The 72,089-nt window shown below is 41.2% G+C and overlaps 1 protein-coding gene across 1 annotated transcript; it reads left to right on the top strand.

Annotated features, from left to right (window-relative positions):
- The first annotated feature begins 32,514 nt into the window (after positions 1-32,514).
- Positions 32,515-64,305, top strand: hs3st3l (heparan sulfate (glucosamine) 3-O-sulfotransferase 3-like). Its single transcript, XM_034558838.1, is given in 4 exon segments — positions 32,515-32,978; positions 62,592-62,821; positions 63,918-64,130; positions 64,133-64,305. Coding segments are annotated over 4 exon segments (1,080 nt in total).
- Positions 64,306-72,089: the final 7,784 nt, after the last annotated feature.

Below are 72,089 nucleotides of genomic sequence, written 5' to 3'. Positions count from 1 at the left end.
GTTTTAATTCTCCATACAATGAAGCAAAGCTCCATTAGTTGAAAGGTGAAAAACCTTAAACAGAAAAAACACATTTCAATGAAACTTCACAAAGCAAAAGCACCCATCTCAAACTGTGATAACGCACCAGTGCACCCACACTATACATTTCACCACATACAGCCATCCCAGCTGTGCCTCCACCCAGTGCCGTACCGGAAACACATGAGGCCCCCCTGCAGAATAACCCTGAGAGGCCCCCCCACTCCCCCCATATGTAAGGGATAATGTATTGGTCCGGCGGTCATTATCCAAAGATAAACGAACAGGACCCAAGCTTTTCTTTTGAGGGAAATTTATTCAAGCAGAAAAAACAGCTCAAACAGAGAACAAATGTATTCCAACAGAAACAAAACATATGCTAGGGCCTATCAAACAGCTCAAACAGAACATATGTTACAACAACATAACAAATATGCCTACATATAGTCGATACACCGGTAGGCTACTTTCTACAGGTTTGAATTTGAATACACATGTGCGCGTCTTTTAGCAAATATGTATGCAAAGTCTTTAACCACGCTCTTTACATCTAAACTGCGCGCACGTTTATTCTCTATGCTAAGGATGGCCACACTTGACAGCCTCTCTTGTGACATGGAGCTTCTGAGATATGTTTTGATCAGTTTTAGCTTGGAAAATGACCTTTCTTACTTAACGGTTACTTTTATTATTTTGTACAGAGCCGTTGTCTTCTCAAAAGGGTTGCAGTGTTGGACAAAGTGAAATGAAGTTAAACAACGATGTGGTTGTGGAGATAATTAAGGAAACGTGTCCGATAATGGGCGCAGGGGGTATAGTGAGAGGTTTAATAAGGTTAATGTATTTTCAAGCACAACACATAGACAGAGCAGTACAGCTGTCAAAGTATAACGTTAGCTACGTGGTAATGTTAGCTATAGCAAACTGTACAATACCTGTCTCTTCTGGCAGATGAGTGCATCCTTCACCAGCTGGTCGAAAAAGACTTGTAATTTTGGGAAGTTTGGCATTTAATTCAGAAATGTCCTGTTTTGAATGCCGCTTTTGGGCACCACTTTTAAATGGGAGTTTCATTTTTCCTCAAGAGAAATTTCCTCGTAGTTCTCCCAGAATACACCGCGGCCCAACAATAACACCAGTCCGCGTAGCAGGAGACTCTAGTGGTTGCCTGTTACGATTGCCTTTACAACTATTATTTAAAACTTATAAAGCCAGTTTAAAATACTGTTTTTTATTGTGTAGCTTTATATGAGAGAGACAACTTTGAGGGATATCTTAATGTTATTACGTAATGTAATATTATTTATTTATTACATTATTCGGCCCAGATTCGGCAGCCGATAAACCGGTTGCCATGTCTAAGACAGAATCTGCCCATGTCCGTAACAGCTACACCTGGGCCAGACATGGCAACAGTGAAATGTGCCAAAGGTGGCTCACATTTGGCCGCATCGAGCCGGAACACAGCCGAGTCAGCCGACACTTATACGGCCAAGTGCGCTGGCTAGTGTTGGATTAAAAAAAAAATTGCCACGCGAGGCCCCCCCGCAGTGCGGGGGCTGCGGGGGTGATCTCTACGGGCCTGCCTCCACCAACATGCGACCAGCAAATAACATAAAAGACACCGCATAATCAACCATAAACAAACCAGATACCCTCACACCAAGACATGTCAAACAATTAATTCCCTGTCGTCACACGTGAGCGGGCTGCGGAGCCCCGTGACGCATTTAGCGCTCGCGCTAACCAGTGGTGACGTAGTCCGTCAGTATGAGTAGAGCCGCTCTTAACGGCTGCTTCTCCGGACTTGTAGACGTCTCTTTTGCATTCCTATCTGCCGCTCTCCCTGATCTGACTTTTTAAAAGCGCCCCCCTGTTACTTCCGGTCTTTTTAGCTCCGCCCCGTTTCCCATGTTGGATAGTTTGGACTAAGTGTCTTAACAATTACTTTGTTTATTAGTTAATTTGCGATTGTTCCTCCATGTCCCTAATTGCTTTATTAATTTACAATTATTGTTATTTATCTTTTTTCTGATTTTTTATATATCCATCCATCCATCCATTATCACCCGCTTATCCGGGGTCGGGTCGCGGTGGCAGCAGGTTCAGCAGGCCGACCCAGGCTTCCCTCTCACCCGCAGCACTTTCCAGCTCATTCTGGGGGATCCCGAGGCGTTCCAAGGCCAGCCGGGAGATATAATCCCTCCAGCGTGTCCTCGGTCTTCCCCGGGGCCTCCTATATTTTTCTATAAAATTAAAATCAATGTTGGACTTGACAAACACATTACATGAATATGACAATGTATGAATGGACCTCCACAATCCATGAAACAGAAGGAGGTAGAGAGGAGGGGGTCGGGGCGCATCAACAGGGGCAAGGCAGGAGGCCGGCTCAACAGGCAGGAGGCATCAGACACAGACGGGTCCAATGGACCCTATGAGACGTCAAGTCACAAAGACTCCGGGAACGATGCAGAGTTAGTAAGGTGCAATGGAGAGATGTCAATTCATCCATAAATAAAGAGAGAAGAGGAGATAGGTGCTCAGTGTATCCTAAAACATCCCCCAGCAGCCTATAAGCCTATAGCAGCATATCAAGGGGCTCGACCAGAGCAAACCTGATTCAGCCCTAACTATAAGCACTATTAAAGAGGAAAGTCTTAAGTTTGTTCTTAAATAAGGTGACTGTGTCTGCCTCCCAGACTGAAAGTGGAAGCTGGTTCCATAAAAGAGGAGCTTGATAACTGAAGGCTCTGGCTCCCATCCTACTTTTTAGGACTCTAGGAACCACGAGTAGCCCCGCATTTAGTGAGCGCAGCTCTCTAGTGGGGCAATATGGTACTACAAGCTCCTTAAGATATGATGGTGCATCACCAATCAAGTCTTTGTAGGTTGAGGCAATTAGTTTGTGGTGATTTAATTGAATTATAATCCTTCAGACTTTCATGAAATCAAACCCTGTTTTCATTCTATTTGTGCTCTTAGACATTTACATTCTGTAAGGACGTCTCTATATAGTTTTATTTGTGAAAGGTGGAGTCTGAAATTCCCACGTTACATTTATTGAAGCAAAACAGGCCATAAGGATTTGAATCATGTAAGTAACTAAATAACTAATTGTAAAATGTATCTACTTCACCAATATGAATCTGTAAAATCAATATCCATTATTTTCCATATCATCAGAAGGCCAGGATTTGACTGAACGTATAGATCCAGTATTCTATGTTTAACATGTGTTTAACACACCTAAAAAGTGATGAATGTCTTTCTCTGTATGTCCTCTAGGTGGCAGCCACATACAGTATAGTCATTGATACTGTCTGACCCGTGATACTGAAGAGACCTCTCACAATAAATTGTTAACGGTTGTCACCATTTTTTCTGTTTTGAAATATTAATCAACTCTCCTAATTTGTCAACAATGAAACAACTGATAAAAAGACACGTGCTTGTTTACTTGCTCATGCATTTCAATGGAAGAAAAAAATGAAAGCAAAATAAATAATTTCTTTACAACAAATGCTGAATATGAAAGACTTTCTTCAGGCAGCTATGATATTCACACAGATGCAATACTGCCATTTAGGGACAAAAGGACATCACATTTCTGCGATGTAAATGGGGGAGTAGAGACAAAGGGGCCGATCCCTTTGTACATTGTGCGTGCGTGCGTGAGTGGGAGGTACAATTGGCGTCAAATCCAGCTGGTATGCGTGAGTCTGTCCTCCATGTCACTCTCCTCTGGGGAATTCAATGTCCTTTGTTTCCGGGACCGGTGGTCAGGAATGTCTCTGTAATGTTCACATGAATAAATGCAACTTTCAGACATGTCCACCTGTCAAACAACAGGGATTTCTTTGAAACACTCCGCTGGACTCTGCAAATTGGCATTTTGATCTGACACATTAACATGTGTCACACAGCACCGCCTGATCATGTTTGATTGCATGCACGGAGGTCAGCCCCACATATGAACTGTCTAAAGGTAAATCAAACAGAAATGTATCGAGGTGTGTATCTGAGAATGATCAAAGCCTAATAGTTTTTTCTCAATCATCTAGTTGGACTCTGTGGTGAGCAATATGTTGATAAAGCTCAAACACAGCAGAGATGATTATCCTTACGCTATATTCTGCTCAGAAATGGCCTTTCCATGAGCGAGGTGATCACCCTTATCAATTTTTAAAGCTCAGTTTATTGACACAAACCTGACTTATGGAGGTTATGCAGTATGTAGTAGGTTATAACATGGTAATGATTCCCTAGGCTTTCACATACAACACCAGGGGCACTGGCACTTATGCTAACGTTATCTTATGTTGATGTTATTGCTCCAGTGAGGGTAAAGGTAATGTCTGCACAGTGGGGTTGTCTTTGTCCATATGTTGTAGCTGGGATATTTGTATTCTGCACTGTGGAGAAACTGTAAAGAGAGTGTGCTCAAAATAAACAATAATGGATGTTCTACATCAAAAATAACTTCCCTAAAAAAATGTCATCAAACTCTATTTATGTAAATGGTCTCAATAATATTGCAAATACATAGTTATTGTAAACATAGCTGGCCTGATGCACAAGTGATCAGAAATTGCTGGTTCAGCTAAGTCAAGCATGAAAAAGTATGTAAATATCTATGTATTTTATTCTCAATTTATCATTCAATTCAATATAATTCTGCTTTGTATTAACTCATTGCACCCAATAATGCTAATTACATATGTGAATAATTTCCTTTTTGCTGCGGATTGTATTCAGTATTCATTAGTGGGGCAACTGTGGCTCAGAGGTGAGCAGGGTCGTCTCTCAATCAGAGGGTCGTTAGTTCGATCCCTGGCTCCACCATGACAATGTGTCCTTGGGCAAGACACTTCATCCAAAATTGCTCCCTGTGTATGTGAGGTATGTGAGGTATGTGAGGTATGTGAGGTATGTGAGGTATGTGAGGTATGTGAGGTATGTGAGGTATGTGAGGTATGTGAGGTATGTGAGGTATGTGAGGTATGTGAGTGTTGATGTGCAGCTGGATCCTTAGCCCCTCCCATCAGTGTATGAATGAGGGAATGATGTCATGTAGTATTGAAGTGATTTGATTGGTCGAAAGACTAGAAAAGCACTATACATGTACAGGTCCATTAAAGTATAATGTTTTCTTACAAAAAAAGAAAATTGTCCTATTCATATATTCATGTTTAGGTTCATTTATTTTAGTATCTTTTATTTAGCTCACTGTTTTGCTTTTCACACTCATCCCCTTCATTATAAACCCAGTGCACACTACCTGCTCACTACACAGTCGCTAGCTGGTGCATGTGGAGGACCAGCTAAAGAGTTGGATATTTTGCTCAGACGTTGTTGGAGACAAAAACAGAGTTAACAGCAAAGTGAATATTGGACTGACATTCATCAAGTGAACACAAAAAATTATCCAAATGAATGTTGCTTTGTTTCCACCGGACATGTACATAGGCAACTGTTTGCTTACTTGTAACAATATGTCACTGTTGTATTTATGGATCTGCTGCCCATAATAATAATAATAATAATAAAGATGACTATAGAGGACAGTCTGCAATGTCATCCAACTTTTAACTGTTATATGTTCAGTATGTGTGTGCATGGTTTTCTGTGAATCTCTTGTGCAATTTGATTCCTGTGCAGGAAAGGTGGATTCCACCATAGGCAATTAAAGAATGCAGAAACATTGAATAAGTATAGCTGGAAAAATGTGATAGAATAGATATATTTGATCAAACCTTTGAAGAACACTGTGTGGCAACACTTTTCAATTTGGACCTTTGCTAACCATTGTGTAAATATTATGGGATGGGACCTGTGCTTTTGAGAAAAACTTTAAGAAAATATTATTTCAGTTAGATACTAAAGATACTATTTTCACTATACCATAACTTTTACTTTATGGAGTAATTTGACAATATCTGCTGATTCAAATGCTGAATAGATGTTCAAACATGTTTAGGATGAAAGAGACATAATAGCCCACTATCTTATTTTTAAATATTGGAATATTGAAACCTTTTTCCATAGCCTGCACTGCACACTAGAGCAGAAGAATGTGGACAGACACAACCAGTCAGTCAGAGCGCACTATACAGGATTAAACTATTCTTTCAAAGTATAATCTTAGCATCACATGTCATCTTGAGGCCATAGAAGTCTTGCTAATCCTTCAATCTTGTTTGGATTTAAGATTACACATATTTAATCTTAAAGGGAAAGTTTGCCTTAATCTCTTAAATCCCAGCGGGCACTGCTTCTCATACCCCCTCACTTTTTTTTAAAACAATTTTTGTCTTTTCACCACAGATAGAACACATACACATCCCCTTCACAGACATGCAATAGTGTCCACACAAATAAACTGCACTGCTAGTTACAGATGAGAGACTTTAAATGTTGGTTGACATAATCCTTACATTTTTTCGTTTTTGGATTAAAAAGCATTATAATGTTTCTCATGACCTTCAAATCAAGAGGGACCACAGATATAATTATATTACCAGCGGATGTTGGAGAGCGATTTAAATCAGTGGAAACTGGAGGGAATAAGCATTACAGTTGGCTAGGAGAAATCCTTTATGTGCAAGTGCAACAAAAGCCAAATTAAAGCATGAATCCTTCTTGTACTGAAAACAGATCTGGATTAATTTGTCAAGTGCAGAGCTTGTTGTTTCTTTTTGTAGTTTGATTTTGACCAGTAGAAACAGCTCTTTGTTAGAATGTCAGCCACCTTATTGATCTGACTGGGTCTAAAATGAGATGTTAATAAAGTTTGAATCTCTATTGATTGCCTGTTATCAGTCAATGTATTGGGTGCTAACTCAATGTCCAATGACAGGCTTTAGTTGATGTGTTGGCTTTATTGCCGCCCTTGTAAATAACCAAGTCTTACTTTAAATTACACACGCAAATAACTTAATGTGTTATTATCTTTCTCTCTTTCTCTCTGCCATTTTCTCTCTCTGCCTCTCTCCCTCTCTCTCTCTTTTATATATTGACACAGTCAGCCTAATTGCTAAATTCAGATATCGGTATCGGGAAATAGGAAATGGTATTTGATCATCTCTCGTTTAAAGGTGCTTTAAGAGCATTAATAGAGCAGCAAACAGCTCTACAGCCTTAGACATCTCAGGCCTTTGACACTGTTGATCACAACATTGTTATTGCAAAACTACAAAACTGTGGCTTTTGTGATGTTGTCATGGTCTGGGTTTTTGTGTCTTGTTTCCTGTTTTATTTTGAAGTCCTGTCTCTTGTGTCCTCTGTTTCCCTCCACTTCCTGTCCCTGTGATTGTCCCTGATTGTTCATTCCCTTCACCTGCCCACAGCCACTCCTCTGCCTCCTGTATGATTGCAAGCTCTGCCCTCATTGTTGCCCTGTGTATTTAGTCTGTGTGTACTCCTTGTTCTGTGCCAGATCGTTTTTGTACTTCCTGTGTGTTCCTCGGCCTTGTGTGACTTTTTGCAAGTAAATGAGAGTTTTTTCACCTCACCTCAACTCCTGTGTATTCCTCTGGCCTCGGAAACGTTACAGAACGTGACAGATGTTGCCCTAAAATGGCTGCTTGATTATTAAAGGATTAAAGAATTGGTATCTTGAGTAGAGTAACTTCATTGATTCTTATACAGTTTCATTTCTACTCATATTATGAATTGTAATACTGCTTCAGCCACCACATGTCCTAGTGGGGAGACTGTGGCTCAGTGGTGAGCAGTGTTGTCCTTCAATCAGAGAATTGAAGGTTTGATCCCCGGATCCACTAGCCCATGTCCATGTGTCGACACTTAACCCCAAAATGTCTCCCGTAGCTGTGCCTATGGTGTGAATGTTAGTTACTGCTGGTGGAACCGTAGCTCCTCCAATCAGTGTATGAATGGGTGAATGATGACAAGTAGTGTTAAAGTGCTTTGAGTGGTTTGAAAACTATAGTGTGAGAAGCGGTGCAAATTAACACAGATGACAATGAGGTAGGGGACGGTCTATTGTGCTTTGACTATTCCGCTGTTTAAACACTGAAGGAGGTGTGGTAAGTTTAGGAGGTGCTAGGTATATGTAGATAGCTGCGGAGGGACGTCTTATCAAAATTCCCAAGAAAGGGTGTTGGAAGGCCTCCGATTTAATGTGAATTTATCCTAAAACGAAGGCCGGGATTAATACTTTTCCTTAGGTGCATGTCACAGGATGGAGTGCTCTGCATGACCAGGCAATAAATAGGCACACATGTAGCTGTGTGTAAGAAGGGCCAAGGGGCCTGAGAGGCTATAAACAGATTACATGTAACCGGGAATCTTCCGGCCTCAATGGTAAAGGGGGCTCGGTGCGTTTTAATATAAGAAAGAGTCTCCTGTTGGGGGGGTGTTTTACGACTTTGCCCTCTCGATGACTGCAAACATATACGCATCTCACGCGAACAAAGACGGGTTTATGCATTTACTGTTTGCTACATTATCGATTATCCATGGGTAAAATGTATGTTTCATTTTTCATAATAAAACTATCTAGGACTAAGGTGTTTTAAAGCGCTGCAGACAGCATAACAGGAGCAGCTATGAACTTTGTGGTAGAGTACCTATCTAGTGTGTTTACTCTAAAATATAATCTGTTTAATGTATGTAACTGATATAATCTGTATTACGATGTCATTCCTTTTTACACTGCTTTATCACAAAGTCTTGTATTAATGTGTACTGAGAGGTCACTGTAAGGTGTCCTTAATTGTCTTGAGCTATATGAGCAGGTGTTGCCAACTAAAGTCCTGAATATAACTTGATATTAAACAATTCTAGAGCTTCTCTCAATAGTTAAAAAGGGGGAGATCGATCCCCCTTAGCCCGAGGCCACTGCTGCCCGTGGAGGGGCAGTAAGAAAGCCCTGCTTGTCTCCTGGACAGTCACGAGTGTCCAAGGTGGAGAGTTGCTGTGAGCAACCAGGTATATATGTCCCCAGAAAGAAGGACCGGGGTCTTCGAATTGAGCTTTCTAGACAGAATATGGACGTCAGATATTGATCTTTCAAATCTCCGCACGTTGTGGCGAAACACTTTGCTCATTAGCTCGAGTCTTACTTATTTACGGGTGTTGCAAACTATTTAGCTGTTACCCCTTTTTAATATTAAAAATGTTAAATAAATACATACTGCATTGCAGTTGAACTAAATCAGTCATTTTCAAGCCTTTTCTGAGCCATCACTTGATCAGTTCCTTGATCGAGACGTCACCTGCCGACTGAGAGGTCTTCACGACGTCGCCATCATCCAGTCCCTGAGGTGAGTTGCGCTATATTCCCACGGCTACACACACTGATATTGACACACTTATTCCCTACCAGGCACGTACACAGATAGACCCCTAGTGGTGCTCAAGCACCTGCCCTTTTGCCCTGGATGAGAAAAGTGCCCCTTCTGCTGGAGCCCAATTTTTTCTTCATTCATCAGTATTTAAGAATAAAAATTACTCTCTCTGTCATCAATTCCCCCCAAATGTGTTTTGATATCTGACGGGGCATTTAGTTGAGCTTTTGTGATAATTTTGCCCCGACATGCTCCGCCAAACGGGTGCAGCCTACTTCTTCTCTGACCTGCAGCATCAGACAAACAGGTGATGACGGTGTTTGTGCAATCCCCCGACGTTGTTTGGTGATAAATTAACCACAACATTAGTGCCGCTGAAAACATTACGTCGCAACTGGTCCAACGTTTTCCTAAAAAAATAAACAAACTGACGTTTGTCATGTTTAACCCTCCTATTACCTTTGGGGTCAATTTGACCCCAATTTCTTGTAATGTTTTCAGCAATTTGACCCCAGGCTTTTTTTCACTGTGTAAAACATAAGAAATATCAACATTTTACACACTTTGGTTTTGGTTGTTTTGGATGATATTGAGGTCACGATAACATACAATTGTATAATCTTCAAAAGGTTTTAGGGCCCTAACCTTACATAATGAAGAGAGAGACTGGCACCAAGGAGGATGCTCTGTGAAGATCCTTTAATTTATCCAGAGTTTTAAGTTTTAAGTTAGAATATTTTTTGATTGCATTTTGTTATACAATATGGCCTTGTTTAGTCTGTTTTTGCCTGTTATTCATTTATTTATTCAATTTGATAATTTGAGTTAGTTTGTTAACAAAAATCAGCAGGCATGGGGTATCCTATCACTGCTATGCTGATGACACACAGCTCTATATGAGGAAAAACCCCACTTCTTCTGCTTTCCACTCTATAGCCACACTCACCACCTGCCTGAAGGACATAGAGGCGTGGATGAAACTCAATTTTCTTCAGCTAAACAGTTCAAAAACAGAAGCCATCCTAGTTGGCACACCACATCAGCGCCGCTCTTCCACCATCACCTGTATCACCTTTTTTGGTCAAAACGTCCCTCTATCTGTCACCAACCTAGGTGTTAAAATGGACCCCAAACTCATTTTTGACACCCACATCAAACACCTCTGCAAGACAGCTTTCTATCACCTCAGGAACAACGCCCAACTCCGTCCAACACTCACCCTGACAGATGCAGAGAAGCTTGTCAACGCCTTTGTCTCATCCAGACTGGATTACTGTAATGCTCTCCTCATCTGAATTTCTAACAGGAACATCCAGAGACTGCAACATATTCAAACCAGCGCTGCCAGGATCCTGTTAAGAGTCCGCAAATACGACCACATTACCCCCGTTCTGAAATCATTACACTGGCTCCCCATCCCACTCAGAATTGAGTATAAGCTCTCCCTCCTTACTCATCAGTGCATTCACGGACATGCCCCCCAATACCTAAAAGAACTACTCACCCTCCAGACCTCCTCTTTCACCCTCCGTTCTGCAACCAAATACACCCTCCAAGTCCCCAGAACCAAGCTCCGCACTATGGGCGATCGGGCCTTTTCCTCTGCAGCTCCGAGGCTGTGGAACACCCTCCCCGACCATCTGAGGGCCCCACAGACTGCAGAGGCTTTTAAACGTGACCTGAAAACTCACCTTTTTAAGAAAGCTTACTGCTAAATATCCTTTATAGGCTCTGGTTTTAAATGTATTATTATTATTAAATAAATATATAAGTTGAAAATATCCTACTGTGTTTTTTATTCATTTATTTATTATTATTATTTTTAATTTCATAAATAATTTTGGCGATGGGACGCTAATTAAAAAACAGATTTCTCTCCGCGGAGGTCATCTGAGGCACGAACGGGGTGACGCGTGACCGCGCAGGGCAGTTGAAGACAGTGCCACCGTGCACGGGCATCCAGGGCAGCGACCCCGGTGTAACCCCCTTTTTATTCCTCCACTGCCGCTGTGCGCGCGCGTCACTCATCAGATCTCCGCTTCCCCCCCCATCTTCTCGGGACGCTCGTGCTCGCTCCTCCACGTCAGACACGGGGGACACCGAGCGGCCCAGGCAAGAGAGAGCCGTATTAGGGTAGCCGTCCGACGAGAGACCGGACATTGGTGCCGGTAAAAATTGGCCGTTATACCTCTGAGGGCCACTAGCCAACCAAGCCGGTATGAGATTTAAGGTCTCAATCTGACTTTATGGGGTCAGATTGAGACTGATCTGATCCCATAAACCGGCTTCCCGTGGACCCGTGCTCTCTATTTTACCGACCAAGTAGTGTACATACCAAGTAGTATGTAGAGAACAATACTGTAGTTATCTGACTACAGGCCAGTTCAAGATATCTCTTACCATCGAGACAGAGAACAAATCTCCTTAATTATTTAAGGAGCTATTACAGGATGGAACTATTTGCCAAATTACGTTATTACAATAAATAAAATAGCCACCTTAAAGAAAGCATTCCATCAAGAGCGTAGGTTTGGTCTCAGCATTGGTAGGGACACTGCCAGCCACCCCCACCCCCCACCATTTATTAAAAAAAAGAAACGTAGTGTGAAACTTGGCACTGATTTAAACATAATTACAGTAATAAAACCTTAGTTTAAATACAAAACAGTATTCTGCACCGAAGAAGAAATTAATAAGAAAAGTTCTGCTCAAATGCCAATATACAGTAACAGTATATTCTATATGCAAAATATATATAAACTTACCAGTTATGTAGTGAAAAAAGACAAAAGAAATTAGAATAAATCTATCATACTTTTTATTCAACAGTGCCTTGCCTCCTGCTGTGTTTTAGCCATTCCACGTCGTAGTTGGGTGTGAACTGGCGTTTTCTCCAATGCATGTTGGTTATGCTTTGACACACAAAGTACCCTTTTCAATGTAGGGCTATAATGCAGCTACAGATACTGACTATATCACTTTGCCTGAAACCGTAACTTCTTGTGCTGAAGTTGCTGCTCTGATGAATTTAAGGTCAGGCTGGTATGGTTCAGTCCTCATGTCCAAGACTTTCAATTCAATTCAGTTTATTTTGTATAGCCCAATATCACAAATATTTGCCTCAGAGGGCTTTACAATCTGTACACATACGACATCCCTGTTCCAGGACCTCACATCGAATCAGGAAAAATTCCCCAAAAATAACCTTTCACAGGGAAAAAAGGGAAGAAAACCTTCAGGAGAGCAACAGAGGAGGATCCCTCTCCCCGGATGGACAGATGAATAGATGTCATGTGTACAGAATGAACAGAGTTACATAAATACATTCAATAAATATGACAGAAGTTACATAAACACATTACATGAATATGACAATGTATGAATGGAACTCCAATCCATGAAACAGAAGGAGGTAGAGAGGAGGGGGGCGAGGCGCATCAGCAGGGCCAACGCGGGAGGCCGGCTCACCAGGCATCAGACACCGCCAGGTCCAATGGACCCTATGAGACGTGAAGTCACAAAGACTCCGGGGAGGAAGCAGAGTTAATAAGGTGCAATCGAGAGATGTAAATTCATCCATAAGGAGAGAGAGAAGAGGAGATAGGTGCTCAGTGTATCCTAAAACATCCCCCAGCAGCCTATAAGCCTATAACAGCATATCAAGGGGCTCGACCAGGGCAAACTTGATTCAGCCCTAACTATAAGCACTATTAAAGAGGAAAGTCTTAAGTCTGTTCTTAAATGAGGTGACTGTGTCTGCCTCCTGGACTGAAAGTGGAAGCTGGTTCCATAAAAGAGGAGCTTGATAACTGACGGCTCTGGCTCCCATCCTACTTTTTAGGACTCTAGGAACCACAAGTAGCCCCGCATTTAGTGAGCGCAGCTCTCTAGTGGGGCAATATGGTACTACAAGGTCCTTAAGATATGATGGTGCATCACCAATCAAGGCTTTGTAGGTGAGGAGAAGAATTTTAAATGTGATTCTTGATTTTACAGGGAGCCAGTGCAGAGCAGCTAATACACGAGTCATGTGATCTCTTTTTAGTTTTTGTGAGTACACGAGCTGCAGCATTCTGGATCAACTGGAGGGATTTAAGAGACTTATTAGAGCAGCCTGATAATAAGGAGTTGCAGTAATCTAGTCTGGAAGTAACAAACACGTGAACCAGCTTTTCTGCATCTTTTTGAGACAAGATATGTCTGATTTCTTTACAACCATGTCACGCCTCTTTTGTGTGTGTGTGTGTGTGTGTGTGTGTGACACACACACACCTTTCAGATGCTGCATCGAAGCATGCGGCGCAGGCATTCTTCGACTGCCTCCGTTTTTACCAAATTTCTAAGTTCAATTTATATGATTCATCAAAATCGAAATACAATATTTCTTTGTAAAATACTGATCATATTGATTCCAGAGTTGATGATTGATAACATTGAACATACATTAAACCAATCAGTATCATAACATTTTTGTTGATAAATCAATATACTTTATTTTTTACAAAACATCCAGTGTTTTGGTAGTGACCGAACTGTTTCGGTTGTGACAACAGTATTTTGTTTGCAAGGTTGGATCATATTTCCCAAACCATATTGCTTAATCTTAAATCATAACATACCTTAGGTTAGGAATATTACAAACATAAATGTGTTGTGGTCAATAGAATACTTTTATTTTTGAAGACATAACAATTGTTCATCCAGAACCATTTAAAATACAAACATTACTTAACAATGGAAAATTACCCAACTGGGTTCAGCAAAAGAGAACAAGAAAATATGTTGTATTGTATGTCAGACACCATCACAAATCCATTCACAAATGTAGTTTTTCACATATTGCGGTGAACACTCTTGGGCTGATCTGGACATGCCTCTGCGTGACTTTTTCTGGTGAGGGATTAAGGTGACAACCTTTTCCACTGTGTACCAGATCTTGTCCTCTTGTCGTGGCCAATAAAAGCGGTTTCGCCCAATGTTGTTCATTACTTTGACCTCAAGGGCACCTGCACACAGATAACGGGTAACATAAAAAGACATTAGGCGAGATATGATAAGTATTGCTTGTATTGGAATCTTATACGACTATGAAATAATGTTTTATTCAAAGGGAATGGGAATATGAAAACGGAAGATGGCCAAGTAGGAATGAATGGAATGGCTTGTCTACAGTCTTGTTGTAGACTTTGTGGGAGATACCTACTGCTTTTCTGAGCAAATTAACAAGTTTGTATTTTCTGAGCAACCTGTCTGAGACAGCTCTTCTGAATGCATCTTTCTCTTTCCTTCCTTAAATATTCTTGGTGTTTTACTAGGTCATCTATCACTCTTTGTCTGCATTCTCTCAGTCTCTCTGCTCCACTTTTTCTAATTCCTTTTGGCATTTTGGTGTCTTATGATTCTTTCTCCCCTCAACAATTTCAGATAGAAATAGCATTATTTACATGTTTACCATTTTAGTCCACACAACACATTTATTTAAAAATGATGGGATTGAACTACTCACCATTCCATTTAGTCACTACCGAAATGATCATGTCACTACCATAACTTTACCATATGTTTCGGTAGTGACTGTTTCGGTAGTGACAATTCTAGCTAACTTTGAGCATAACTAAAGAATGCTAGCAAGTGGATGGTTAGTATACACGTCTTTAAAGAGGTGTACACACATAAAAACATAATACTTTGCATACAAACCCAAAAAGTTGACTTAATTGAAGAAAATATGTGTTTGGTAGTGACAATTCTTAAGGTTACACAATGATTTTCAGACATTGGAACACATTTATATCAAAAGTATGGGATTGAGCTACTTACATTTCAGCCATGAGGGACTTTGATGCAGTGTCACTGCCTGGTCAAAAATGCAGGGGATGGCTAAAAACCAGGCTCAGCCAATGAACAAAAACTCTTGTGTTTCGGTAGTGTAAGATTCGTGTTCAAAGCTCCGGGTCCCGTGGCCGCAGGAAATTCAGGATTCGAGTTAAAGTTTAACAATATTTAATGGCAAAGATAATACTCATGTAGCGTTCACGATCGTGGGGCCAGAAAGGAGGATCTCTCCACAGACGGACTGCAGCTCCCAAGGAGCAACAGACCGGGGCTGTCTCGAGTCTCCAGTCCAGTAGAACCATGTCTCCCCAGAACAAATGCTCGGTCGTTAGTATGGTCATGCAAATTAATTCACACCTAAGGGTTAGTTCCATTGGTCAGTTCAAAGGATGCCGCCGTTCTGTTCGCTAAGCCAACTGATAAGCTAGCGGGGTCAAAGCTCACTCTTCCGGTCAAGGACAGGAAGTTCCCCTTCAGAATAAAACCCTATTATCCTGCCTTCAGAATAAAAGCAACACATTAGGTTTCAATCGGCATCCATTTTAACTATTGTCTAAACAATAAAACATTCATTCATTCTCATGCATCATACAGTTAATCATTACATTTGTCATTAAAACAGAATAATAAAACAGTGATCCTCTCTTATGTTTCATAATACATTCCTCCAGAATATTCCTCATAATATCCCAAATTAATTATCATATCTTTCTTTATGTATTAATTTAAAACATAAACTTCTCTTATCTACATGTGCAAATATATATAAAATCCACTACAACCTAACAGTAGTGACATAAAAACTGAGGACATGACTTTTTAGGTATAGTTTTTTAATTTTAAAATTAAACCCACAATAAATCTAAATCTTACAACTTCTATTTGAACTTAATCATAAAGATCTTTGAAATTACACCATTAAACAAAATAAAAAAATTGCTTTAAGTGTTATTTACAGAAATTTAAATTTAGATGTCAGGGTTAGGGACAGCTACTTCCCAATAGAAAGTACCCTATAAATGATGATTTTGGATATATTTAGCTTATCACTATCTAATTTATGCCTTGGGTTTAAATAAACCATAACATATTCTTAGTAAATATCTATGTCTGAATACTTAATTGTTTTGTTGAATAGTTGTTCTTGTTGTGGGACCGCACTTTGAACCAATTCGCCCATCTACAAAGCACAACAGGGTCAACATTTTAATGCTGAGACCAAACGAAATACTAATATGAGGCTTTATTAACTCTGTCGTATTTAGTAGCTTAACGTGACTACTGACAGATCTCTTTCTGCAAGTTACGATTCACGGTGTTTCTCACTCTGACACTTCGGCCAATTAAATGACAGCATCTTGTCTTGCAGGCTTGAGGGCGCATTGGAAAACGTGGAAATGTATTTTTCACTCTTCTGGGCGACGAACATAATATAGATAATAATACGAATGAGTTTGCAAATATATTGCAAATATATCACGCAATTGTGTCTTTCCCAAAACTTGGTCGTGACTAGTCCCTGGACCATATGCAAACCTACGCCCTTGCATTACATGCATTTAATGCAACAAACTGCATATACAAGCAGTACATGCTTCTTCTGGCATGCTAATGTGTTTGTCTTTTTTGTGTCTAAAGGTTTATATGTATATGTATACGTCACTCCATATAATTAATTGTCATCATTTTTAAGTAAGGGAATGTGCGGACAGGGATTCTAGAATGTATGGTGACATTTGAATGAATATAATGTATATACTTGTTTGTGATTTGTTTGTGAGTTCTATCAATTTTTTAAGTATTACTGGTTTGTCTTGAAACTTTCATGAATTATTATTTTGTTTCTATCTTTTTACCCTTTTTCTTCTTAAGTACTATTGATATCCAATGGGGAGATCTCTTCATATGCCATGTTTTACTTCTCACCCTATGCACTTGATTAGCAAAGGCAACCTTCCACTCGGGTTCCTTGGCTAGCTGCTTTTCTGTTCTGAGAAATGTAGCCTTGACTGTCCTTTTGTTGTTAGGCAGAGAGGCTGGATCTTCTAACCAACAATAATCAAACATTTTACTGGAAAAAATGGAACATGTCTTTTTATATACATGTATATGTACAAATAAACAAATGAAACAAATATCGATAAATCCAGATTACAATCTTGTAAATTCAAAGCACAAGGTGAGATAACCCTGACATAATTAGAAATGCCCTTCTCAGACTTGACAAAGCTCCTCTAGAACTGTCTTTGTATAAACTTTGTATAAAACATCCTTTTTTTGTTTTGATGAAACTTTAATCTCTTTCTGTGATCACCAAAGTATCAATGTGAAACCTTAATTTATCTGGCATAGCTCACTTTTTATATCTCAGGATTTATTGTTGACATTTTTGCATATTAACTGAAATAATGCATAATTGCCAAAGCTTCAAAAGCAAGAAATGCATTTTATTTGACACATGTATATTTCAACCAAATTGCAGAATAATACAGATGGTGACTGCAACATGATAGCTATGTTTATGCACCCTGGCCAAGTTGCTAAGATCCCGTTCTGATGAGCGATCCCTCTTTGTGCATATTATATGAGTGCTATGGGAATCCAAATGCAACAATATTGACACTGTGCAATTAGAGTGGGGTCATTAGGTCTGCTGCTATATTAGAGTATCCTGACACACACACCAACAATCCCAACCTTCCCCACCCCCACACACTCACTCCCCACTCGTCATCTAAATTGGTGAGGGGTGATAAATGGAGGAGGGGGTAGCTAATGAAACAGAAGGGGCACCAGACGAGCAGGGATTTCAAAGCTTGATGCTGGTTGCCTTGACCTCAGCTCATCTCCTCACCCCCTTGGCCACCTTAGGCCACCACATTCAGACCCAGCAAGGCGTTAGGAGAGGTAGATGCTTTTCAAAGGACTTAATTGGATTTTTCTGTAAAAAGAAGAAAAAAACGTGGGGGACCTTGCCTCTCAGCACCTTGCAATGCAGTAGCGCATGCAGTAGCTATCAACTTGTAGAGGATCATGAGGGACCCCTGGATGGCCTCGATTAACCTTACATGAGCTGTGCTAAAAAATAAAACACACTTGAGCACACACGTTCACTGAAATTCAAATAGGTTGTGTTCAGTCACACATTATAGATCTGATTTAATCCCCCACACCAGTTTTGATCATTTTAGTCTCTCATCTCCCATGAACAATTGTCAGTACCAACACACCCAAATATTGATGTACAAATTAAAAAATAACATTGGATTTGATCAGTGTAATATCTGTGTGGGTGGGAACAATATAGTTTCTTATATCGCTTCAGTTCTTGTAGGTGTACTTTTCAGCCCACTCCTGTATAGATTTGAGCCAGTTGGGTTGCTGGTATTGTTACCTGTTGCCCAGAAACATCAGTTCCATAAATATTATGTGGATGATGACAATTCAAATTTCAGTTTGTTTTAAAATAGTGTGTACCAAAATAATAAAGAGAATTGGTAGAGCCTGTCAATACCAATAAAGAGAAACATAAGACCATTGCACCAGCTCTTAACCAGTGTACATCATCAGAAAAGATGGTGACACAGGGCCACATACAGATTGCCTGCCATACAGAATTTACACACTACAGGCTATTTAATTTGATGTTAGTCGATTTTTTTGCATGAGCAAGGCCTATCAAAGTCACATCACTTCCCCACTGACAGTGTAAACTGTTTTGGTGTCCTGTTTTTTTTAGACTTTTGCTTTGTTCCCAGTCAAGGCTTATCGTTTGTGTAAACAGCATGAAGGAAGTTGAGTTCACAGTGGAAATGGGGAGAATATGGGAGAAAGAATGAAGGCATGAATTAATGCAGACCAGGACAGAGGCAGGAGTTATAATTGTCTGTTGTTGTCTTGCACAGGGACTGACAGCATGTCTCTTTATGTGCCTGCTCAAAGGTCCTGTATGTGTGTGTGTATTTTACATGGCCGCTAACAAGTCTCGGATCACTGGCTATGAAAAGAGCGGCTGGTAACCGTTGTGTCTCTGTTGGTGGAACTGTGCCCTCTTATTGGCTGGCTGCAGTTGTGCTGTCGCTACAGGCAGGAGGAGTTATTTTGGATTAGCAAATGAGGCCATGTTGGCTGTTGGGTAATCTTTGTGACCAGTTACTGGGCCCTAACTGTATAATGGAGCTGAGAATGTGGCTTCTGTTGTGTACATGTGCCTCCATCCACCAACTTGATATTCAGCAGGTTTTTTTTGTGGTATGTTTAATAATGTTTTCCATACTTTTGAGCAATTGTATACACTAAGGTAAAACAGTTTGATTAGTTGGTGATGTACTGACATAATAATGCCTTTTTGATCTAAATTGACCGACCAACTACTGTTAACGGTACGATTTTGCAAGTTTTTATGATTTTAATTGAGAGAAAATAGCTTAAATATTTCAGGCTTGCTGGAAAACCATGTAACCAGATTCAAAGATATTAATCCCTTCATTGTATGCCTCTCTAGGCTGATTATTCTACAAAAAAAAACATTAATATTGAACCAATTAGAGTACTTCACCAATTTAGTATTGCACCCCCTGAAGCAAAAACAGATATATCATCTTTATTTATTGTATTCATTGTGCTTTATGTCTAACGTTTAGCTGTGTAGTGCAGCAACTGTGACAACAGGTTCTAGAGCCCACAGTCAGAGTGCAGTTACTGAGGTTTGGCTAGGTTTAAAAAAAAGAGTTATTATGCCATATGGCATAATAACTTTTTTCTATGGTAACAGAGACATCAAATTATGTTCTTTTGACTTAATACGTAGTTACTGTGTTTTGACTTCGTACTGAAGCGTACTTGATGTTATCGTATGAGCATGTTACCATTTGATACATTTGAGATCGTTATCAGCCCTGATAGAGCCCTGACCCCCGAGGGGACTCGGGATCAATGGAGGGACTGCTAGCCAGGATCTCGCTGAGACTGAAATAACTCAACTGAAATAATGTCAAACTGCTCTTTCAGTATGGCATGGCTGTTTTTTTAGCAGCTTAGATTTGACTATAGATACAGGTATACATATATTTGATGCCTTATGTAAAAGTCAACACTTTGATTAGAATCCCGCAATGTTTACTCAACAAATATTGGGAACTGACAGCTTGAGAGTTTTGATGATACCAACCAAGAACTCTAGGACCTGTGGACCACTTCATGAGAACCCTAGCCCTAACTCCAACCACTAATCAACTAGGAAAACAAGATAGTGCTGGTAAAGGAAATAAGAGTATTCTTTCAGCTCAGCTTCAGTACAAAACTGGACAAAAAGACATTTCCAGTATTGATGGAGAGGGAGTTCTGTTTCGACCACTCAGTTATGGGAAGTAGAAAAGAATGGCCTGAAACTGTGGTTGGGGAAAGCGTTCCCAACCTCTGCCCTCCTGTCTTAATCCTGCAGGTAACACCTACTAATGCTACAGCCATGAAACTTGCTTGCCATCCCAGTTCAACAGTTCAAATCCGTGGTAATCTCCAGCCAACAATCCCAGAGTGGGCAGGTGCAAACACAGTGCTCCTGTTTGTTGGCGATGCTTGGTTTTTGCTTGGATGTTTTCAAAGTGTTTGCAATGTCTCTGTCTCTATTTCAATAGTGCATTGTCAGACAGTGAAGTCAGTTTTGGTAAACATACTCAAAGCGGTGTCCTCAATAACCATAAGAAAGCACAGTCATTGACTGTAAATGGTTCTTTATAAAGAGAATATAAAGTTATAATAGTCCAAGGAACAATTAGGCTGTGTGTGTGTTCATTGTGGACGAGTGAGCAGTGTCTATATGGGTGTGTCCATTAGGTAAGCGCAGCATATGTCACAGCTCAGTCAGATGGGCTTTTGTCTTAGTGGGATTACATTCCCTACAGCTAGCATTCACAGGGGAACACACTGACACACATATACATACCTACAAACCCAAACATATCACAAGGAAAAGATAAATAAAGCTGTCCTTCATGCTTAACCTCTTTACAAGATGGGATTATTTCCACTGTGGAGACGTGGTGTGTCGGATGGAATTTTTCAATTTTCAATTAAATTCAATTCAGTTTATTTTGTATAGCCCAATATCACAAATTACAAATTTGCTTTGCTTTACAATCTGTACACATACGACATCCCTGTCCCAGGACCTCACATCGGATCAGAAAAATTCCCAAAAAATATTTCAAGTGACTTGGATGTGCTGTATAGTTGTATGGTGCTGTATAGTTGTGTCAAAAACAAAGCAGAATAAGTACCTTCAATCTGTTGTCATCCAATGCTTAGAAAATGTTTTTGTTGTTATCTTAATTTCCTGTTAAATACCAAAAAGGAAAGAGAATCTTTGTCAATTTGTTTGTGGCACATTTGTTACATTGATTCTACACAATGGACTTCATTAACAACAAATTTAAGAAGAAACTTAGGAAGATGTTGGTGAATAATGTCCAATATTCTTTGCAGACAGCATCTGTACGTTCCAGAAATTGCACAACAAAAGCTTTAAAACCATGTCAGTGGAAAGTAGAACAAATGATCTGCCAAGCAGTACATGATAATCAGGTTAAATATTACAATGAATGACCCACACTACAATCTGAAAATATGGAAGAGGTTAAAATGATCACAAAACATCTGAACATAAATGTTGCTAATTTTTAATAAAGAGTTCAAGTAAAAGGAAATTCACACTCCTCTTCTCTCTCACCTCTCTCGCTGTATACCCTGGTGTATATTTGGATGGCTTTTCTCCCATCAACTTTGACCAATTGTCTTCAACAGTTTCTACTTCTAAACCGTCTATCTGTCTCTTGGACCCCATCCCGACGAGGCTGCTTAAAGACGTTTTGCCTTTAATTGGCACCTCTCGATTAGGATATTATCAATATGTCTTTGCTAACAGGCCATGTACCACATTCCTTCAAAGTAGCTGTCATTAAACCTCTCCTGAAGAAGCCCAACTCTTAATCCAGAGGTGTTGGCTAACTACAGACCGATCTCTAACCTTCCCTTCCTCTCTAAGATCCTTGAGAAAGTGGTTGCAGATCAGTTGTGTGACTTTTCACATCATAATAGTTTATTTAAGGAGTTTCCGTCAGGATTTACACCACAGCACAGAGACAGCACTGGTGAAAATTACAAATTACCTCCTAATCATATAAAGGACTCATCTCTGTACTTGTTTTGTTAGACCTTAGTGCTGCGTTCGACACCTTTGACCATGACATCCTATTACAGAGACTGGATCAGTCGATTGGTTTAAATCCTATTTATCAGATCGATCTCAATTTGTATTTGTAAACAATGAAGCCTCGATGACCACCAACGTTAATCATGGAGTTCCACAAGGTTCTGTGCTTGGACCAATTTTATTTACCTTATATATGCTTCCTTTGAGCAATATTATCAGGAAACTCTGAATAAACTTTGATTGTTATGCAGATGATACTCAATTATATCTATCGATCAAAGAAGAAAAGACCAACCAGCTCGCTAAACTTCAAGCATGTCTTAAAGACATTAAAACATGGATGACCTGCAACTTCCTGATGTTAAACTCAGACAAAGTTATTTTACTCAGCCCAGAACACCTGCAGTAGCTAACAAATTAGGTTTCATGTGTGACCACAGCTCTGTAAAGTACAGAATCAGGAGTCATGTGATCTCTTTTCTTAGTTTTTGTGAGTACACGAGCTGCAGCATTCTGGATTAACTGGAGGGATTTAAGAGACTTATTAGAGCAGCCTGATGATAAGGAATTGCAGTAATCTAGTCTAGGAGTAACAACACCTTTTTAAGACAAGATGTGCCTGATTTTTGAAATGTTATGTAGATTCAAAAATGCAGTCCTTGAGATTTGCTTCACGTGGGAGTTAAAGGACAAGTCCCGATCAAAGATAACGCTGAGATTCTTCAGTGGTGTTGGATGCCAGGGCAATGCCATCTACAGAAACCACATCATCAGATAATTGATCTCTGAGGTGTTTTCCTTCTCTTTTACCCATTTCCTATCAAGAGCCAATGAGATGAAAGCCCCAGAGGCCGGCTAAAGGTCATGGGCATCAGTCTCTAACTACTTGCTGCTTTCAGGACTAAGTCGGGGGGCATATTGTGATTTTGGGGGTTTGGACACAGGTTGAAATGTGGACATTGTGATGACGTTTGATTGTGATGACGTTTGATTGTCACAATGCGAAGACCAGGGACCCAAGCACGATGCAGGTAGCAAGTAATAATTCTTTACTGAGTTTCCAGCAGGAACAGAACATTCAGGAACAGAGAAACAAACTACAAAACGCTGGAGAACTTGGTTGGAAAACACAAGACAATCTGGCAGAAGACAAGTGTGGTAGCCCAAAGTTGCGCTCTGCCAGTCAGGTGGTTGATGGTGAAGGCCACCTTAGCCTCCTCCGTGGCGAAGGTGTTGGGCTGCAGAGAGAACAGGATGGAGCAGTTCGTAATGAATGGGTGTAGCCCTCGGATTCTCCCGCTGACCATATGCGCCTCGTGCTGCAGGAGGGCATCCTCGATCCTCTCGAACCGGCTTGCTGCAGGAGGGGGTGCTGGGTCCATGACTGACCAGATTGTAATGTCACGACGCGAAGACCAGGGACACAAGCACGATGCACAAAACAGAGGTAGCAAGTAATAATTCTTTACTGAGTTTCCAGCAGGAACAGAACATTCAGGAACAGAGACACAAACGACAAAACGCTGGAGAACTTGGTTGGAAAACACAAGACAATCTGGCAGAGGACAAGTGCAACATCAGAGTTAGTAAACAGACAGACCAAATGAAAACAACTATTAAAAGAAAGAAGGTGTGGAGCTGAACTGTTACATTGATGGGCATTATTGATTATTGAATAATGCCTGGAGCTATTAATAACAAGAGTGTCAGAACAATGAGCTCAGGAAGCTGATTTAAGGATACGAATAAGAGCTGGTGAGAAAAAAGATTTGAGATAAATCACCCAATATCTCATAGGACGTGTGTGGATTTCAAAGATAACATGAAGAGAATAATGCCAACTATTTCACTCATCAACACAGAATTAACACTAGTGCCCAAATGTAATTAAAGGTAGGTAAATACATCACAATTAAGGGTCAAAGGGGGGCTAATCTAATGGTGGGCGATGCCAGAGGAAAACCGTAATCCCTAGTTCAACCATCATCATCCTACATTACATATTTGGATTTAACATATACACTTCTGTGATCTGAAACAATAAAGACAAATGTACAGCTTGTTTTGCACAATGCAAAACAAGCTGTCAGAAGAAAAGCTAATATGTCACTTAAAAAAAAGAATGATAATGAGTGTGAACAAAACTCCTATCGTTTTACTGTAAACAGTCCAAAATGTTAAATTACTTAATATCCTTTTTTATTGTAATAACATGAAAACCTGAAGACAGACGCATGATTATTCCAACTAATGCATATGAGCGCTTTTTAGGATTCATTTTTCTTTAAGCCATGGAATCCAAAAAATAAGCAGGACATGCACCAATAATAAATCCATTAGGTGTTGCGAGTCTATGTACCTTAAAACATTCTTTCAAAATTCACAAACACACCCTGGTAGTCCTTTCCATGACATGACAGCAGGTTGTTTAAAAGGTGAAGCAGGAAACTAGATGGGATTATATTGCTGTATTCTCTCTCTGTATGTAATCCTCTTGCAGAGAGTATCCCTGTTCAAACACTGGATAACAGATTTATCTGGGATAACATTCATGTCATTACATAGTCTCCCTCCTCTTAGAGGCCAAGAGGAGCAATAATCTGTCTCTCTCTCTACTACAGGGACGTTAAACAATGCTAGCAGATGTGTGTAGAAGCCTCCTGAAATGAGGACAGGCTTTCCAGCAGGTAATCTCTTTTTTTCCCTTATCTGTCTCGCTGTCTGTCATGACCACAGACACACACAGACACACACACACACACACACACACACACACACACACACAACAGAGAAGAACAGGCGGCACGGCCATGACACTAGCTGTGGTGTCATCCACTCTAGCTCTGAACATTCCATCAAATACACACTAGTGTAAAAGAAAACAACAATGTCCTAATTGAGCTGATTCTTTTGATGTGTAAATTTAATTTCTACGTTGAAAAATGTGGAAGTCATTGATTGACAAATCAATAATAACAACAAATTCAATTTTGTAAAAGAACATTACTTCCAGAATTCCCACCAATTAGCTGTGACCCTGAATAATAGGATAAGCCATTACCGACAATAGATGAGTGGATTATTCACTTTATGCTGCCCCGCCCATTTTTTCACTTGTGGTTTGTACACAATTGTATTCGTTATTCTGTTTTAGCACTCGTGGTGTTGTAAATAAGTAAGAAAAATTGGGTATATTCAGCATACACTGTAGCGATGAGACAACAAAACCTCACATACACACACACACACGCATTTGTACTCTCTATCTTTGAGTGTCGGGACTTTAACCTGTTGTCTCTAGAGGTGAACATCTGGTGGTGCGACTGAGGGGGGTGCTTATCAGCTGTGTGTGTATGTGTGTGCGTTTGTTGGTGAGCATTCATGCATGATTGTAAGATTGCACTGGCCTTAGTGTGATAATATGTTTAATGGCAGAAAACAAATGACACAATTGGTTCTCCTTGTAGAATCATTTCTGTCATATTCATTGAATGTGTTGTAACTCTGTAACTCTGTTCATTCTGTTCACATGACATCTATTGCTTCTGTCCATCCGGGGAGAGGGATCCTCCACTGTTGCTCTACTGAAGGTTTCTTTCCTTTTTCTCCCCTTTTTTGGGGGAGTTTTTCCTGATCCGATGTGAGGTCCTGGGACAGGGATGTCGTATGTGTACAGATTGAGATTTTGGGCTAAACTAAATAAATTGAATTCAATTGAATTGTAAAAGCCCACTCAATATGGAATATGCTTCAGCATACGGGTCAATATAAAAAATGCATCAAGACCTGGAGAGAGGCTCTTTGCAATTAAAATTCATTATTATTCCATTAGGATCTCGATATAGAGAGGAGTACATCTTCCGCAGGCTGTAACCGTAAATGTCCTCCATCCTTCCATGCAAAAGGCCTTCATCCCTTCAATTGTGTTAATCTTGCACCTTAAAGGGGCTATGGGTGTGGCTAAGCTGATTAACCCAACTCTGCTGCACTGTGAAGATGTTGCCAAGCTGGTAGTGTTGACACCAGCAGCAGGGAATTAGTGCAGATTAAGGTCGGCCCAGCAAACCCATTAAACCACAATGCCTGTTCTTGAGCTCTGGAGAAGGTGTGGCAAACCATAACTCCTGAGCAAGGCATGGAGAGTCAAGATATAGTGAGGTAAACAGGTCAGTGTCTAAGAACTCTGTTCTTTGTGTGTCTTTGTGGTCTTAAAGAGATACTGTTACGGGAGCAGCAGCAAGAATAGGACCCAAACGCCAACAAATAGGGAACAAAAGGCAACTTTATTGCTTGCAGCAAAAATCCAATGGACTACCTCACCCCTGTGATCTATGGTGATCATAACAGGACAAACTGACAAAGGGGAAAGACACAAAACAGGGTTTAAATACACAGGACTGGTGCAGGTGATTGGACACAGGAGGAAACAATCAGGGACATGGCAGACAATCACAGCGACAGGAAGTGCAGGGAAACAGAGGACACGAGAGACGGGGACTACAAAATAAAACAGGAAACACAAAACAAAATACAGATCCTGACAGATACATTGTACTAATGGGAATAAGAGCACACATTTAGAGACAGTTAGTCATCTTGTTACACTCGAGAGCACTCATGAAGTTAGTTGTAGAGAAGTTCAAATTCTGTCTAATCTTCAAACCTCTGCACACCTGGGTAAAGTGGTTGTGATTGTTTTGGAACCTATCTGCCATCAGAAAGAGCATTTTAGACACAGATTGATTATCTAACAAGCCCTTTGTTATAGCATAAGCAAGTTTGACTGAAAAGACAATAGGAAAATAATAAGGTTTAGGTGAAATTCCAAACCTTTCATCCGCAAAGTTCTTTGAACTCAGTCAGAGTACAAATCCAGTCCCTGAGTCATGACTTCTACCACCTACTGGAAATATGTGGCAAGTCATGTTGACTTGCCACATAAAAAATCAAATTTGCATGCGGTTAAAATTTGTTCCACATTCAGTTGGTGAAAATCAGGTCTCTACAAAAAGATATTAGCTTCAGTTCACTGTTAACAGCACACAAAACAACTCCCAATGGCATTGCTGTGGTGAGCTACATCAGATTATCCAGCCTAAAGTGCCTTTCGGGAGTATACCGTTTTTTTTAATCGTAGAACCAGATACGTTTTACTCTTTTTATACTCACCCAGCATAATTCTAACCCAATCAAGTCGTGTGAGTATACTTTGAAGGACTGAAGTGTTAGTGTTCCTAATTCATCTTTAGATATCCGGAGAGGAGCTTTGTCTGTCAAACCTTTGAATACAGGACGTCTTCATGCCCTTTTTTCTGATTCCACTTTAAATGTCATGATCTGTTTTAGATTTGGGAATTAATCACAAGAAGAGCATATGTAGCTGTTGTTACATAGGAACTGGAAATTGGACCAACTACTGTGCTTGCAGATCGTACTTCCAATATCTAAGAATACTGTAGTTTTAAATTCCACCAAATAAAACCTGGCAACTTACTGAAACAGCTCAATGGACCTACAAAATGGAGGGGTCAAAGAAGCTTGCTAATTAAAACCAAAACCATACTCACAAGAAAAGGTCTGAGGGCTCTCTCACACACTCACACACACACACACACACACACACACACACACACACACACACACACACACACACACACACAAAGCCCTCCCAAAGCAGCATAAGTAGAGCTTATCCCTTCTTGGAGTGCTCTGATCTGATCCGAACTGGCATATCTCATCCCTATTCACCCTATGGGTCAAACGCACACTCACACACATGTGTTTTCTCTGCCAGCATGTGGATTCAATGGCAGGTGGAGAAGGTGCTGGGGGAAACTGCATATCTTTGCGCAACCCTGTGCTGCAGGGTTTGCACAATGACTATAAATGAAACCTTGTATCCTTGTAACCTTACATATGTACATTTTCAGTATTTATGTATAAAGGAACCCATCGGTCTGATGACGGATTGTAGCATGTTTAAAAAAGCAAAATCATCGTCAGACAATTTGGCTTTCAGCTAGCCTGCTTTAAATGTGGTTGGTTAATACTACTCTGACTGCAAATGGGAACAAGAATGCTTCCAATATGAAAAACATGTGTTCTTTATTATGGAGAACCTGTAGGAAACCAGTACAATTACTGCTTGGAAGTAAATTTGTATCCTCACAATATGCATTACTGAAGTGTTTGTTTTCTATACGTCATAGTATGCTTGACCTCTGCTGGCTCTAGCTAGCTAACAAGAGGCATATTCTCGTGACACATACTACAGCTGGGCAACTGTAGTATTAATGCTAACTGAGACTACACAGCTCCTGCAGGTTGTCAGACAGACAGGTAGTCAGTGTGTGTTGCAAAACATATGGACAACCCAAGTTAAAAGTGTTAACAATGTTAGCATACAAAAGTTACTCTATGCATGCTGCACGAGTTATTTTAGAATATTATATAAGTAACATTAACCGGCATGATAATCCTGCTGTTTACCAAAACATAATATACCAGACACAAGATAGGCCTAATGTGTGGGAAAAAAATCATATCAGATGACTGCAGTGTACAGTAAACATGTATTTGATTTAATAGGGTAATAAGTGTGTGGCTTTACAGAAAGATTACCAGCTTTTCAAAGTAGGTCATTTGGAACTGGAATGATTGATCTAGACCATGTACATATTTTGAGTGGCAGATCTGTTATATAGAGTCAGTTCAACCCAATCACAAAATGTTCTCTCAATTTACTGTATCTGCATGGCTTAATGCCACTAGGGATAGGTAAAGGTTTTTTGTAATTTGTGTGAACTGACCCTTTAAGAGCACCGCAACAATGGCTTTAACGTGGCATGTGGTGCTAAGGGAAGTTGATATAAAGCTCCATTGAGTGATTTATGGTTGTAATTTCGCCTTGATTACTTTAACTCTAAATAGACTGTCACAAAAGAGATTCATAGATGCAGAGTTCATGGTAAATATATTAATTTTAAAGAACAGTGCATAAATAGAGAAGCTTTCCGAAAATGGATGACTTAGACCGGGAATGTAAGTCACAGGCATCCAAAATATTATAAGAATTAACAGCAAGTCAATTATACTGTGATATTAAGTTTAATGTTCACTTTAAAAATAAACATATTTTTAAAACCTCCTAATTTCCTACATTGTGATGCAGGAGTGTATTAATTAGCTTACTCCGGCCATGTGATAATGGATAATGAATCACTGCATGGGCTCCAGCCCTGACTCTGGGGTCATACTGTAACAGTTCAGCTCCACACCTTCTTTCTGTTAATAGTTGTTTTCATTATATCTGTTTGTCTATTAACTCTCTTGTCATTTCAGACCCGGTCATTCACACCTGATCATCCTTCATTCCCTTCACCTGGTTCTCACGCCCATCTCACCTGCAACCCATTCCCTCGTTAGTCACTCACTACTTAGGTTCCCACACTTGCACTTGTCCTCTGCCAGATTGTCTTGTGTTTTGAGACCAAGTTCTCCAGCGTTCCATAGTCGGTTTCCCTGTTTCTGTCTGTTCTGTTCCTGCTGTTACTCCAGTAAAGGATTAGTATTTGCTTACTCTGTTTCGTCCATTGTGCTTGGGTCCCTGGTCTTCGATCCGTGACACATACTTTTACAATGGACCACTTCATCACGGAACAATCTGCTGGGCGATTGCAGACTAAAGACACATAACTCCACCTGATGACCTTGCCTCATGATCCATGGCGGGAGGGAGGGAAATAAAATAATAAGGTAATAATAAGAAAGATAGATTCATTATGTTTGTATATAAATTGGTGGATGAAGACCACCACAACCAATGGACGTGAGCCAGTGTGAGCGGAGATGCTCAGTGCTCCAACGGGGGAGCTTCTAGCTAGAATAAGCTCTGCCTGCTACAATAGTCAACATTGGGACCTCACAAGAGGAATCCTATATGAAGTTTCAGCGCACTCTGTTTAAGCGCCTTTTTCCCTGGACATTCAACCCTGTTTGTTTTGATTAGGACCGTGCACGTATAACTGTACGGGATGCAATACTCTGCTTTTTATTACTGAATAAATATTTGTGATTTTACCTCTCGACTCCGCTTGTCCGTTGAAAGCCTGAGCCGCACACTTGTTCCCTGCGTTTTTTTACGCACAACATTTGTCATGTCATGGGGGAATAAAGGGAAATATTTAAGGTGACTTTGTTGATAAATGATATTGAGTAATTGTGTCTCATAACAATTTTATTTCCGGGTCAGCAGAGGAGAGCATTGGAGATTTTACTGGACGGACTTTAGGGGTGTCAAACTAATTTTCTGCCTCGAAGTCATGTTTGACAGTCAAATAACACATAGTTCTAGCAGATCTCTTTAGTCTATTGCAGGATAATGCAGTGGTTTTATGGCACGGGTCACATCTGCTATGGGATAATAACAAGGGGTAGGCCAAATGGAACATGAGGTAGGTGCTTATTTGTGTGTGTGTGTGCTTATGCACGTGTGGTTGAAAGGGAGGACTAATGAGTCTCCTATGAGCTATTATTTGTACCTTAGTTCGTCCCTCTACAATAATAAAAGCCAACATTGCTAAGTTCCGTAACAGGAAGCTGCAACACAATACACACCTCTGCCAATTCAACTGATAAAGCATCCTCTTATGAAGTACAAAACTTTTCTTGGAACAAAAACAGTTACACAAGAGATTTTTTCTTTCATAATATGTGTCAGTTGTTTTTAAGTGTTTTGTGGAAATCTGAAAGGGACTCCAGCTGAATCACTGTATCTTACAGTGTTATATGATTCTCAGATTTTGAGACATTTCTGCATTATGTGTTCACACAGACTGTCCTTTGGGTCAAGATCAGCTGCACTGTAGTCTAATAGTCGGACGGCTAAGCTAATTATGAGATTGGTCTTAGAGTGCAGTGTCAGCTTAGAGTGATGTAAACACAGTTCAAAATGGCACCAATGACCCAGATCCATTCCTGGGTCCATGAATCAAAGCATTTCTATAGGAGCTTAAGTGTCTCTATTTATCGTAGCATTTAGATGTACTATTATTATAAGGCACAAAGCTGCAGAAGATACAACACAATGTGTGACAGGATATCAATCATATTAGATTAGAGTGATACTACATATATTAATATTCTCACTCTATTCATTGTTTGTGCACCCATTGTAAAGCATCAATATAGTATAAACCTTGTTTTAGGTTTGTTTTGTGACATCTGCCTCTCGGGACTACAGATGAAAAATAGCCTCTTGGCTAACGCTGGAGCATTTACAGAAATGTTTTTATTAATGTGCACTGTCCCTCATCAAATAAACCAAAGTTTAAAAAAATTGAAAACTATAACACCTAAGAGGTATGGGACATGGCCATCTTTTGGACCCATCCCTGGTTCCCCTAATAAATAATAAGGGAATTATGTGCATCTGATGCCATGACCTTCCAATTCAGTGGTGTGAGTGGGAGGAGAGAGAGAGAGAGAGAGAAGGCTTGAAACTCTAAACTGTGGGCGATAAGATAGATAAGTCCTTGCTTTAGAACAACTCATACTGATACTGACACTCACTGTGTGATGGAAGGTCTCATGTAGCTGCTAATGTAATCACCTCCTCGACCATCCACTGTCCAGATACTGACACAAACACACACACTTTTCTTGATTTTATGAAAAGTTCCTTGATATTTTGCTCTTTTAATCTCATTGTATCCTGACTCTTTGGAAATATTGTTGTTACATTCATGCCCATAAAGCATATGGTCATACATTGAGAGCGCGCGAGCGAGAGAGAGAGAGAGAGAGAGAGATCCCGGGACGTCAATCCGTGTGAGATGAGCCCTGGGAGAGAAGCAGAGTAATCCCTTGGAGTGGAAAGGAAGCATCAGCCCAGCGCGGATATCAGAGCTCTATAAAGTTGGATGTCACGCAAAAACTAGTTTTGATTTACTGAGGTTGACTGGTTGGCTGGTTTGGATGCTCAATAACCTCCAGACGCGCAACATGAAAGAGGAGGAAGGCAGCAGAGCGCACTGAGAGAGACAGTAGTGAGCGTTGTGTTAACGGCGTTAGAGTATGAAGGGATACGAGCTGAACTTGTGGTAGAATGGCACCTTATCTCACATGGATCACTGAGGGATGGCAGCTTTCCACCACCATCCGAGCGCTGACCTGCGGCGGCTCTTTCATCGGCTCACCATCGCGTCCTCTCTGAGCATCCTCTGCTTCTCCTTGGTTTATCTCCTCACCGGATGCTGTGAATCGGAGCTGACAGAAAACTCTGAGATAAAGGCACCCACACGCGAGTTCCTCGTGTCAGGGGCAGGATGGCCGTACGGGAGAAACGGAACCAGCGTTATCAAGGAGGTCACCACCACGACTGGCGAAGTCGCGTTCAGCGGTCTCCCCGGGCTGGAGTCGAACAGCTCAGGGAAAGAATGGACAGCCGCTCGGAGGTTACCGCAGGCCCTGATTATAGGGGTTAAAAAGGGAGGTACCCGGGCTCTACTGGAGTTTCTACGGCTCCACCCGGACATCCGTGCCTTGGGGTCAGAGCCGCACTTCTTCGACCGGCATTACGCACGGGGGCTAGACTGGTACAGGTACGCACACATTACGCACGGAATCCATCTCAGTAAAGTAATTGCATCTAGCATCACAACGAAATGTCCACATTGTATTGGTCTTCGTTATCTTTCGTTTCATAAACGTTATAAACTGCATCTAAAGCAAAGTCTTAACATCTCAGCGAGTGTCTCTCCTTGTCATAATTAGTGAACTTTCACTTGAGTCCTGCTTCCTGTGTTTTTGTGCATATGAATGAATTAATGTATTTGTGTTGTCTGCATACCCAAATACATTCCACAGAGATAGGTGACAGTCAAAAAGATGCTGCCATCTCTGTGTGTGTGTGTGTGTGTGTGTACAGTAGAGAGAGAGAGAGAAAAGGGGGAGGCTTGCAGGATGAGTTCTCACAGAGCAACACAGTAATCATCTCTGCTTTGGAGCCTGAGCCAGATGTTACATTTGCCATGTGGCTTTGTTCTCAGCCGGTGATACTTGGAAGTACTCAGAACAGATGTGACGCACTCATGAGATACAAGGGACATCAAGATATTTTCCTTGTAACTCGTGAGGATATTAAGATTCAAGTTGCTCAATCTGCTTGAGGATAATTTGGGAAGATAGCTCAGACATCTGAGTTTCATTTAGCTTTTTCTAATTGTGCGTACTGTAAGTGCATGAACATATAGATCCACAAATTGCTCTAATACCAGATATCTTTTTTTTATGAGCTGTGTGTAGTAAACTAGTTTACAGAGGCTCAATAATGACATTCGCTTTATTCTCTGTGGATGGTCTTTTTAAGTTGATATGACGGACGCAGACAGAAGAACACACCACCATGTGAAAGTTGTGGGATGTATACAGAGATGTGCAGCATGTGTGCTGTGTGTTCACAGCACACCAGGTGCTGTGAATGTGACACCAGATTGTCACGTCTTTCCCTTGGGCCAGATGGGACTCGCTGCATGTCAAGCCACTTGACATCACTGCAAGCTCTGTCAATTGACCTCTGACTCCAGGTCACTTTATGCTGTGAGTTAATGATGTGTTCACACAACCTCACGACACACAGCACACACCTCAACTGTTAAAGGAAATATGTATTTGTGTTGCTTGCTCAAACAGAAACAACTAAAAATAAATAAAAATAAAAGTCTGATGGAGCAAAAAACACAAGCAGTCAGAAAGCTTGTTAAAAAGACAATAGTTTAGGTGGATTATTAAACCCCTTTATAGAGAAAGAAAACTAAAAGTCAGGCTGATGGGAGACTCTTGACCCACCTGCCAGCTGGACAGTGGCGTGTTCAGACTTTTTTGACCTGGGTGACCCATGGGGCACAGACTGAGGTTGCATCACACCAAATTAGGTGTTGCGGTGAAAAAGTCAGTTCTCCTGTTACATTGAATGTGGGTAATGCATTTGTGCGAGGTGTTCAGCTGGTCAGCATACATTTATTGTGCTTGGCTCCATCTCCTTACATCGAGTGGCCAGAGTCGCTTACGCTCTGCCGCTCTGAGATTGTGGCGCTCTGAATAACTCAATACATTCCAACATCTCTATACAAATGGTAAAAGGCTTGGCAATAATTCAATATGATCATTCAGTCTTTCAATAGAATTGAGATTAACTCATCGTTACTCATGTTTAAATATCGAGATCGTTATCTAATTACATTGTCTAAATTCAATTCAATTCAGTTTATTTTGTATAGCCCAAAATCACAAATGACAAATTTGCCTCAGAGGGCTTTACCATCTATACACATACGACACACAGACCTCACATAGGATCAGGAAAAACTTCTCCCCAAAAAAGGGACAAAAAGGGAAGAAACCTCCGAGAGAGCAACAGAGGAGGATCCCTCTCCCTGGATGAACAGAAGTGCAATAGATTTACACAATGAACAACGTAACAGAGTTAAATCGAGTTTGACAATGCTGTTTAATAGTTCATTAGAAACTTTCTTTTTTTCTATTTTAGTACACTGCAATGCACTGTGAGCTCTTCATTGTGTTAAATTCCAGACAGGTATTCTGCACAGAGTTGGTGGAAGTATTTTGCTTCATGACAGACCAACACATTAAATTCTCTAATAAAGAAATTGGAAAGTAACATATTGACGGAATCCTATTCTTTGTGGTTACTATAAATTATGATAGCATGCATACTCATGCGGGATATATCTATTTCAGAGGAAGGCTAGCTTGCTTCAACTTTTACAAGTTTATTTTTCATTATCAGAACTTTTAGAGTAGAACACTTATACATTGATCCCATTTGAATTGCAATGATAGAGCACTGTGCTGCAAACAAACCTGAACCACGTTCTCCCTTTTGCTGTAAAGATTCATTAAGCACAGCTGTGTTAAGCACTTCTTCAGTGATTACCATCTTACAGTACAAAAAGAAAAAGCCAGCAAGGAAACTGAAAAGTGGTTGTAGTGCTCCACCCAGAGTCTCAGAAATGTTGGACACCGGACAGTTTGGGTAGTCATTTGACTATTTGCCTCTGTTTTCTCTTGACCTAACCTCAGGTGTTGTGTAAAACCTGTGTGACTGGCCATATTTCTTGCCTGTTGACTTCTTTGTCTCAATTTGAGAAGTTAACAGACAACATGCCTGACATGAAGCCATGAATTATGGTCCAAAATATGAAAGTAAGACACAGGTTGTACAAAAAACAGATGTTTGCTTTGATATCAATCAGCGTTATTGTCAACATTACATGTGTGTGTAGGTGCTTTGTTCTCTTTGTTCTATCCCGAACATAAGATATATAGCGTATGATTCTCAGAATCACTCCTCGTCTCTCTCAGAGTAAAACACGAGAGCCCCTGACAAAGGTCCACTAATGCCTTTTGCAATGGTGTATAAAGTACCCAAAAGCAATAATTGAGTAAAAGTAAAGATACCTTACTGGAAAATGACTCCAGTAAAAGTAAAAGTCACCTATGAGAATACTACTTGAGTAAAAGTATTAAACTATCTGATATTTATTGTACTTAAGTATCAAAAGAAATGTTCTGATAGTAAATGTACTTAAGTATTGAAAGTAAAAGTACAAGTAAATGCTGTTAATAAAAAAGCAAATGGTCAGAATTTTCAAAATGATGCAGTTTATTCTTTTAAGTGCTGTGGCCACCATGACCAAGGACAAGGAGTTGTGTTGGACATAATTGGGTTGACTGTGATCCATCCAGGAGAAACAATGTTCAAGATAATATATTGTACATACGTATACTTTTGCATCTACTATGAACTTATCATCATAATTCTTCGAAAAGCAATATGACACTATGAAGGAGTTCTAACAGTGCGTTTATAAGTATGCTCATTCCGACTAGAGGATGTAGAGGGCAAATGCATAATATTGTGTTCAGCAAAAAATATCAACTTGATGCATCAGGTCCGTGTTTTGCGAAAGGACACCTGCCTTGTAAACTCCTCTGGGCCTGATTTGAGCACAATAGGCAAAGATTTTGCTCAAGCTGAATCTGCAATTGGGCGACTGCTACCATCACAACTCGATCTGATCATCCACAAAATGACTCAAATATCAAAACATGATCAATACTAAAGCAGCACCAAAAGTAACAACCCAGTCATTCCTTGAAACTGACAAATGTCCTGTTGATCTTCAAAATACTCTATTCTTTTTTGGGCTGAAGACTAGCCCTGCGATGCTAAATAGCCTTTCACAGGCCGCTGAGGCGGGTACAGGTGTGTTCAGCTTCAGACAGCTGTCTGTGAAGCTATGCACACAGCCTGCGCACTTTGACGCAGTTCAAATTGTAATGCGGCTCCTGTCACAATCCTATGGTGTGGTGGCTAGCTAACGTTAAGTTAGCTAACATTAGCCAACTAGTACTGCACTGATTATAGCTAAGATGACTCAAATCAACAATCACACAACTGTCAACACTTCCTCAGCTCACTAACTCGCTAACATACACCGTGTATAGCTACATTAGAAGATCCGGAGCATGTCTCCCCACTCCAAAGATATACTCCAATCCAGTGTTGGTCTTCGTCACCACCGTCGTTTGTTGCGGGAGTAGCAGGTGCTTCCATTTCTGCTTCCATCGTGACATCAGTCATCTCCTCATGTCGTCGCTCGCTAGCCAAGTTAGCATCCTGGGCATCACTGGGAATCAAAAGAACGCGGCTTTGAGAGCACTTGTTTACAGTTGCGCAATAACGTGACTAACCAATGATTTAAGTTGCAAGCTAGGACCACTGATTCAACCTGCTTGTTGGAGTCTGTGTTCCACCACAGTCCCCGACATTGGTCTCATGATTCATTTGTTTTCTAAAGATAGATTTGATTTTGTAGCAAGTAACGAGGGTTTCAGGGCAAATGTGTTTTCTTTGCAAAATGTAGTGAAGTAAAAGTGAAAGTAAACAGAAATATAAATAGTAAAAAGTAAAGTTCAGATATCCAAAAAAACGACTTAAGTACATTAACGAAGTATTTCTATTTCGTTACTATATACCACTGTGTTTGGAGTGGAGATTGGATCTGCAATGAGCACTGAGATGGACTGGAAGTTTCCTCCTCACTGTGTTGTCTGGGAATCAATAGCTCTATCTCCTCGCTCTGACCTTGAGTTGACTCCAGCATTAGCACAGTTAATGTCCGTCAGCTCGGCTTCTGTTACAATTAGCAGGAAGCTTTATTCTACATTGGCGTAATCCCTCCACATAGGCACACAGGGGTCATGTTACCCACAGCCATTTCTCTCTCTGCAGCTCTGGAGGAAGCCATTAAAATTGCTCAGCTGGAAATTCACATCTCACTCGTGATGTTTTCATGCTGAAGTTTGTTTGCATGACAGTTGCACACTGAAAAACAGGGTAGATAAAATAGAGGGTGATGAGATACAGCATGGGTGGACCTGGAGGTTAAAGAGTGAAGTGAGTGTTACCACACACATCCACCTGGGGGACCGTCATCAGAGCTGGGCTTGTGTGTTTGTGTGTAAGGCTGACTCAATCAGGTTCTATCACAGTCTGGAGACCATTCTGACCTTGACAGTGGAGTAGGTTGTATTTTTATTCTTGAGGTACAGTGAGATTCATTAATAAATTATCGATAGTAACTGGCACAGCATTAAACTGATGCTGCTGCAGTTTATTTCCAAGAAGTCACTTTAAAAAAAAATATTATAGAGAACACAACACTTATCAAGCAAAGCACTAAGAGCTTGGTTTGGTGGTGGACAATCTTTCAACAAAGTTTATTATTCGATGTGAAACAAGTACATTTATATATATATATATATATATATATATATATATATATATATATATATATATATATGTTTTTGTTCTCCTGTTTAAGATCTATACAGATAAGTAAACAAAAGCAGCTTCTCATTTTTAGCTGATAACCATCCACACTGTGAACATACTCACCTACAAGTAAAAGTCCTTACTTGAATAAGAATATGCAAGTATTATCTGCTAAATGTACTCTGCATGAAAAGTAAAAGACTCATTGGGCATTAATTCTCTGTCAGTGTTTTCCTATGATTTTAATTTTCGATGAATAATAGTAATGAGTGGACCACGATCCAGACCTCCACAATCCATGAAACGGAAGGAAGTAGAGAAGAGGAGCATCAGCAGGGCTATGGCAGGAGTCAGGGCCACGGAGGCAGGACGCCGGCCCATTAGGCAATAGGCAGAAAGAGTCAGAGCCAATGATGAAGGAGGCTAGGCCCAGACACAGCCGGGCCCAATGGACCCTGTGAGATGAGAAGGCACAAAGACTCCGGGGAAGAAGTAGAGTTAGTAATATGCAATAAAGAGACGTGAATTCATCCAGGAGGACATTATTTTTACATAATGTTGGGTTGTTGAAGCTACAGCAATGCATCATATTCAAATATCCTTACATGTTTGTCCTGTGAGAACCACATATCGCTTAAAAGAATACAATGTCAGCTGGTATTGGCTCCAGCGCCTGAATAGGATAAGCGGTTTGGATAATGGAATGGCATTTTTTAATATTACTATGTTTCAGGATTTGAGAAAGAAGACCAATTTGTTTTAAAGCAGTAGATCTTAGAAATCTACATTTGAGTAAATATTTTGTCGACTGAAGCAAATTCTATACTGGAAATTCAACCTTTGTTTCATTCTAATTATAAGTGTCGTGCTGTCAGAGTGCACCAGAGCATCACTCCACTTTTGAGGAAAGTGAGGAACTAGATTTTTTTTTCAGTTTGCATAATATTTTTTTATTGACAGGCCATTGTTTTAAGCGCTTGAGGATGCAATCATCACTAACTAACACTAAGCATCCAATGTTGCAAGAGAATCAATAGGGTGAAGCTGTACTGGCAATGCTCTCTATGCTCTGCCCTCTCATCGATTTCATACAGTATAATGCAGCTGTGGACAGATACTGTAAGAATCCGCAACATTCATTTATAGATCAATGCAGAGTGACTTAGGCTATTTTAACCAAATTAAATGTTAGTTCCTTTGCCGAGTTTGGCTGGCGAGTGTTCATAATAAATAAATGTTAATTGTTCTAAGCATTAATCAGTTTTTTGCAACACGTCTGTAGCTAATATTTAGTTTGAAACACAGGAGCAACATATATTAGCTTGTATCATTGAGGCTCACATAAAAGGTCAAAGTTGTCATATTGTAACCGGTTGTATATGGATCCAAATGCAACACACAAGATTCCAGGGATCTTTTACATTTATTTCCAGCTTCAGTCTGTGAGAGAGTGCTAGAGAGTCTGGCAGGAAAACCGAAGAACAATCTGGCAAGGTGTGTATGGGAGGCAGAAGTCTATATATGCTTCATTTATGAGAGGCAGGTGAGTGAACAGGTGAAGGGAGTTAAACTGATGAGGAGAGAGTGACTGACAAGTTGAGTGGGAACTTTTCATATTGACTTTTAAGGTGAGTCGATTAATTCACAATGCGACTCATGCATTGAGTAAAATAGAAAAGAAACATTCCACTTTAAAAGTTGCTTTTGGACTTCTGGAATGCAGCGTGCGGGGTAGACATGTACGCTGCTCGCTCCCACATCTAGACGTTTCATCTACCTTTTTTATGTCCAAACCTAAGGGCAAAGTAGATAAAAGTCTCTCTGCACCGTCCTCTACGTCGGCTAGCGCTAGCATTAGCATGGCGGAGATTGGCTCACTACTGGAGGAGCACAGGCGTGTGCTTGCTGCCGACTTCAAAACATAATTCGACTCGTTGACTTCAACGTTGGACACCCTGCACACAAAGGTCGCTGACCATGGGCAGCGAATATCCTCCTTGGAAGACAATGCCACCGACACTGACCTCCGCATCCAACAACTAGAGACAGCGTGCTCCACCATGCAACGGGATAACGAGGCCTTACGGACCAAGATGGCCGACCTAGAGGGTCGTAGCAGACGACAGAATATAAGGATAATCGGCCTACCTGAGAACACAGAAGGCAACCGTCTTGTGTACACCGGGTGGCGCTTTAAGATTTGTTAATTGGAATGTTAAGGGTATGAACTCCCCTGTCAAACGCAACAAAGTGTTTAATCACCTTACACGTTTAAACACTAAAATAGCCTTTTTACAAGAAACTCACCTTCTGCCGTCAGATCACCTTAACCCTTGTATGGTGTTCATTGTTTTGTTACTCAGCAGGTGTTGTGGGTCTGTTGGACCCGCCGTATTTTTGGGTGTATTTAATTCAACACAATCAAACTATTTTATGTTAAAATACTCAACAGATGTTTTCTTCAACCCAATTAGAAGCAATATAAACAGCAAATATGGTTAATATTTGCCCTTTAACTTTGTTATCACACATTTACAAATTAAAGTGCTACTCGTTTTTTGGGGTTTTGTTGATAAAATCAAGAAAATCAATTATAATCAAGATGTGAGTGGACAAAATTCAACACATTTACAAATGTAGCAAGGTTGTTCATAACTATTGAATTTCACTGAATTTCATTAGTAATCAGGTCATTTTACATAACACAACACACAGTTTACATTGAACACATTACATTGTTGAAAACATTACCTTTTCATACCAGCCTATACAACACCAGCCTATTCAACACATGAGTGGCAGAGTTTTACTGTGTGTGTGTTGCATATGTACTTCTTGCACTTGATGCATGTATATTGCATCTTTCTGTCCGTCTTGGGTCCACACACTTCGCAGCGTTTCTTTTTGTTGCTGCCGGCCGCAACCTAGAAAGATGAAAAGATCATGAATTTTACTAAAACCTCTGTCTCGCAAGGTATGAGTGTCAAACATATACTGCAACAGCATCACACACTTACCTCAGGCTCTGCAGATGGTGGTTCTGTAGGTTGGGTGGATGGGGCACTGGCATTGTCCTCCTGAATCCTCCTCACGGTGGCTGCAGAGGCTGAGGTTCTCGGAACATGCTGTCTTCTCAGGATTTGTGGTTTCACCAGTGCCTTTCCAAGTTCCTCGAGAAAGAGGCGTCTCCTCTGGAGCTTCCCCCTGTTCCACTCTGGGTTCAATGCCATCCAGATGACAAAGGCGTTGTACGCCGAGATGTCCAGAATGTCAAAGAAAATCACCAGTGGCCAGCGTAGGGTCCTCCTCTTGCAGCTGTAGGCAGACACCAGCTTGTCCATGTTGTCCACCCCTCCTTTTGTGGCATTGTAGTCCATGATTATCTCTGGTTTCTGATGCTCCAGGCCACAGATTCTTCCATCCCTGTGCAGTGTACTCATGAGTACCACATTATTGGTTTTCTTTGGCACATAGGATACCAGGGACGTGTCAGCCGTGTAGACAAACTTGGACGAGTTGACAGGCCTGTTCTTTGTAGGCAGCAATTGAGGAGGGAGCTCAGACCGGTTTTTTCTCATCGTTCCTACCATGGTCAGCTTCCTCTTTAGAAGCTCCTGTCCCAGCTTGTACGATGTAAAAAAATTGTCACATGTGATATTATGTCCACTGAGTCCCTGAGCCATGTCCAGGACACACACACACACACACACACACACACCTATACACACACACACCTATACACACGCACACACACACACACACCTATACACACGCACACACACACACTTACAGCAGGCCCAGACATGAGGAGGACAGACTGAAGGTACACAGGACCTACAATTTCCACACTTTTATTATCCCGGGTCCAGTGGACCCGAACACCCTGTGTGTAATATAAATGTGTAGGGGGGGTTACGGTGTGCGGTCGATGAAAATGTTGTCTGATATATGTTCTTCGCAGAAAATGAGCCAAGGCCATTAAGTTTGAGCTTAAAAAAATAATGAATCATATTATTTTTGTTTCGATGAAAAATGATGTAATTCAGATGTTTATGGAGCAATATGCAGTCGCAGATGCCTGGCGCTTTCTCAACCCTAGTACTAAACAGTTTTCTTTTTTTCTCCTCCATGGCACATTCTCCCGTATTGATTACTTTCTCATTGATAGAAAACTTCTACCATCTGTTAGTTCATGCTCCTACAATCCCATTGTGATATCTGACCATGCAACAGTGGTTGTTAACATCTCTCTTCCTGGTAGAACTATGAAATGCTCCACCTGGCGCTTTAATTCTTTATTGCTCTCTGACCCAAACTTTGTTTTGACCATTAAGAACCGCATTGATCTTTTTATCTCTACCAATATTAACCCAGATACATCGGCAGCAGTCATCTGGGAGGCATGCAAAGCTTACCTGAGAGGAGAGATAATATCTTACTCAGCTTATCAGAGAAAGATCACCTCAGAGAAAAGTGCTAGCCTTGCTAGAGATATATCAGAACTTCAGTCTAAATGTGTGGACTCACCCAATGCAGATCTCTTAAAAGAATTAATTATGAAAAAGGCCAAATTTGATCTCCTGGCTTCCAACGATGCTGCAGAGTCACTAAACTATTATGAGTTTGGAGACAAACCTAGTAAACTGCTTGCACACCAACTCCGACAAGCATCCTCATCACAACATATAACTCAGATCAGTTCTATCGATGGGACAACTATTGACCCACAGGTAATTAACACCCATTTCAGAGACTTCTATGCCAAATTATACACCTCTGAATGTGTGGCTGATGAGAAACAATATGACGTTTTTTTTAACTCTTTAGAGATTCCCTCCATTGACAGCGCAACATCATCTAGACTGGATGAACCCTTTTCGATTGGTGAACTCAGGAGTGCTTTAATGCTGATGCAGAGTGGTAAATGCCCAGGCCCAGATGGTCTCCCGGCTGAAGTTTATAAAACATTCTCAGATCAATTAGCTCCAATTTTACTTAACATGTTCAATGAATCCATGCAAAATGGCAATCTTCCCCCCACGTTAAGACAGGCCACTATTTCTCTCCTTTTAAAAAAGGACAAAGATCCACTTTCTTGTGGTAACTACCGTCCCATCTCTCTGTTATGTGCAGATGTTAAACTCTTGGCCAAAATGCTGGCTAGGCATTTGGAGACTGTACTACCAACTATTGTAGGTACTGACCAAACAGGGTTTGTTAAAGACCGGCACTCTTTTCATAATGTTAGACGTTTATTTGATATTGTTTATGCACCGACACCCTCCGACACCCCTGAGGTGGTTATCTCCATGGATGCAGAGAAGGCATTTGACCGTGTAGAATGGTCCTACCTGTTCTCTTTGTTAAAACGTTTTGGCTTTGGTAATACCTTCATATCATGGATTAGGCTTTTGTATACGTCCCCCCAAGCTTGTCTTCGCACAAACAATGATTATTCTGACTACTTCCCCCTCAAGCGTGGGACCCGTCAGGGGTGTCCACTCTCTCCACTCTTGTTCGCCATTGCCATTGAACCACTGGCGGTGGCCCTAAGATCAAGTCAGATTCCAGGTATTTCAAGGGGTGGTATGCGGATGACCTCTCACTTTTTGTCTCTGACTTAGACAGAGCTTTCCCTCTTGTCTTACACTTACTGGAGGAGTTTGGTCAAATTTCAGGCTACAAACTAAATTTCCAAAAAAGTGAATTAATGCCGCTCAATGCTGGAACCATCGCATATCCATTGGCTGACTTACCTTTCATAACATCTCTTGAACATTTTAAGTACTTAGGTGTCTGTATAACCAAAAAATACTCAGACTTATATACATTTAATTTCTCCCCTCTTCTGGCGAGGCTGACTCAGCCAGCGGTGGTCTCTTTTGCCTCTCTCTCTTGCCGGGTGGATAAACTGTGTTAAAATGAATGTGCTCCCGAAATTTCTATATCTCTTCCAATGTATACCTATTTTCCTTATTAAACGTTTCTTTCGCTCACTTGACCACACAATCTCCCAATTCTTATGGAACAAGAAGCCCCCTAGAATTAAAAAAGGCACTTTACAAAAAACTAAGGAGCTGATTGGTCTAGCCCTCCCCAACTTCTTACTCAAACAAACACAACAAACATTAGAGCCTTGTTACACTGCTGTTGCACTAATGACCAACCCCCACCCTGGCTACAGGTTGAGGGGGCCTCATGTGGGTCATCATCTCTGATGTCCCTCCTGTGCTTTCCCACAACTATTCCATCATATGTGTATTCAGACAGTGTTGTTGTAAAAAAACTGCCTTAAAATCTGGACACAATTTAAACAACAATTTACATTGCAATCTACACCTGGTCTGGCTCCTGTTTACTCTGTTCACTCCATCCATTATGGATAATGCTTTCTTAATCTGGAGAGACAAAGGATTTTAGAGAATTTTATCCTTTAACCATCTTTACATTGATGGTAAATTTGCTTCTTTTGGTCAGTTAGCACAGGCTTATAACTTGCCTTCAACCCACTTTTTCAGGTATTTGCAGATAAGAGATTTTGTACGTAACCGCTTTCCCAATCTTCCCACCATACCATCTCTCACGCTTATAGACACCATCCTCAAAATTAACCCTTACCGGAAAGGTACCATATCAAGGATGTATTACACTCTTCTTGAGCACCAATCCTCAACCTCTGATGCCTTGCGTACTGCATGGTCGGCTAATCTTAATATAGAGATAGACCCGGAGGTGTGGGAGAACGCTTTGAAATGGGTCCACTCATCCTCTGTCTGCGCCCGGCATGGAATCTTACAATGTAAAGTAGTGCACAGGGTTCATTGGTCCAAGAGTAAACTGGCTCGTATATTCCCAGGTGCAGACTCACGCTGTGACCGGTGCCATTTAGGACCGGCCAGTCTTGGCCACATGTTCTGGGATTGTCCTGTACTTGCGCCGTTCTGGAAGGGTGTCTTTGACACTCTCTCAGCCGTCACTTCTACCAATATCTGTCCCTCACCATCAGTTGCTCTGTTTGGTGTCCTACCTTCTGGGAACTCACTACCATCTTACTTCCGTGAACTTGTGGCCTTTCTGTCACTTTTAGCGAGGCGTGTTATCTTGCTACATTGGAAGAACTCCCACCCCCCCTCCCACTCTCAATGGCTTAGAGATGCCCTTTGTTTTATGACGCTAGAAAAAATTAAGTACTCTTTACGAGGCACCTCTGCTAAGTTGTGTAAGGTCTGGGAACCCTTCTTAGAGCACGTCAGGTCTACCTGCATGCAGCACTATTTATATATATATATATATATATATATATATATATATATATATATATATATATATATCTTTTTTATTTTTAATTTTTTTTAATTTTAATTTTTTTAATTTAATTAAATTTTTTGTTTCCTTATTTATAGTCTCTACATTGCTCAATTAATGCAAGTGGATATGTGTGTGTGTGTGAGTGAGTGGATGTATGTTTCTACTATATTATCTGCCACTGCAAGCATTTAATAGCCAGTTGTTGATGTTGGGTTTTGGTTGCTTTTATAATTTTCTTGTCTGTTTGTATATCAAATTGCCTTGTTGTATATTTGTTTTGGGCTAGGGAGGCGAGGGGAGGGGGGATGTAATGTGTATCCTCACCATTTGGCTGTCTCATATGTTATCCTTTCACTCCTTATTTGTGAGGTATATTGTACATTAAGTCTTGTTTTGTAATTTCTACAAATAAATCATATATTAAAAAAAAAGTTGCTTTTGAGCGGCACAGTGAATTACTTAGACGTTTGCTTGAGCGCCGTGTAATATTCTCAACATGGCAAAACTCTTCAAGTCCGACTTTCTTGCCAGGTTAACTTGCCACTGTACGAGCAGTGGTCACATAACCTCTGAAAAGAACTTAACCGTGCATGCTTGGTACTTCAAATAGCACACCTGATTATAATTAATTTGTTGTTGACTCCTTTCTTTACAGAGATTGTACAAAGGCGATAAAGTATTTCCATGAATACTCAATATGAGGTAATAGTTTACAGTTAGATATAATAAAGGTTTCTGAGAATACTGCCACAAATATTGCATTCAGCACTAACACATTTGTCTGTGTTTGTAGCTCACCATTTGTGGAGGCACAACGGTGCCACACACGAAAACGGCAGAGAGCTTACAAACAATAATTTGAAGGGCCTTTTGATCCGATTGCAGATAGAGCATTTTCCCAGGCTGCCACATTCATACCCATACATTGGTGGCTTTGTCCTGCCACGACACAGCACATGGTGCTAGTAGTGTTTTTGTGTTTGTACAATGGACATAATTGCCATGCAAATCACAGAAGAATGACACTTTATGTTCAGCAGGATTCACAGGGCGGGAATGAGTACACTGTAAAATGTAATTGCTGATCTTACTTAAAAAAAATAGTGATCTTAACTCATGTCTGCTTACTTTGTTGACCATACTTAAAGAAAGTTGGTAAAGAACACTTTTTGGTGAGTAAAGTTATTAAACTTATCATCTTAAGTAACCTTTACTTAAAAAAAACGAGTGAGGAGGACCCATTTGCAAAGCTCGGAGAAACTCGGCCGCACTCGGCAGCGCTCGACTCGAATACGCATGCGCAGTCGACCACTGAAGACGTTCTTTGTCAGGCGGAAGAAGCGGGAAGAAAGGGCCATTGTGTCAAGTTATCTTAAGGTAAGTTTCAGCTTAATAATAAAACGCTACCGTTCATCTATTTAGCAAACGTTAAAACAGTACTCTATGTTTTGTATTGTGTAGGTAATATGACTAGATCTTAAATGATCATACTCTTACCTTTAGATTCTGGCTGAGTTCTGTCGCTTATCAAGCAAAAATCTGCAAGCAGAGTTCTTCAAAGAACTCGACAAATGCACTCCTCCTCGCTTCCTGGAGATGTCCAAGTCCAAGGAGGGAAGTGTCAGCCAGAAACTTAATGAATATCTGCACAAGTCACACCAGGGGTAAGTTTCTCAAGCAAAGTCATTTTTTCTTTATGTGGTTACTAAAGTAGTACCATTGCATGCAGAGCTGTCAATTGATTGACCTTTAACACATAGGAAGTGTGTGTGTGTTTGAGATATTTGTTTGAGTACAGATGTGACTGGGAAGCGAACAGCAGTCCTCCGTGGCCTTCCTGTCAGCCTTGGAGATGAGAACACACACTTCTTCAAGACAGGCTTTGTAAGTAGAGTTTACTCAACATTATTTAACTGCCCAATCTATCTCTCTTGATTCACTGATCACTTATCCCTGATTGGGGCCCTTTTTGGTGGTATCTCATGTCTTTCCAGTCGGGTCCAGTTGCAGCTCTCAAGTCACCCCATTCAAAACCCAAATGCCTTCAAGAATAATAATAAAAACTCATATCACACTCAAACGGGTATCTGTACACCTTCACATGTCTGCATGATAGTAGAGGGGTTCTACTAATATCTCCTGTTACAAAACAACAAACCCGCGACCCTAATGAGGATAAGCGGTATTGAAAATGGATGGATGGATGGATGGACAAAACAACAACAAATAAAAGGATTTTCCTCATCACCATTTCTTTGTTGCCTATGCTTTTGGGCAATATGCTTGCTCTACTGCAACAGGAGGTACAGGAGTAGAGTGCCAATATGATGCAGGTGTGACAGCTGAAAACAGTAGGCCGCAAACCTGATCAGCCTCCTGTATTTGAGTTTTGGATGGCGTGAAGCTGCGACTTGACCTTACGGAAACACAGCAGATGCCACCAAAGAGTCCTGATCAGGGCTAACAAGCTCTCATTTCTATTTCACTTAGTGTTTGATGCCACTGCATCAACCTGTTGTGTTCAGGCTCTTCTACATTATGTTGTATTTACATTTGTGCTATTATTGTTGTTCCATTCAAATATCATCCTTATATGTAAATACCCCAGTCCTTGTGAGAATCCATATTCTTTATTAGCTTTTGCAACCTTTCAGTGAATCACATGATGAATGCATCAAAGCACTCATTTTGGAGGAGCATCTTCTTTTACTTGATTATCTAATAATATCAGAATGTAGCTTCGTCTTAGTGTCTGTGTCTCTTCAATGCTTCGATTGGTTGATTTTGTGGAGCCCTGTTTTGCTGTGAGGCACAAATATAACCATTGTGTGTTCTACCATAGAAATGCAAAGTGACATTTGATATGTAATTGTGTTTTTTATGCTGATATTGTTGTTAGGACTCCGGTGACCTTCTGGACATGTGTCCCACACCTCCATGGGGATCCTGACAGTGAATGCTGAAGACACTGTGGCCTCTCCTCACTCGCTGCACCTGGAGTCTACAGCTACTGCCATCGTTTAGGACAGAACAGTAGTGATGGGTGACCATGACAATCTTCCACATGCCATGTGCCTACTCTTCGGACTTATTACAATATGGATTGTGGAGGTCCGTTCATACATTCTGTCATATTCATTGAATGTTTTGGAACTCTAACGCTGTTCATCTGTACACATGACATCTATTGCTTCTGTCCATCCGGGGAGAGGGATCCTCCTCTGTTGCTCTCTTGAAGGTTTCTTCCCTTATTTCCCTGTGAAATGTTTTTTTCTATTTCTTGGAAGTTTTTCCTGATCCGATGTGAGGTCAAAGGTCAGGGATGTCATATGTGTACAGATTGTAAAGCCCTCTGAGGCACTCAAACATCTACTGATGCAGTAAGGGACTCTCTTCACGATGTGACATGCCAGGTTTTCTGTAGTGGAATTTTGCAAATGCCAAAACTGTGTTTATCATAGTCTGTGTTACAAAACTTAATCTGGCAACACGTCAAGCATTTTAAGCACGTTGTTTGAGCTTAAGAAAATGTGTGAGGACAAAAACTAAAAAATACATTTGTTTTTCTTAAATAAACGTTGTCTTCCATTATAACTGTTCTCTATCTTTGTTTCAACAGCTTATAGTAGTTGTAGTTCAGCTTACTTGAGAATCATAGTAATTGTAGTAGAATTTTAAGGCAATCGGTTTCCTGATTATTTCCTAGTAATGTTGAGGCTTGGACTAGTAAAGATAACTCTTTCTTATTAGTACTGCTTACTTAATATAACTTGGATCTTTAAGTTATCTGAATTGACTATTTATTGTCAACATAATTAAAGATTTTAAGTTAACTTCACTCATATCTTTAAGTTGTCTGAATTTACATGTTATAGTTAACCTAATTAATCATTTTGAGTTAACTATACTAATGTTTACTGCAATTACATGAGTTGCCGTAACTCTTTTTTTCAGTTTTAAGAACTTAAAATTATTGAGCTACTTTACTTGTTGAAATGTTGAGGCAATCGGTTTCCTGACGTTTTTCAAGTAAAGTCAACTTATTACATTTTACAGTGTATAGCAAACACGGACAGGAGATATTCTGATCCGGTAAACTGTAGGAGGGGAATTAAATGTTTTTTTATTGCCAAACATCATGTTGAAGTGTCAAGTGAATGAGAACTATATGAACAGATCGGTTTCAGCTGAGTTTTGGTTGTTTTGAGTGTAATAGGGTTCAGGTGTGGTCTATCCTCTCCCTGTACTGTTCTGGAGGTGATCACCATAAGGCCCAGACGGGTGGGGCGATCTGGCCCTCATTAAGGCCATCCCCTGGGGATTGAGGGGGAGGGGGTGGGGATGTCTGGGGCCCCTCTATGATGGATGTCTCCTGGAAGTGGACAGGGCATAGCCACAATAGAACGACCCCTTAATGGTCCCCCATACAGAGGAAATGGACAAGCGGTCCACCAATATCACACACAGTAACACACTCATGCATGCATAAGAACACACTTCAATCTCATATCTGACACACAAATGAGCAGTCGGGCGTGGACAGTGAACACATGCTCTTAAATGCTCTGCTCTATGATTGGTTGTTGTTTCTTTCTCAGATCAAACATCAGAGATTAACAGACCCACACCCTCACATCCCCAATCGTTTGATTCATTTTTCCGGCTGTACATGCAATTGCTTCACATTTGTTAACACACACACAGAGACTCAGACACACATACACACACACACAAACACACACATGACACAGCATACTATTGATGGGGCTCTAGAGGGTGTTGGCTCCCCCTCAGTTTCCACCTGGCACTCTTTACCAGCTGAGATCCCGTGCTGCATTACAATTCTCAGTCCATCCACTTACACCAACACATTCTCATTTCATACACCCCATCATTTTGCTCTCAACACAAGACACACAATCGCGACTGTTCCCCATTGAACATCATCCACGCTTGTTCCGAGTAGTTACCCTAAGCCCCTATAGGATCAATAGCCAGTGGCCTTGGCTGGCACGAGGAAGTGGGTGACAAAAGAAAGGTTCCTCAAAGCAAACAGAGGCTTATTAGAAGCTGCTGGATAATCCCTGTTTTCATTATACTGGATGTTTGATCATTGAGTAAATGAACAGTGTGAGGTTGTTAAGGCTAAATCAGGGCTTTTAAACTTCCTTTTATTTAGGGGAATTTCTACTTCAACCCATGGTCTCGCCAAACGGTTCTATTCACCTGCCATTGATGGGCTCTAATGCTTGCGAGTTTCCTACCCCCGACCTTCCCCATTGCACACCCCACTGTGCAGGCACCCAAGCCAACCAGTAGGAGTCACTAGGCATTAGCAAGGAGAAGATCTCTTAAGATTTGTTTATACTCACGCTTGGTGCTGTTGCTTGAGCCTCTGCAGACGGCACGCAAGAACAAAGGCGTTTATACGTAGCACTGCGCATGTGGGTAGCATTATTCTCCGAAAAGCCAGAGGGTGTACTAACAAAATAAACTGTGAGGAATCAAAAAAACAAACAAATGTAACTCATAGATATGCTCATAATTTGTAGGTATAACTGGCAAAACACCAGTTTGCGTCACTATCAAAGAAAATCTTTCCCTGACCTGGAGAGCTGGTCGGTCATAGTTATGGTCAGTCATAATTAAATTACATATAGCTGACGCCATTTATCCAAAGCAACAAACATACACCCTAGACACAGCTACGGGGAGCAATTTGGGGTTAAGTGTCTTGTTCAAGGACACATCGATGAGGGCTAGCCATAGATCCTCTGATTGCAAGACTGACCACTAAACCACCTTGTTTCAATTGTAACGAAAGCCGTTATCTTGGTACGCAAAATTGAGTCATTGCATGAAAAGTTCACAATTAAGGATCTAAATAAAAACGTAACCGGATTCTGCAGAGATATTGCCGCTCACTCTATCTTGTATACACAATTTTATGATTCTTTGAAAACGTGGCATAACAAAACTCCAGTTTGCATTTATTCAGGGATGAAATGTAATTAAAGTTACAGACATCGTCCAGTAATCTTTGCCAAAGTGTAGGGTAGGACATATATTTATTTGAAAAACTGCAATTATATCTGTCAATTAGTGTGTCTGTGCAAAGCTTGTAGGAGAACCACATTTATACTATTTATTTTTTCATGATGGTATTCAAAGGAACAGTAATTGTCTCTTTGTGCTTAGGTAATTTCATTGGGCTTTTGTATCAAAGTCTATTCACCGACAGATAGCTAATGGAGGTGTGTTTGTAGCCACTCTCACCATCAGTCACCCATCCCTTTCTCTAGCAAATTGTCATCCAACACACACAGTTGGATGAGCACACACAGTATTTTAGGGTCTGGTAAAAATCTATTCACGGCATCCACACTTAGCTGCTTGGGTGTGTGTAATTTAGGATTTTGTAAATGTTTTGTTTTGTACATAAATGTGTATGTTAGATGGTGAGACACAAAAAATGCTTCAGAAATGAATGTTGTGTGTATGTTTATGTTTTGCATTGTGCATGTGCTTTGTGTGCCTCCTGAATCTGTAGCAGACTGTATCCTTCCCAAGGTAATGGAATTAAAAGGGCCGTTTTTAGTTTTTAGGGGTCGGCTGTAGCTCATGGGGAGAGTGGTCGGGGAGAGTGGTTGTCCCGTAACCACAAGGTACCCGGTTCAATCCCCATAGTTGCATGTCGAAGTGTCCTTGAGCAAGACACTGAACCCCCAGTTTCTCCCCGGGTGCTTCACTGCAGTCCTTAATAACTAAGGATGGGTCAAATGCAGAGAAGAATTTCCCCACTGCGGGTCGTAAGTCTACTCTTAAATTTTCAATTCAGTTTATTTTGTATAACCCAATATAAGAAATTACAAATTTGCCTCAGAGAGCTTTACAATCTGTACACAGATAACATCCCTGTCCTAGGACCTCACATCGGATTAGTAAAAACTCCCCAAAAAATAGAAAAAAACCTTTTCACCTGGAAAAAAGGGAAGAAACCTTCAGGAGGGCAACAGAGGAGGATCCCTCTCCCCCAATAGACGTCATGTGTACAGATGGACAGCGTTACAGAGTGTAATGAATATGACAGAAATGTATGAAAAGAGAGGAGAGTGTGGGGTGCATCAGCAGGGCCATGGCTGGAGGCAGGGCCACAGAAGCAGGAGGCCGGCCCACCAGGCATGAGGCATCGCGAAAGAGGCCAGACCAATGAGGCCAGGCCTTTGAGGCAGGAGGCACAGAGAAGGAAGCAGGGCCATTTGGGAAGGAGGCCAGGTCTAGGCCAGAGGCTGGATGCAGGAAGCAGGGGCAAGGACCTAGGACCAGCTTCAGACACAGCCAGGTCCGATGGAACCCTATGAAACGTGAAGTCACAAAGATACCGGGGAGGAAGTAGACTTAGTAATGTGCAATGGAGAGATGCAAATTCATCCATAGGGAGAGAGAGAAGAGGAGATAGGAACTCAGTGTATCCTAAAACATCCCCCAGCAGCCTATAAGCCTATAGCAGCATATCTAAGGGCTGGACCAGGGCAAACCTGATTTAGCCCTAACTATAAGCGCTATTAAAGAGGAAAGTCTTAAGTCTACTCTTAAATGTGGTGACTGTCTGGCTCCCGGACTGAAAGTGGAAGCTAAATGTTACGTAGATGGAAAAATGCAGTCCTTGAGATTTGTCTCACGTGGTAGTTAAAGGAGAAGTCACGATCAAACATAAATGTGGTGACTGTGTCTGCCCCCCAGACTGAAAGTGGAAGCTGGTTCCATAAAAGAGGAGCTTGATAACTGAAGGCTCTGGCTCCCATCCTACATTTTAAGACTCTAAGAACCACAAGTAGCCCCGCATTTAGTGAGCGCAGCTCTCTAGTGGGGCAATATGGTACTGTAACAAGTCCTGTCACAATCCCCGGGTCCCCCTCCAGCACCAAGGAATGAGCACAAGTCGTGTAATGTTTGACAGGATACTTTTTTGATCCCGCTCTACCGGTCCCATGCTCCATCTGCAACACACCTGATATAGGGGCAAGACACATTACCCCTGATCTAACGCAGCTGAGGGAGTAGCGTAGGGAGTCAACCGCCCACCGGATGGCCAGGCACTCCTTCTCCACTCTGCTGTACCTTCTCTCCCTCTCTGACAGCTTCCGGCTGATGTAAAGGACAGGGCAGTCAACCCCCTCTACCTGTTGGGACAAAACGGCCCCCAGCCCTCTGTTCGACGCATCAGTCTGCAGAGTAAAAGAGAGAGAGAGAAGTTAGGTGTATGCAGGAGTGGTTCCCCACAGAGAGCTTGTTTTACCTTCTCAAACACCAACTGGCACTGCTCCGTCCACTGGACCGGATCTGAGGCACCTTTCCGGGTGAGGACCGTCAAGGGTCTGGTCAGCTCTGCACAATTTTTAATGAAGCACCTGTAATAACCCGCCAGCCCCAAAAACTGCCTCACCTCTTTTTTTTGTCTTGGGCGGCGGGCAGGCGGCGATGGCGGAAGTCTTGTCCACCTGAGGGTGCACCTGCCCGGCACCCAAGTGGTACCCCAGATACCGTACCTCCCTCCGTTCAACTGCACAATGCCCTGGGTTGGCGGTGAGCCCCGCCTGCCTCAGGGACTCCAGCACCGCGCCCACCCGCTGCACATGCTCCGCCCAGGTGGTGCTGTGGATGATCACATCATCCAAGTAGGCGGCAGCATATGCAGCGTGCGGACGCAGCACCCGGTCCATGAGGCGTTGAAAAGTGGCTGGGGCCCCGAACAACCCAAAGGGAAGCGTGGTAAATTGGTATAAACCAAACGGAGTGGAGAAGGCCGTTTTTTCCTTGGCCTCTGGCGACCGAGGAATCTGCCAGTAGCCCTTGGTTAAATCCAGGGTTGTAAAGAAACGCGCAGTGCCCAGTCGGTCCAGGAGTTTGTCGACGCGGGGCATTGGGTAAGCATCGAACCGTGACACATCATTCACCCTGCGATAGTCCACGCAGAACCGTATAGATCCATCCTTCTTGACAACAAGAACAATGAGGCTACACCAGGCACTGTGGGACTCTTCTATTACCCCCATCTCCAGCATACCAGCTAATTCCCTCTGAACCACTTTTCTCTTGTGCTCAGGTAACCTGTAGGGCCGTAACCGCACCGTCACGCCCGGAGGAGTCTCAATCTGGTGCATGATGAGGTTTGTGCGTCCTGGAAGGAGAGAGAACATGTCAGAAAACTGCTCTTGCAACTGGCCAATGTCTGTTCTCTTGGTCCCGGAGAGATGGTCTTCACAAAGGAGCGAGGCCGGATTGGTGGATTTTGGGACCTCAGGCCCCAGCTCCTCTCTCTCAGATACCGCGGACACCAGAGAAACAGACTCCGCTCCCTCCATGCTTTCAGAAGGTTGAGGTGGTAGAGCTATGTAGCCAGAACGCACAACCTCATAGTCAACATCCCCCTCTCGCCGTCTGACCACAAAGGGCCCTTGCCACTTGGCGAGGAGTTTGGAGCTGGAAGAAGGAAGCAATACCTTCTCTCCCGGTGCGAATTGTCTCAGCCTGGCTCCTCTGTTGTACAGCCGTTGTTGATGCTCCTGGGCCTGGAGCAAATTCTCACGTGACATCCTACCCAGTGTGTGGAGCTTTGCTCGCAGGTCCAGGACGTACTGAATCCCGTTTTTTGCTGGTGCTCCTCACAGTTTTCCTTAATCAAAGGGAGAAAATCCCGTGGAGGCCTGGGGGACCTCCCGCAGTGCAAACAACAGAGAGTCAAGCTATTTATCCAATTAAATTCATCTTGATTAATAAATCTACGGATCATGGACTTCAAAGTCTTATTCAGACGCTTCACCAGTCTGTCTGTGGGTGGTACACACTGGTCGGAATAGCCTTAACGCCCAGTAACCTGTAAAGTTCTCTCAGTGTTCTTGACATGAACTAGGTGCCCCAGTCCAGAATCTCTTTCGGGATTCCGACTCGGGAGATGACCTGAAACAGCACCTGCGCGACACTCTTTGCAGAAATGTTGCGCAATGGCACTGCCTCCGGATATCGTGTTGCGTAATCCACCAGGACTAACACAAAGCGATATCCGCGTGCACTCCGGTGAAATGGCCCAATGAGGTCCATAGCGATTCGCTCGAACGGAACCTCCATTAATGTTTTACCAATTGACACTCTGGGCAGGACGCACACCAACGGTGCACATCCGCCTGGATGCCCGACCAATAAAATCGGGTCAATATCCGGTCCAGTGTTTTATCATATCTCATGTGACCAGCCCATCGGGTTATAGTGAGCCGCCTGGAAAATCATTTCCCGGCGGATTTTCGGCACCAGCAACTGGGTGTTTTCCTCTCCTGTCTGACCGTCACGGCTCACTCTGTACAGTCTGTCCCTAATTAATGAAAAGTGCGGATATGACTGCGCACCAGCTGACCATCAATTCGTATCACTTGATCCAAGGCTGAGCGTAGAGTATCGTTCCGAGACTACTCGAGTGGAAAATCTTCCATGGAGTGAAACTCGGTTCCCCCTCCCCGTCTACACTGTCGGACAACCTGCGTCCCCGCTGAGCACAGCACAGATATCGCATGACCCTGTCTGCCGTGAACACCCCCCCGCAGCCTGTCCCATTAACTTATTAAACCCCGGCCAATCTGTTCCCAAGATTAGGGGGTGCGTAAGGTGGGAGCTAACATTATACCTTCACATTATGCTTTTTCCCCCTGTGTCTAATTTCCGCTGACACATAGGATACTCGTGAACGTCCCCATGCACACACCTTATCTTCAGCCACAATGCCTCCATCAATGCCCCCGGGCCGAACCAGGCTCTGGTGGATCATAGACTGCGTATAGCCAGAATCCATCATCGCCTGATGTGTACCCCCCTGGATCTTACCGGAATGCGGTACGTTGCTCCTGGACCTGGGGAGGGTGTTGGAGAGCCGGCAACCCGGATGAGTTTGCTTTGGGTCAGAGGATTGGGAAAACCGAGGGAGGGGTGCTGACCGTGGTGCCGGTCTGGGCCGCGTCCAGAACTGCGTCGGCCAGGCTGGAGCCCGTGCACCGCCACTGTCCCCCTGACCGCAGGGATGAACCGCCAGGTGATCCTCCGCCAGCGTAATGGCGGCCTCCAGCGATGTGGGGCCGTGAACTCTGATGTTCTGGCCTGCAGCCCCTCCATGAACTGCTCCAAAACGACCTTCTCCACCGTCGCCTGCGCCCCCCCTGTGCCCCCCCTGTGCCCCGGGCTGTAGCCATCTCGGTGGCAGCGTCCTTCAGCTGGTGCGTAAAGGATCGGTACTTGGGCCCCAGTGTTGCCTCGCGGAACCTCCGCCGGTGGTCCTGCGGGGTCAGTCCCAGCCGATCCATGACGGCTTTACGTACATCCGTGTAATTGTGTCGAGCTGTCGGAGGCAGCCCCAGGGCCGCTGTCTGCACCTCCCCAGTGAGAAGAGGCAAGAGACGGACCGCCCACTCCACCGCTGGCCAGCCGCACGCCTCCGCAGTCACCTCAAACGTCTCCAGAAAAGATTGCCCGTCGTCAGCCGCCGTCATTTTGTGCAAAGTTACCCCTGCACAGGTGGAGGGGTTCTGCGTTGACGGCGCTGCAGCTGTCTGGGTGGCGAGCTGCTCGAGGGCGTAGGTCTGCCTCTCCATCTGGACCTTGAGCGCCCCCAGGAACTGGCGGTTTGCCTCCGCCTGGTCCCCCCTGCATCGCTGCGATCACGCCCAGCATTTGCCCCCAACGCGATGATCGGCTGGTCCGGCAGATTCGGGTGTTGCTTATCTCCTTCCATTTGCTTTACTTCAGGGGGCCCCACGTTGGGCTCCTGTGTAACAAGTCATGTCACAATCCCCAGGTTTTTGCCCCCCCACCCCAGTTTTGCTCCCCCCCTGAAGCTGAGCCTAATACGCCCCAGCCACCACATGTACTATAAGCTCCTTAAGATATGATGGTGCATCACCAACCAAGGCTTTGTAGGTGAGGAAAATAATTTTTAAAATGCGATTCTGGATCTTACAGGGAGCCAGAGCAGAGCAGCTAATACAGGAGTAGTGTAATCTCTTTTCTTAGTTGTTGTGAGTACATAAGCTCCAGAACAGCCTGATAATAAGGAATTACATTAATCTAGTCTAGAAGTAACACACGCCGTGAACCAGTTTTTCTGCATCGCTTTGAGACAAGATGTGCATGATTTTAGAAATGTTACGTAGATGAAAAATGCAGTCCTTGAGATTTGCTTCACGTGGGAGTTAAAGGACAAGTCCCGATCAAAGATAACGCCGAGATTCTTTACAGTGGTGTTGGATGCCAGGGCAATGCCATCGACAGAAACCACATCCCCAGATAATTGATCTCTGAGGTGTTCTGGGCTGGGTAAAATAAATTCAGTTTTTGTCTGAGTTTAACATCAGAAAGTTGTAGGTCATCCAAGTTTTTATGTCTTTAAGACATGCTTGAATTTTAGCGAGCTGGTTGGTTTCTTCTGGCTTGATCGATAGATATAATTGAGTATCATCTGCATAACAATGAAAGTTTACGTGTTTCCTTATAATATTACCCAAAGGCATATATAAGGTAAAGAAAATTGTTTCAAGCACAGAACCTTGTGGAATACCATATGTATTTGTGTATGTATGTATGTATGTATCTATGTATGTATGTATGTATGTATGTACCCACCCTTAACTCTATAGAGACTGTGTCTGTCCCACGGCCACTTAAATCACAAGTAACCAGAAGAGGAGTCATCCAAAATAACCTCATAAAGGTTAACAACACTATTGCAACAGTGCAACAAAACAGGATAATTAAATGTGGACTCCTAATATAAAGCTGTATTAGTAAATTATTTAATATCAGACAATCACATTGATTTATTTTGTCTTACCGAAACCTGGCTGAGTCATGAAGAATATGTCAGCCTAAATGAATCAACTCCTCCAAGTAATATTAATACTCACATTCCTCGAGGCACCGGCCGAGGAGGTGGAGTAGCAGCCAACTCAAGCCTATTAATAAATCCTAAATCTAAATTAAACTACAACTCATTTGAAAGCCTTGTTCTTAGTCTTTCACATCCAACCTGGAAAACATTAGAGCCAATTCTATTTGTTATACTGTACCGGCAACCAGGTCCATATTCAGAATTTCTATCTGAATTTTCAGTTCCTATCAAGTTTAGTCCTTAAACGGATAATGTTATTATTGTAGGAGATTTTAATATTCATGTGGATGTTAATAATGATTGCCTTAGTGCTGCATTTGACTCATTGTTGGACTCGATTGGCTTCTGTCAGAAACCTACTCACTGCTTTGGCGACACCCTCAACCTTGTTCTTGCATGTGGCATTGACCATTTGGAGGTCTTCCCACATAACCTTCTTCTGTCAGACCATTACCTCATAACTTTTGAGTTTATACTACCGGAGTGTACACCATTAGTCAAAAGTCTACACCAGATGTAGACAGTGCTGTAGCTAAATTTAAAGAAAACGATTCCTTCTGCATTTGATTCAATACCACGTCTCATGTGACGGAGGACTCCTGTGCTAACTTTAGTCCGTCCCAGATTGATCATCTTTTCGATAGTGCTACAGGCTCACTGAGAATGACACTAGACTCCATAGCCCCTCTGAAGAAGAAAACTGTGAGGCAAAGGAGGTTTCCTCTCTGGTATAACCCTCAGACCCGCAAAATGAAGCAAACATCACGAAAGCTTGAAAGCATATGGCCTTCAACCAATCTGGAAGAATCCCGCTTAGTTTGGCGAGATAGTCTTAAAACATGTAAAAAGGCCCTCCGCAATGCCAGAGCAGCCTATTACTCATCAGTAATAGAGAAAAATAAGAACAACCCCAGGGTTCTCTTTAGCACTGTAGCCAGGCTGACAGAGAGTCACAGCTCTGTGGAGCCGTGTATTCCTATAGACCTCAGTAGTAATGACTTCATGAACTTCTTCAATGAAAAGATTTGAACTATTAGAGGCAAGATTGATGATCTCTTGCCCTCAACCAGTGCCGATCTGTCCTCAAGTGAGTGGCCTTGGAAACGTCTGTATGCCCTGGTGTATATTTGGATGGCTTTTCTCCCATTAACCTTGACCAATTGTCTTCAATGGTTTCTACTGATAGACCGTCTATCTGTCTCTTGGACCCATCCCAACGAGACTGTTTAAAGACGTGTTGCCTTTAATTGGCACCTCTCTGTTGGATATTGTTAATGTGTCTTTGCTAACAGGCCATGTACGGCATTCCTTCAAAGTAGCTGTAATTAAACCTCTCCTGAAGAAGCCCACCCTTAATCCAGAGGTGTTGGCTAACTACAGACCGATCTCTAACCTTCCCTTCCTCTCTAAGATCCTTGAGAAAGTAGTCGCAAATCAGTTGTGTGACTTTCTACACCATAATATTAATATTATTTAATAGTTAATTTGAGGAGTTTCAGTCAGGATTTAGAAAACACCACAGCACAGAGACAGCACTGGTGAAGATTACGAATGACCTCCTAATTGCATCAGATAAATCTCAGCACTTGTTTTGTTAGACGTTAGTGCTGCATTCGACACCATTGATCATGACATCCTAGTACAGAGACTGGATCAGTCAATTGGCATTTCAGGTACCGCACTAAGTTGGTTTAATTCCTATTTATCAGATTGACCTCAATTTGTATTTGTAAATGATGAAGCCTCGATGACCACCAACGTTAATCACGGAGTTCCACAAGGTTCTGTGCTTGGACCAATTTTATTTACCTTTTATATATGCTTCCTTTGGGCAACATTATCAGGAAACACTCCATAAACTTGTCATTGTTATGTAGATGATACTCAATTATATCTATCGATCAAATCTGAGGAGACCAACCAGCTCGCTAAAATTCAAGCATGTCTTAAAGATATAAAAAACATGGATGACCTGCAACTTCCTGATGTTAAACTCAGACAAAACTGAAGTTATATTACTCGGCCCTGAACACCTCAGAGATCAATTATCTGGTGTGGTTTCCGCTAGATGGCAATGCCCTGGCATCCAACACAACTGTAAAGAATCTCTGCGTCGAGAAGCAAAGTTTGAACAAAAAATCACAGTTTATTAAACTGGAAAAACAAACAGAAAACAAATATGAACAAAGTAGCAAAATAACAAGACCTGGCAAATGACAGAAAACAAATTTGAACAAAGTAGCAAAATACCAAATTTCTGATAAACCACCTGTAAAAGTTAGCAAAACCCAGGAACTGCTGAACCTTCTTGCGGTTATCAGGTCTAGACCACTGAGCCACAGCGTAGTCTTTAGCCGGATCCATTTGTATCTTTCCAGGGGCTATGATGAAGCCTAGAAAAGACACAGAATCGGCATGAAACTCACTCTTTTCTGCTTTAACATAAAGCTGTTTCTCCAGAAGGCGTTGATTACAATCAGAATCAGAAAAAAATCTGAAAACATGCTTTTGCCAAGTACGCGTACACAATATGGATTGGTGATTGGTGCGTGACGACAAACATAGGAAAATTAGGAAAAGTAAGAATTTGAAGATATAGAAAAAACAGTTTTTGTGGCGTGAGGTCTTGGCCCTGATGGACCTCAGCCTCCTGCCAGAAGGAATGGACTCAAAGGATGTCCAGGGTCAGAGGGGTCGGCTACAACCTTTCTGGGGCCTGGGGTCCTGGAGGGGAATTTATAAATCCATATCAGTTAAAAGCATGGTTCATACAGATTTGGTAAATGTTACATCACATTACATGATCACTATTTTTGTGAACCATTTTGCTATCTTTTGCAAATTGTAATTTTTTTGCCATTTGGATTGATTGCCCTCGATGGACTGGCGGCCTGTCCAGGGTGTCCCCTGCCTTCGCCCTATGTCAGCTGGATAGGCTCCAGCGCCCCGCGACCCTAATGAGGATAAGCGGTATTGAAAATGGATGGATGGATGGATGGATTGATTGACTTAGATTACTGTTCAGCGCTTAAGAACAAAGTGAAAACCAATGTCTATTTCTATCAGCAAACAACACGTTTCCTAACTTAATTTTTTCATAGGATGGAAATTAAGGGAAACTAACAGGTGCCAGGAACAGAAAAAGAAAATTCCTCTCGAAATGTAAAACTTTACAGACTTCATTTGAAAATGGTCAGCAAAAACTTTTCAGTTAAGAGATGAAATACACTGGTATGGGCCTTTCTGTGTGTGACCATGGCCATGATGTGTTTATTTGGTCAGTCAGTCAGGTGTGTGGCAGGTGTGTTGGCAGAATTTCCCGAGTCCCCAGTCGGTCCTGTGGGCCCTCTGGAGTCATTTATCTCAAAATGAGTCCCATTTGCCGGGATTCTGGTTAGAGGTGAGCAGAGTGAGACACATCAATGAAAGACTTCTGTGTTCATGTACAACAGCTGTCACCTGCCTGTGTGTCTGGATCACTGGAGATATCTTTGGATAGAAACTATGACTGTTTTAGACATCTGCTCAGTCTGTAAGAGTGTGACTGAGTCTGTCAAAGTGACTAATGGGGGTTTGTATTATGGAGAGTGTGTGCGAGTGTGTGTGTTTCTGAACGCTGAACATATTGTAGAAGTATCATGGAGGATAACCTCACTTTCTGCCAAATATATGCTAATGTTTCCACCTTGTACTTCTTGAACTTATTTCCCACTAAAGTCCCCCATAATTAGCTGCAAAGTTTTATATCAATGGTTTTAACATTTTGGAAGATACACTTATTCACTTTCTTCCAGAGTGTTAGACGAGAAAATCAATACCACTTAAATATCAGTCTGTCAGCCCTAATATGGACGAGAGCCAGGAAATGGTTAGCTTATCCAAATAAAAAGACTAAGCAAATGGCTAAACTAATTACCATCACTTTCTTGACGAGAGTTAGATTCAAACCAATGAATATTTAACTATTTCATCATTTTTTTTCCTTCATACTATGTTCCTCACTTTATACACATATTAAACTTTGTATCAAGATTTATTTTTCATTTAATGGAGTAGTGCACACATGTTTCAATTTCTCTATATTTTTGTATCTTAACTAGATTTTTCCTTTACTTGCAGAAGTATGATGCCCAAAGCCCTGGACGGTCAGATTGTTATGGAAAAGACGCCTCGCTACTTTGTTACCCAGGAAACGCCAGCACGTGTCCATGCCATGTCACAGGATGTGAAGCTGATTGTGGTCGTCCGTGACCCTGTGTCCAGAGCCATATCTGATTACACACAGATCATCTCCAAGACCCCCGACATCCCTCCCTTTGAGAGCCTGGCCTTCAAGAACCGCACAACAGGTTATGGATCCTGGGACTTCAGAGCAGGGCCTCAACGACACACTACATGGATAAAGACAAACTTATGGTCTTCCTGGCTGCTGATACATGACATTGGGCTGATCCTGGAGATTTAGCTGGAGATTTAGCACTCTGTTCTTTACCTCTCAGTTTTTTTTTTTTTTTTTACAATGCAGGAGTTAGTGAAAGCACAAACATAAAAAACATACATATGGATCAGCCCACACTAAATATAAACTGCAGATGCACAAGCAAGTAAGCATGAGACAAATTATTATCATTAGACAACAAGCTTTTGTCACAAACAAGGCATGGAATGTGTTGGGGGCTTTCTGGTTTCTGTTTGTAGTTTGAGTAGTATTGACTTCACATCACATTCAAGCAGACTTTGGTCAAATGTAGGTGCTAAACAGTATGTATAAGCTTTAGGTTGGTTTAAAATGATTTAGTAAACTGGTTAAAACAACCCGGTGGTACATTTCGTCTCTGAACTCCAACTCTAGTCTCGCATCTGTAGTTGGTAAATCAGACAGTAAACAATGAGCAGCATAGGGAAGAGAAGTCTTGGCCCTGATATCTGCTGACTACACAGGAACCTCCAAAATATAGCCCTTAGCCCCCAGAGGCTTATCTGTAGCCAGTCAGATAAGCCCCTGGGGGTCTTATTATCGGTCTGATATGGGATGGGTTGAGAGAATCTGTACTAATCAAATTAGCATGAGCAGTAGTCGGAGGGGTGAGGTCGGATACAGAATGTGTCAATGAGGGAGAATGAGTAGATGTGATTCCAGAAACCAGTTTAAAAAAAAATGATGTGGGGAAAACCATGTTAAAAAAACATTAATCACAGAAGAGTATTTTTACATACTTAAAATGTGTCTGAAGGGGAACTCTAACTCTGTCATGTTTACTGTAATAAGGTTTAGAATGTCCCATTGACAAGGTTCTCATATTTTGTCCTAAGGGGGCCATGAGTGTCAAACTAAATCCCTAGGTCAGTAGCTAAATTAAGTTGGATGAGGACTTAAGAGGATGCTGATTGCAGCAATACTGGATTTGAATAAAGAACCTCAGTATATCTCTTTCTTCTCTCTAGGTCAAATTGACTCTCTGTGGAGCCCGCTGTGGATTGGCCTGTACGCCCAGCACTTGGAGCGCTGGCTGTCCTGGTTCCCCAGGAGTCAGATTCATCTGGTCAGCGGGGAGAGGCTCATTTCCGACCCAGCTGGAGAACTGGGCAAAGTCCAGGACTTTCTAGGTCTCCAGAGAATTGTCACAGACAAGCACTTCTACTTCAACAAAACAAAAGGCTTCCCTGCCTGAAGAAGCCAGAGGGCAGCAGTAAACCTCACTGCCTTGGGAAAACAAAAGGGAGGACGCATGCCTCCATCAACCCAGAGGTGATGCAGAGACTGAGGGATTTCTACAAGCCGCATAACCAGCGCTTCTATCAACTGGCGGGCCAGGACTTTGGATGGCAGTGACGCTTTATTGTGTGGAATCAGAAGCTTTTGTTGCCATTATGAAATGCGAAAGTCTAAGAGAACAGTCAATTAACCGATTCTGATCAGCAGTGGGAAATCTCAGAAACTTAAAATCTAAAAACCCCAGCATTAATACATTTACCACTATCTACATTAATTAATAATCTTGTTAAAGTGTTTGAAATACAGTATTTTATTTATCATAGATGTTCAGTAAAATATGTACTTTTGTGGTATTAAACAAGGGTGTCCCCTCACATCTTTCTCCCTCTGCCTGGTGATTCAATCAATGTGCAAAGTCGGCCATGAGACAGTATTTGCTATAGTTGGTTACAGCTGTAAAAGGTTGGATGGTAAAATATACAGTGTAGCTTTTAATGTCTTTGGTTGGCAGTTTAATCCTGATGCCCGAGTTGGTAGGCTGTAGTGGAACAATCCACCCGGAAAAGGGATATTTTCACATTCCCAAATGACCACAACTTTCTATTTCCTACCTGTTTGTTCTTCACTCTCACTGGTTAAGAATTTAAGGGCAATCAATATATGCATATTAAGTATCGTCCTCCAAGCACTGCCCCTGAAAAAAAGGGGATGAATCTTTTATGTTGCGAGCAGTAAAAGGGTGAGAGAGAGAATGTATATGAGCTGAGATTTGACTGAGTGGTTTTGTATTCTTAAATAATAAATGTGCATACATCAATAAAGGTGTACTAATGTGAATCACTTGCTTCCCAGCCTGTTGGCACAATAATGTACTGGGCTCAGGTAGCAAAAGCATCCAACTGTACCTTGAGTGAAGTAAAGGGCACACTGGACCACCAAAACAAGACCAAGTCAAATCAATGAGAGGTCGACCTAACATGATAGTGATGTATGAAGCTTTCAGACTTTACTGTGTTACAGTGAGATGGCCTGCTTACAGGGTTGTCTGTTTTCAGTTTGCATGTATTTGCACTAGTTTGAAAGCGTAAAAAATAAAACTATTTTGAATTGATTTTATTGTTGATCTTTCCCACATTACTTCTTTTCCTCATTGTCTCATCAAATGCTATTATAAGTACCCATTGAGACACAATGAGTATAGTTTGGATGTATGTTGAATGTGTGCACAGACAACATTAGTGCAATTGCTTTGCAAATGTCCCTGTAATAATGCTGATGAAATTGATGAATTTAGATAATTGTTTGAGTTATACTGTTGGGGGATTCTATTTTTTTAAGGGGTAAATTACAATTTGAAAAAATCTATAACAAAAGACATGCTGGTGTTTCCAGTTCTGCATAAGTGTACACATATGGTTGAGTTAAAGATTAAATACAAAGAGCTATTTTCATCAGAAAAATGGAAAGTTGCTGGGTTCAAAAGACAATCTGCTTATTTAGGAGTAAAACAACGTCACCATCTTGTGGACAATCAAGGGCGAGTTCGAGAGTCTAGTAGGAAACACAGTAAAAAGCAGATGCTTTTTTATTATGTTCTCTCCTTGTTTACCTTTAAATCATATCTGTTCATATCATTTTGTTCATATTAATATAGGTTGCAAATAATTACCCACAAAAATGTAACTAAAGAACACTGAAGTGCCACTATAAATGAGTCTGACATTCACAAAAATATTCATCAGCATATATTGCTGACATATTCAATTCAATTAAATATTAAATTCATATTTAACCATAATACATCTTTAAAGCTGGGGTAGGTAATGCATTTGACAAACGTTTTTGTAATATTTGTTATATTTACACATCGTAAGGCAATAAAGAAAATGTTCTGACAAAATAAGAAAAAAGATCTGATATAAGAAGCTGTCGCTGGACTGTAATCAGCCCGTCTAATCAATTCACTCAGCCGAAGGAAATGATTGGACGGCCTGCCTATTTGTCAATCTATCTGCTGACCTACTGTCTGTCTACCTCTCCTACCTGTCTGATTAATCCTCTATCTACCCTTCTGCCTAACTACCTGTCTATCTACCTGTCTACCTACCTGTCTACCTATCTACCTGTGTCCTTACCTGTCTATCTATCTACCTGATCCTAGTCTGCCCTTTTTCTTGCGTGTCACAGTCACAACAGCCATTTACGTTCATTAACAGAAGGCTTTGGAGGGTCTGAAGGGAAGGGCAATCAGTGTTGCAGACCTTCTCACCAGATTTAGGGACTTTTGGAGCTGCTAGCTACTTTCACAGGAGAGTTTGAAACACTGGTCTGGGTTTTTAGGATGGATAACTTTTTTAATTAATATACTCCTGCTAGTTTCTCTAATATGACCCACTCAAGCTTTAAGTTGTCTACAATACATTTCACTTTGAACTGAACAAATAAATTAAATACATAATATACAATATACATTTTCAAATGCGCCTAAAATAGCTTTAAAAAACATGTAAAACATTTACCATGAATACAAATCGTGTGATTACATAAGAAAAGGTACCCCATCACGTACATATGATACAGAGAGCTACAAAAAAACACACTCCTCTAGCTGATGAGTTTGGGCAGTTTGCAGACAGCTACATGTTTCCTCTAAAGTCGTTATTAGTCAGAGAAACAGCATCACAGAGCATGCTGTTTGATCAGAGGGACACTGTGGTAAGTAAAGGCACTCAGCATGGCCTATCCTCCATTATTTACACTTTCCCACTTGTATTCTATGAGGCTTGATTAACAGTCCTCAGGTCCACATTCTGTTACTTCCCTCCTTCCATGGCAAGACATTGTAAATACCGTAACTTAATGCTTGATGCTATTTAGATCACATACTTGTTGGGAGGCAATGTATCATCACTCTAATACAAAGTATGTACCATATGCCACAGTCATGAACACACAGCTTTAGCAACTTTGCACATTTTCAACTATTAAATATCAAGAGGCTTAGAGTCATTAAAGGGTGGTAGTTTTGAATGGAATAGTGTTTGCATTAGTTATGTATGAATAAACACTCAATTCATCATTGATAATGCATACTGTTCATATATACTTATACATGTACACTTTATATTATATCTGCATTTCACTTTTTTTAATATATACTGCTTATTTGCACTGCTCTTGGTCAGATGCTAACCAACATTTAATTGTCTCAGTACCTGTACTCTGTGCAATAACAATAAAGTTGAATCTGAATTGTTCCACCATTAACACTCATTAGTATGCAATTCATAAACACAGTTATACATATTGTAGCGTCACAGGTTGGACGGTGGGGCAGTGCACGAGAGCTGGAAAAGAGGCACACTCAGACGTTTATAAAGTAAAAGGGTGGGTTTATTGTTCAAGAACCGGCCCCTCAGATAGCTCCATTAAATCAAAACAACCAGGTCCATCCATAAACTCAAAGCGTCCCGGAGGAGAAAAGGGTTCCTTTAACCAAAACAAAACAAAAATACGATATCTCAAAGTTCCAGTTACACGATCCTCTTCGTAGTAACTGTTGTACTTTCCTGCTCCACAGAGGCGTCCACTCTTAGCCCGCTCATCCAGCTCCTTTTCCTCCCTTTGTGCTCTCCCATCTGCCTTGTATCCAGTCTCCCAGCACTGCCTCAATTAGCTGGTTTAAGCACCGGCAGCTGGGTGAGTGGTGAGGCAGGATGAGAGATGTAGTGCCGCCCATGGCGGCCATTTTGTTATCGCTGATCCTGCGTGGGGATGTAGCGCACCTCCACTACCTGTCCCCTGGTGATGCCACAATATTTTATTTTTGATTAACAAGCTTAACTATTATGCATTTCATGATTGGGTTTTCATAATTTATAAATGATGTATTCCCCATTTCTAAATGAAGTAATATATATTACAAACCAATTATTAAGGACTTATAGCTCATTAATGAGATCATTTATAAAGTTTAAGTAAATGATTAAAAAATGATATAAATGTCAATTATTCATTCATTTATTTATACATATAAGGATTTAGATATGCACTAATTGTTAGGGACTATGTTAACATGCTTTATAAACGTGTGTTAATACTGATTAATACTGATAATGATTAATTCCTCCCCAGAGTTTTTTGTGACTTCACATCTCATAGGGTCCATTGGACCTGGCGGTGTCTGATGCCTGGTGAACCGGCCTCCCGCGTTGGCCTTGCTGATCGCCCCGCCCCCCCTCCTCTTTACCTCCTTCTGTTTCATGGATTGGAGGTCCATTCATACATTATTATATTACATAAACACATTACATATTCATGTAATGTGTTTATGTAATTCTGTAATGCTGTTCATTCTGTACACATGATATCTATTGCATCTGTCCATCCAGGGAGAGGGATCCTCCTCGTTTGCTCTCCTGAAGGTTTCTTCACTTTTTTCCCTGTGAAAGTTTATTTTTGGGGAGTTTTTCCTGATCCGATGTTAGGTCCTAGGACAGGTATGTCATATGTGTACAGATTGTAAAGCCCTCTGAGGAAAATTTGTTTATTTGTGATATTGGGCTATACAAAATAAACTGAGTTGAAAAGTAAATGTATTGTTTGGGCAGTAAAGTGATGAAAGCACCAGATATTCATGAAACTGTCATGAAACCTATAAGACTTGTGTTCTGAGAAACTTTCTTGAAGAAAATCATGGAACTTTATATTCTTTAGGAGAATTCATTTTTGGCCTGTTCCAAGGCTGAAACATCTTTTAAGTCCATAAAAAGAAGTAAATGTATTGTTTGGGCAGTAAAGTGATGAAAGCACCAGATATTCATGAAAATGTCATGAAACTTGTAAGTATTGTGTTCTGAGACACTTTTTTGAAGAAAATTAAGAAACTATGTATTATATAAGAATGTCCACTTTTGGCCTCTGTACAGGCTGAAACGTCTTTTAAGACAATAAAAATAAGGAGATGCAGCTTTGAAGCAGTAAAGTCATAAAACCATCAGGTTTTCTTGAAAATGTTATGAAACTTGTAAGACTTGTGTTCTGAGAAACTTTCTTGAAGAAAATCATGGAACTTTATATTCTTTAGGAGAATTCATTGTTGGCCTGTTCCAAGGCTGAAACATCTTTTAAGTCCATAAAAAGAAGTAAATGTATTGTTTGGGCAGTAAAGTGATGAAAGCACCAGATATTCATGAAAATGTCATGAAACTTGTAAGTCTTGTGTTCTGAGACACTTTCTTGAAGAAAATCAAGGAACTTTGTATTCTTGAGGAAAATCCACTTTTGGCCTCTGTACATGCTGAAATGTCTTTTAAGACCAAAAAAAGAAGTATACACCGTTAGTCAAAAGTTTCTACACCAGATGTCTAACCAACAGTGCTGTATCTAAATTTAAAGAAGCGGTTCCTTCTGCATTTGATTCAATACCACGTCTCAATGTGACAGAGGACTCCTGTGCTAACTTTAGTATATCCCAGATGGATCATCTTGTCGATAGTGCTACGGGCTCACTGAGAATTACACTAGACTTGATAGCCCCACTGAAGAAAAAGACAGTGAGGCAAAGGAGGTTTGCTCCCTGGTATAACCCTCAGACCCGCGACCTAAAGCAAACTTCACGAAAGCTCGAAAGTATATGGAGTTCCACCAATCTGGAAGAATCACGCTTAGTTTGGCGAAACAGCCTTAAAACATATAATAAAAAGGCTCTTCGTAATGCCAGAGCAGCCTATTACTCATCAGTAATACCTGTCTCTTAGACCCCATCCCAACGAGGCTGCTTAAAAACGTGTTGCCTTTAATTGGCACCTCTCTGTTGGATATTGTTAATGTGTCTTTGCTAACAGGTCATGTACCACATTTCTTCAAAGTAGCTGTAATTAAACCTCTCCTGAAAAAGCCCACTCTTAATCCAGAGGTGTTGGCTAACTACAGACCGATCTCTAACCTTCCCTTCTACTCTAAGATCCTTGAGAAAGTAGTCTCAAATAAGTTGTGCGACTTTCTACATCAGAATAGTTTATTGGAGGAGTTTCAGTCAGGATTTAGAAAAGACAGCACTGGTGAAATTTACAAATGACCTCCTAATTGCATCAGATGAAGAAAATCAAGGAATTATATATTCTTTAGGAAAATTCATTTTTGGCCTGTTCTAAGGCTGAAACGTCTTTTAAGATCATGAAAAGAAGTACATGTATTGTTTGGGAATTAAAGTGATGAAAGCACCAGATATTCATGAAAATGTCATGGAACTTGTAAGTCTTATGTTCTAAGACACTTTCTTGAAGAAAAGCAACGAATTTTGTATTATTTAGGAAAATTCAATTTTGGCCTGTTCCAAGGCTGAAACATCTTTTAAGACCATAACAATAAGGATATGCAGCTTTGAAGTAGTACAGTCATAAAACCATCAGGTATTCATGAAAATGTCATGAAACTTGTAAGTCTTGTGTTCTGAGACACTTTCTTGAAGAAAATTAAGAAACTATGTATTCTTTAAGAAAATCCACTTTTGGCCTCTGTACAGGCTGAAACGTCTTTTAAGACCATAAAAAGAAGGAGATGCAGCTTTGAAGCAGTAAAGTCATAAAACCATCAGGTATTCATGAAAATGTCATGGAACTTGTAAGTCTTATGTTCTAAGACACTTTCTTGAAGAAAAGCAACGAATTTTGTATTATTTAGGAAAATTCAATTTTGGCCTGTTCCAAGGCTGAAACATCTTTTAAGACCATAACAATAAGGATATGCAGCTTTGAAGTAGTACAGTCATAAAACCATCAGGTATTCATGAAAATGTCATGAAACTTGTAAGTCTTGTGTTCTGAGACACTTTCTTGAAGAAAATTAAGAAACTATGTATTCTTTAAGAAAATCCACTTTTGGCCTCTGTACAGGCTAAAACGTCTTTTAAGACCATAAAAATAAGGACATGCAGCTTTGAAGCAGTAAAGTCATAAAAACATCAGGTTTTTTATGAAAATGTTATGAAACTTGTAATTATTGTGTTCTGAGACACTTTCTTGAAGAAAATTAAGAAACTATGTATTATATAAGAAAAGCCACTTTTAACCTCTGTACAGGCTGAAACGTCTTTTAAGACCATAACAATAAGATGCAGCTTTGAAGCAGTAAAGTCATAAAACCATCAGGTATTCATGAATATGTCATGAAACTTGTAAGTATTGTGTTCTGAGCCACATACATGAAGAAAATCAAGGAACTTTGTATTCTTGAGGAAAATCCACTTTTTGACTCTGAAACGTCTTTTAAGACCATAATAATAAGGACATGCATCTTTGAAGCAGTAAAGTCATAAAACCATCAGGTATGCATGAAAATGTTATGAAACTTGTAAGTCTTGTATTCTGAGACACTTTCTTGAAGAAAATTAAGAAACTATTTATTATATAAGAAAAGTCACTTTTGGCCTCTGTACAGGCTGAAACGTCTTTTAATACCATAAAAATAAGGACATGCAGCTTTGAAGCAGTAATGCATAAAAACCATCAGGTATTCATGAACATGTCATGAAACTTATAAGTCTTGTGTTATGAGACACTTGAAGAAAATTAATAAACTATGTTTGTATAAGAAAATCCATTTTTGGCCTCTGTACAGGCTAAAACGTCTTTTAAGACCATAAAAATAAGGAGATGCAGCTTTGAAGCAGTAAAGTCATAAAACCATCAGGCATTTATTAAAATGTCATGGAACTTGTAATACTTGTGTTCTGAGACACTTTCTTGAAGAAAATTAAGGAACTTTGTATTCATGAGGAAAATCTGCTTTTGGCCTCTGTCCAGGCTGAAACGTCTTTTCAGACCATAAAAATAAGGAGATGCAGCTATGAAGCAGTAAAGTCATAAAACCATCAGGTATTCATGAAAATGTCATGGAAC

The sequence above is a fragment of the Cyclopterus lumpus genome, chromosome 19 (assembly GCF_009769545.1).
Source record: "Cyclopterus lumpus isolate fCycLum1 chromosome 19, fCycLum1.pri, whole genome shotgun sequence".
Lineage (NCBI taxonomy): Eukaryota > Metazoa > Chordata > Actinopteri > Perciformes > Cyclopteridae > Cyclopterus > Cyclopterus lumpus.
This window is presented reverse-complemented; position numbering and strand designations above follow the sequence as displayed.